The following is a 69,067-nucleotide window of genomic DNA, read 5'->3' on the forward strand; positions in this document are numbered from 1 at the left end:
GTTTTAGAATTCATTATACTTTTACTTCTAAATTCTAAAAGTATTTCTTAGTCATTAAAGTGAATGCACATGAAATTAATATTTTTTTTGACTTATTTTCTTCCTTTAGGAAGATCAACTGTTCTACTGCAGCAAACCAAGTAAGCTGCTCATAAAGTTGGAACGAATGACATTGTTCAATACAAAATATATATGTTATGGTAACATATAATGTCTATGTATTGCTTTAATATTTATCATATATTTATTATTTGTATTATTATTAGTAGTAGTAGTAGCAGTTTATGTATATGTATATAACAGGGGATATCACACAAGTAAATGCACAAGTAAAATTATTATTTAAGGTATGAAATAGTGAATAAATATAAACATAAGTAAGTGTAAGTATAAAATAGTAATGTAAATTTGTAATGTAGTTGACGACAGTATTTCTGATGGGACAACTGAATGTAAACAGGATGTAGTATGTACATGCATGATGAGAAGTAATATATGTACACAGAGGTGTAAACAGGAACATAGTATGTATAGAGAAGTAGTAAATATATACACACACAGAGGTGTAACAGTTTGTAAAACAGTATGTAAAGTATATAAAGGTATATAAAGGTAAAGTGTCAAGTGATGAGCTCAAGAGTGCAGCAATCTTATTGCCTGCTGGATGACTCGCTGTCAGTTGTCAGCTGTAAGAGTTTGAGATGGATATGTTCAGCCTGGCACATCTCTCTTACAATTGAAGGTATATTTATGAATATATTTGTCTGCAGATTGTGTCTTTCACTCCTCGTTGCTTTCATGTTGTTTAGTTAGAAGAAATATGTGCTAAAACTTTAAGTAAAGTTATATAATAATAAGATATTGATGTGAAATTAAGTTTTGAATGTTCTGTTCTGCACAATGTTTGTAATAAACAACCCAACATGTTCCATAAAAAGCATAGTTTCTTTCTCAATCACATCATAGTTAGTTTGTACACTTTGCAAATTTGATATAAAACAAATAGGTGACTGGAACTACAGAGGAAAGCCTAAATATGACTCCAACATCAACCTTTATATCCATTATATGTTACAATACAGGATTATTTCATCCGTCAGCTGTTACTACCTCATAATCTATTATTGTTCACATAACTCTAAAATAATTTGACCTATATTCAACTGTGCAATACTCTCATTAATACTGCATTTATACTGTACACTGCACTCTGGTTATTTGTTATATATTGCACATCTTAATGCAAATATGTGTACATCTTTTTTTTAATTCTCATTTTATTATTTTTAATTTGAGTACTTACTTATATCTCTTTACATAAATTATGTTATATATTGTAGTATATATATAATTTCCATGTTACATACTCCATGAGCAACTGTAACACCCTGATTTCCCCCCAGGTATCAATAAATTATTTCTGATTTTGATTCTGATAACCAATATTGGAATAAAATAAAAACAACAGTATAAAGTATATATAAATAGCACTAATAGAAGACTAAATTATAAACATCGTCGTGTCGTGATCCCCTCTGATCTATTTCCTCCTCCTATCTCGTTGTAGAGAGCACTGTTGTCTGGTATTATATTATAATACCATATTTACCTTAAGGCCAAAGACGTTCCAAGTTTGTGAGATTGTACTACGCCAATAAAAGATGAATAACAATGATAATTCTAATTTTGGTATAGATCAGGAGTGATTGTAGCTGCCTTTTTTTCTGAACATTGCAAAGAAATATTAGATATGAAACAATATAACTTGCTGTAATACATTTCACAACAGAGTAACTAAAATGATATACTGTATCTTACCTTACCTTATCTGTGAAAGCATTAATCATATGACCATGACTCACGACCCATTACAAACACATAATAGTAAAAATGTTATGGTACAAAACTACATAAAGTAGTATACTAACCATTGCTATGTTCATTACACCTTTCTTACAGTAATTTACGTAATTAATTTATTTTATTTACCTTGCAATAAATCTTCATCAAGGTTCTAATGATCGGTTTGTGTTAAAACTGTTGAGGTGAAACAGTGAGGTGTTGGATTGTGTCGTGTTATTATTAGTATTAATATTATTCACACCTTATAGACTGTTGTAATTACACCACATTACTTTGTGTAGCTCACAAACTGGCAATTGATTGTATTTACGGCATAAAAAATATAATTATTGAATAATTAGTTTCTCTGATATTATACAAAAGTCAATGAACAAGACTAGAGCTCAATAAATGATGTCTAGTGTTGACAACTTGTGGGAGCTCATCTGTCTCCTGAGGAAGTTGGGGGCTGTATAGGAGCCTCTGTGTCCTAACAGTGTTAGATCTAAATGTCTAACACATTTCAGATTGTTATAACTATCTCATATAAAAAGATGGTTGTATTAATATTAAAAAGAACAATGTGCTACATAAAGGACACACCTTGTTTCAGGAAGTAAAACTCAGCCAGTGACCTATCTCAATAGGAGTGTGTTTTGCAGATACCAAAAGAACCTCTGTTTAATAAATAAATATTCGCAAGACTTGAGTGTTTTCACATTGGGTCTCTGAACAAACATCTCTTCTCGCTGTTAAACTCTTTTGAGTGGGTTTCTGGTGTGTTTGAAAGCATTTAGGAGAGAAATCACGAGGAAAAGACACGCAGCAGAGCCTTACACAGCGGCAGATAGGAGACGTTTTAACGCTTTCCAAACAAAATCCAGAAAAGTATTACGGTTCATTTGACTTAAATGTGAGAAGAAACTCCTTTGCTACCAGTTCGATTCAATTTTAGACTTTAGTACTTCCTCCAGATGTGTATTTTATACTTTTATCGGTACAGAGAAAACACAAGTGGCACAGTATTCCTGCTGCACCGGTGAGCGGCAGGCTGGGTTGAGTCTCCACGGTTCTCATGGTGTGTTTAAGTTCCTCTCTTTGCTGGGAGACTTCATCAGTCACATCAGACTAGTCGAAAGGATCAACTTGATACAGCATCATGACAGAAACAGAAGAAGTCCCAGCCCTTGTAGCGGCAGCCCCGGTGAAAGCGAAGAAGAAAGCTTCACAGCCGACCAAGAAGCCCGGTCTCGGTCCCACTGATGCCATCAAGTTAGTGTTGGCATCCAACAAGGGCCCTAAAGGCATGTCTTTCGTGGCTATGAAGAAGGCAGCGGCCGCTGAAGGCTACGATGTTGAACACAAGACCGTCCATCTGAAAAAAGCCCTCAAGAGGATGATTCTGTCAAAATGCATCACGCAGGTCAAAGGCAAGGGGGCGTCCGGGTCCTTCAAGCTGTCAAAGCCCGCCGTCAAAGCCAAGAAGCTGGTGGTGAGGAAATCTGTCGCCAAAGCCAAGAAGCCGGCAGCGAAAGCGAGGCCAACCAAGAAGAAGCCAACTGCTGCAGGAAAGAGCCCGAAGAAGGTGTCCAAGAAGTCAGCTGCTGCGCCCAAGAAGTCAGCTGCTGCGCCCAAGAAGTCACCTGCTGCGCCCAAGAAGTCACCTGCTGCGCCCAAGAAGTCAGCTGCTGCGCCCAAGAAGTCACCTGCTGCGCCCAAGAAGGTACCTGCACCCAAAAGGAAGGCACCTCTCCCGAAGAGGGTTGCTAAACCAAAATCTGCTAAGACCCCAACTAAGAAACCCAGACCCAAAGCCAAGAAATCAGCGAAGAAGTAAACGAACTTAAGTTTGCTAAACAACCAAACGGCTCTTTTAAGAGCCACCCAAATCCGCAAAAAGAGCACTTTTCCTGATGTTTTTATAATAAGAGTGGGGCCAAGTTGTTTATTGTCAATTATAGTCATTGGCAATGATATTCTTGTATCTCAGATTTTTTTCAAAGCACAAAATCAACATGCGTTGCAAGCACAAGTGAGACTATATTGCATAAAAGTGCAGAATATAGGAATACTCTATAAAATAGTATTTTGTATTAAATAGGTTTACAGTAACTGCAACGTGAATGAACTGTAATGTAAACAGGTATGTAGTAAATATAATGTAGCTTCATTTGAATAGGATATAATATTCAATCAACATGGTTTTTCCTAAAAATAACTGATTATAAATATAGATTATTCCGATATTAAAGACCTGCCCCGTGGAAGAAAAAAGCCACAAAGACCTTTATAGGAGACCTGAAATCAGAGTAAAGATTAAGTCAAAAAAGAATATAATTATTAAACAAAATAAAACCCTACAACATGTAGTGCCACCATGTGATTATAATACCTTTTTTTTTCTTTTTTTTTTTCCTATTTTAGGAAACTTTAACGTGCCTCAGAAACTACGCGGATTGTGTCACTGACATTTCACCACTGATTAAAAGTAATTAAGTACATTTACTCAGGTACTGTACTTTATACTTCTACTCCACCATAACTTATTTTAACAAACCAATCAATTAATTGATTAATAGAGGAAATAATCAGCAGATTAATCCATAATGAAAATACTTATTAGTCCACCTCAACCAACTACCACAGTAAAATCCTGCTTTTACAGTAATGCATGAGTAATAATAATAATAATCTAATGATATAATATTCAAGTACAAATTCCTGGTTATACTTACATATTTTACTTTTTGCAGTGTGGTATTAGTACTTCTACTTAAGTGAAGGATCTGAGTACTTCTTATTTAATAGTGACTCATCTTGGTCATATTGCAGGCACATGTTTATGACAAGTTTAACACTTTAAATGACATGTTTCCTACAAATATCTTAATGAGACAATGAATACTAGTTCAAAGTCACTGGAAATCCAATTTACATACAATGATTTCAGCTGCTATTATTGATTAAATCATTTTGAATGTTTGCTGAGAGGTCATGAAGGCCTCTTTAGCATTTAGGTCCCTCAGATCTGCTCAGTGTCTCGCGATTTACAACTTTGATATGATTAATTCAATTTGACTTTTAGGAATTTAAATTGTTTAATATTGATGCACGTGAATAATACGTATTTTAATACGTCTCCTCACATGCAGGCTTCTTTGACTGAGGAGATCAGGTTAGCTTTAATCAGCTAGGTTTTATTAAAATGTATATTAATAACTTATTTTAAAAAATATTTCATTATGTGCCATACTGTATTTTTTCTTTTAATTTCATCCATTCAATTCTACTTTGTTTTATATTATTTTCTGACACTGTATTTTTTCTGCTTGTATGTATAGAAATACACACCATAAATAGTATATCTTATTTGATTCATTTTTTTAATTATTATTTCTTCATTATGTGCTTCATTGAATTTGTTCACTTTCATCCATTAAATTCTACTTTATTTTTATACTTTGTTTCTGATACTGTATATACATAAACAGTGTATGTTATTTTCTTATTTATCTGATCTGTGATGTCTTACTTTGTAAATCCCAGATACTGCAGGGACGCAGTTTTGGACTAGTGACGTGACGTAGGTCCCTCTGATTGGGCGACCGGCTGATATACCTGACCAATGAGTGACGAGTTGATCTCTATATAAACCCCGGGCTGTCTCTCTCCGAAGGTATTCCGCTTTAGCATTCCTAAACAACAACCACTACGTGAAAAATGTCTGGACGAGGCAAAACCGGCGGAAAGGTCAGAGCCAAGGCAAAGACCCGCTCATCCCGTGCTGGACTCCAATTCCCTGTTGGTCGTGTCCACAGACATCTGAGGAAGGGTAACTACGCTCAGCGTGTCGGTGCCGGAGCGCCGGTGTACCTGGCGGCGGTGCTGGAGTATCTGACCGCTGAGATCTTGGAGCTGGCTGGAAACGCCGCCCGTGACAACAAGAAGACCAGAATCATCCCCCGCCATCTGCAGCTCGCCGTCCGCAACGACGAGGAGTTGAACAAGCTGCTGGGCGGCGTGACCATCGCTCAGGGTGGTGTGTTGCCCAACATCCAGGCCGTCCTGCTGCCCAAGAAAACTGAGAAGGCCGCCAAGAAGTAAATCTCCATACCGGTCCCAACTACCCCAACGGCTCTTTTAAGAGCCACCCACTCCTCTCAAAGAGATTATTCCTCATGAAAATACAAACAAACTGACTTATGAAGATCAAATGCATTACACCTGGAGGGCCTTTGTTATTTTATTTATTAAACATTTCATCATATATCCTGGTCTCATAGAGGCACTAACATTGTCTCTGTTCTCGGAGGCCCCACCTGTGAAACATGGTTGAAAAGTTCCTCACAGTATCTGTATGTTACACATCTTAACTATACTATTTCGGTCAATGGAGTCTAATGGAACAGTATATAAGGGGTCTATCAGAGACCCTAAACAAATGACTTGCTAAGTAAATGTCATTAAATGCAGCTAATATCATATTAAAATTAAATGGCCATATTAATGTGACATAACTTGATATTTCTGTATCTTTGTATTACACTTTTTATTTACTCTTCTGCTTAATTTTCCCATTTATTTATTTCTATTTAACCTCTTAGCATTTTTTTTTTTTTCATCTGTTTTATATTTATTTTTAGATGAGTGCATTTATGTATGCACAATTTTTCCCTTTTGCATTTCCCCCGTTATTTATGTCCCCAAACTTATTTATTTCTGTATTTTCTTTATATATTTGTTTTTTAAAAAATGTGCATCTCTGCTTCATTGTGCTACATTTATTCTAATATTATTTTTGCTGCATTTAAAGACAATTTACTTATCGAGTCATTTATTTTTATTCAACATAAACGTCAGTAATATATCTAAGATAACATATTGTTGATAGCTCATATTGCATAAACACCTGAATTATATTTTAGTTTCAAAGAACATTATTTACTATTATTATGACAGCAGGAGGTCTCCGTATGGGTAAAGGAAGGTAAAGTGATCGAATAGTTTTGAGTTGGTAAGGTGTAAACTTGATGACACTCTCTTCTTACAAGCTTACTTGTAAGCCTACTCTTGTACTTTTTTATTCACACATTAGTGCATTAATTTAGGAAATATAAAATTTTCTGAGTACTGTGTTTTGAGCAGCAGCAAATTTTCAGTTATTTGTATATATTTAAACTCTGTTTAAAGTGTTTAAGTTTGAGTTTTATTTATTTACACAGATGTTCAAGTATGATTTCATATGTTCTGTTACATTAACATTAAATAATATGTGATATTAATAGAACCCCAATAAATTCGAACTGAATATTGACATCTGTTCATGAAGATGAATAATAGACGAATATCTGGATGATTAAATCTGTGAATCTTGTACATATTTGGCAAACATCGGTATCATAAATTGTAAGAAGCTGAGGTTTTATAATAATTAAAGAAGCAGAAAGGGTGCAAGAATTTGATATTTCTCATTTCTAACAAAAAGTGTGTGTTTACTGGTGAGTTTGTATCATAATTAATCAAAAATGATGAAATAAGACAACCCAATGTTCTTGTTTTACAGGACAATCTTACTGTAAAATATTGAATCATCCATTAAATTCAATTCAATTTAAGTTAAACTGGATTTTACTTTCACATATCCAAATGAACTGATTGGACTGGCTGCAAACCCTGTTATTAATATCCAACGGCACCAGTCAAAACAACTCATGGTCGTGAAGGTGAGAGTTCATCAGTTTCTAATGTTGCCGCCCAGCTGTCTTCAACTACGTCCGCAAAGGGCCTTTAAGTAGCAACGCGCTCCACTCTGTGGTATCAGTTTTTTTCTGCCGAACAAACTTGACTCTTACAAGATGAGTGGTCGCGGAAAAGGAGGCAAGGGACTCGGTAAAGGAGGCGCCAAGCGTCACCGTAAAGTGCTCCGTGATAACATCCAGGGGATCACTAAACCCGCCATCCGCCGTTTGGCTCGTCGTGGCGGAGTGAAGCGTATCTCCGGTCTGATCTACGAGGAGACCCGCGGTGTGCTCAAGGTGTTCCTGGAAAACGTGATCCGTGATGCCGTCACCTACACCGAGCACGCAAAAAGGAAGACTGTGACCGCCATGGATGTGGTGTACGCTCTGAAGAGGCAGGGCCGCACCCTGTACGGTTTCGGAGGATAAACCAATGACGACCTGATCTCTCTACAACACAACGGCTCTTTTAAGAGCCACCCAAACCATCCAAAGAGCTCATTTCAATTGTCCAAGAATATATTTTTTAATAGAAATATATTTGGATATTAAGAGCCTTCATTTAGAATATTTCCCCACTGTTGTATCTGACAAATAATCGGATACATAGGACTAACTCTTCACAGATATTTACCTGGTGCCATTGGGTTTATATATGTGGGTGTAACTACAACTTGTGATGGGAGATCAAGTTTACTGAAGCACTGAATCCCCGGCTAATTGGAAGGGTTCATTTCACCAGGCTTCTTCTGGGCTTCATATGCACATGAAACCACCAATCAGTCAAATAGTGTAAAAGAGGTACATATATACCAGATATGTGGCAGTGGGTTAACTGGGCACAGGGCAGTGAATGTGCTTGTGTAACTAAAGGCAAATGGTAGATGGGAGACATTATTTGTTTTTATTCAGGAATAATAAGCTCTCAACTGTATTTCGGCTTCAGGCATTTTACAAGCCTCGACACGTGCTTCACAGAAAACTTCCTGGATTACTCGACACACTCTGAAGCCTCGGCACATCACATAACATATCTTACTACAATTACAGCCAATTTTGACCTAGTAATGGCAATTTGGGTTAATGTTAAAAGTTAAAAGCATCTCAAGCACCACCTGTTCTTAGAGGTCTATGACCTTTAACTCTTCCTACACATCACTCTTTAATTACCTGTTTTATTCATGATGAGTTTGTTTGCCCTCTTTGTAAAGCGTCCTTGGGTTTCTTGAAAGGCGCTATATAAGTCCAATTTAATATTATTAATAATAAAAGTTGCAGTGCAATGCTTGATAAATATATACAGTGTTATTACCCATCTTGACATACTCAATAATAACTAAATAATGAGATTTAATACATCTATGAAGTATTTTATGTGTCCAAACACCAATTTTTGTTCATGTCAGATATGCAAAATGAGGTAATTCAATTATATCACATTATTTCAATTCAATCATTTCATATACATTTTACTTAACACCGTATTAAAATATTTGTTTTGTTTATAAATAATTTATATGATTTTTTAGAACATTAGACATTAGAATTGCAATATCTGTCATAAGAGAAAATCATTAAATCCCCTATTTAATTAATATATATAATATATATATATATAATTTAAATATTTACAATGATGCACAAAGCTTAATGAAAAATATTATAGAAATTAAAAAAGCAAAATGTATGAAATAAACATTATTGTAATGTGAGGACATTAGAATAATGAGGACATTTAGAAAGAACAAGTGATGAAAACCATAAAAATAAACAAACATTAAAGTTACTGATCACCATCGATGCTACAACATTAATATGAAATGTGGAAAACAACTATTCACAGAATTTGTTTTTTTCAGCAATTGAAATGTCAAAGTCAATATGGTTCAAGTCAACGAAAGATAAGTTGGGTGTTTCATAAAGGTGGCATATAGATTATTTGCTTTCATACATTAATTATCTTTTAGTTACTTCCCTGGTTGTTTCCCAGATTAAACTGACATGCTGTTTAGTTTATTATCATTTTGTTTGATTGAGGAAAAATATTTGCTATAAAGGAATTATCAGGAACTACTGTTTGTAATTAGTATTTTTACACTGTTAACATATTTGCTGTCTATGTCACGCCACATGTCTATGCCACTATCTAAACATAACCCATGTTTCCTTTAAGATACAATGGTGATTAAAATGCATCTCAAATCACTTCAACCAGACAAGTTATAGGCAAACTCATTTCATGCATGTGGGGACTTCCGCATAGTTACTCCCTGACGCATTTGAAATCAGCCAATGACAGAGAAGGGACAGCACAGTAAAATTTGCATATTTAGGGTCTAAGGAGACGTAGTGTACAGTCACTTGTAAACACAATTGTGAACTCCACAGTCGTAATCATGCCTGATCCAGCACCGAAAGGGCCCGCTTTAGCTAAGAAGGGATCCAAGAAAGCGGTGGCGAAGACCGCCGGCAAGAAGGACCGGAAGAGGAGAAAGCCCAGGAAGGAGAGCTACGCCATCTACGTGTACAAAGTGATGAAGCAGGTGCACCCCGACACCGGCATCTCCTCCAAGGCCATGGGCATCATGAACTCCTTCGTGAGCGACATCTTTGAGCGCATCGCCGGTGAGGCCTCCCGTCTGGCTCACTACAACAAGCGTTCCACCATCACCTCCAGGGAGATCCAGACGGCCGTCCGCCTGCTGCTGCCCGGTGAGCTGGCCAAGCACGCCGTGTCTGAGGGTACCAAGGCCGTGACCAAGTACACCAGCTCAAAGTAAACCGTCCAGCTCTAACAAACCACAAACCAACGGCACTCTCAAGAGCCACGTACTTCTTATGAAGAGCAAAGTTCTACATTGTACAAGTAACAACGAATGGTTTATGTTGTCACTTAGCTATAAAGAAACATGATTAGGTTCTACCTTAAGCTGGCCCCTACGCAAAACTACTATTACTGTTACTATTAATTTAATCTTAAAACATTTTATAATTTTTTTTGTAAAATATTGTCCTCTGGTATATGAATAAACACGAAGTAAACTCAGATTGCACAGTACACATTATTCATATAATCAACAGTTCAACTAGTATAAGATTAATCTAATATAGTTTAAAGGTTTGGTTATATTGTATTATAATTGATTAAATTATTCACTTGAGAGCCCTGTTTTTTGCACCTTTCCATCACATTTGTTGTTTATGTAATATCAACTTGTACCTAAATCTAGAAAATCTACTTAAAACAATACAATATGCATATTTTACTTTTTACATATGTTCTGATACAAATAAATAGTCTGTTTCTGTTTTGTAATTCAGATATTTATTTATTTATTATTTATATTTAATTTAATTATTATTTTATGTATTATAATAATCTGTAATATAGAAAGAAGCACACTCTATTGTAGAAGTAAGTATTCACACACATTAGTATTGCATCATTTATGCCAATATATTATTATTTTCACTAATATTCAGACCAGAACTTTGTTTTTATTACACAAAGTATGTTTATCTGTATTTTATTATTGTTAGTACCTCAAAGCTTTAGGAATTTACAAATCAAAAGATGCGCGGGTCCGTTGAATTTTCAAATTTCTCTCCACCAATAGCTGAGCTACTGTATCACGTGCATACATTGGACCAATCAGCGTTGCCGGCGCGCCGGCTCTGGCTATATAAGCAGTGGCTGTCTCTGTTGAAGCACAACTACTTTTCTGGAGTTAAGAGAAGCCGACGCTCACCAACAATGGCAAGAACCAAGCAGACCGCTCGTAAGTCCACCGGAGGCAAAGCCCCCAGGAAGCAGCTGGCCACCAAGGCCGCTCGTAAGAGCGCCCCGGCCACCGGCGGCGTGAAGAAGCCTCACCGTTACAGGCCCGGTACCGTGGCCCTGAGAGAGATCCGTCGCTACCAGAAGTCCACCGAGCTGCTGATCCGCAAGCTGCCCTTCCAGCGCCTGGTGAGGGAGATCGCCCAGGACTTCAAGACCGACCTGCGCTTCCAGAGCTCTGCCGTCATGGCTCTGCAGGAGTCCAGCGAGGCTTACCTGGTCGGCCTGTTCGAGGACACCAACCTGTGCGCCATCCACGCCAAGAGGGTCACCATCATGCCCAAGGACATCCAGCTGGCCCGCCGTATCCGCGGAGAGCGGGCTTAGACTGACCTGAGACCAGCCACACTTGACCACAGTTAACACAACGGCTCTTTTAAGAGCCACACATCCGTCTAACGGAGCTGTGATCCTGTGAAGCGTGGTCCCCACGTCAAAGTCATTGATTATACTCTAGATCAGAAATGAAGCAAGTGACAGTGTAACGCTGATAGTAGCCTATGGATTGGAATCTTACTGGAGTTACGCTATTTGTCCACCAGAGGGCGCTGTTGACCAGATAATGGGTCATTCCTGTAGAGATGGATGACACGTCTCGACTATCATGTATAAACCAGAATGCTTAGATTTAATCTAATTAGTCCATTTTATTACTATTACTATTTTAAGACTAAAATGAATGGTTAATTACTAATTTTTCTACCAAACTATCTCATTGAAGGGAAATAGTATTTTTATTTACTTTATAACCACACACCTGTTAAAACCCAAATACCCAAGCATATCTTGGAATGAATTATCCGTACCTCTATATGATGAGAACCTGCAGAAAATAAATGACTCGAAAAATAAATACATTTATAATTAATTGTAGCAATAAATAAAAAAAATTGATATTTCTGTTTTAATTTGATTTTTATTTATTTATCTATGTATTAACCATCTTGAACCCACAATATAGCTGTTTTAGCCTTTTTTATGGGGGTACAGGAGGTCTTTAGGGGGAGATAGCTGGTCAACAGTAGATGTTACATAGAAGTGGTGTACATCATCTGAAAGCTGGGAACTTGTAATTCAAGACTGTTTAGGGACCCCAGTATGCAGAAATATTCAAATACACCATTTTCGAAAAGGAGACAATAACATATTAATAATGAATTAAAAAAATTGCATGTGATTATCATGAAGTGGGCATGTCTGTAAAGGGGAGACTCGTGTGTACCCATAGAACCCATTTACATCCACATATCTTGAGGTCAGAGGTTAAGGGACCCCTTTGAAAATGGCTATGGCAGTATTTCCTCGCTAAAATTTAGCCCAACTTTGGAGCTTTATTTAGCCTCCTTCCTGACATGTTAGGTTTTCTAGTTTCATATGATATCTGTGTCTTCACTCTAAAACTGAACCTGCTAGAGCAGGGGTATTCAACTAAAATTTAAAGAGGTCCAGTTAGAGAACTTTTTAAAGCAAAGGTCCCGAAGATCATAATGTCTAGCTATTTAATGTGATATATATTTAAGTAGCCTAGTAGTTGTATCAACATCTGCATGTAATCAATACCTGACTGTTAAATCAAATGAATTCAGTACGACATAGAACTGAACATATATTTATGACTGCAGATATGTATAATGTTCTCTCATTAACTAAATAAAAGTAGGGCTGCATTTCAAAATAAGACAAAATAAATAAAATGTGAAAATTGTGCATGTTCAAATAAAGTGCTTAACTTCAGAAAAATAAAATAAAGGGAGGAAAAGCTTGAATTTCCCCTTTTCTGTTTCACATCTTGACTCAACAGTCTCAACCAATTTTACAGTCTCAACAATCTTTACAATCTCAACACATCTTAACAATTGAACAGTTTTAGAGTATCACTTTCTTCCCCTCTTATATATATGAATGGAGTCAGGGCCATTCTCATACACATGTGGAGGTGCTCATTGGTGAGCCTGGAACGGTATTTAGTTTTGATTATGTTCATTTTGGAGAAAGCTGCCTCGCAGTTGTATGTGGAGCCAAACATGGTCAAGATGTACAGGGCTACTTTCCTCAGACCTGGGAAAGCTGTCTCAGGAACCATTTGGAGCCAGAAAGTGGAAGGGTCAGTTCTTACAAACTGCTCTTTCAGGGCCACATCTGCTTGGAGATCAACCAATTGCATCTGGAGAGGCCCAGCATTTACCCATTTAAAGTGCTGTGTGACTTCCTTGAGCCCTGACATCTGTGATGAGAAATGGGTTCTGAATGAACATGTTGAGCTGCTGTCCAAAGCTGAAGCTGTCAAAACGATTGCTGAAGTTTACAATCAGCTTATCAATAAAGTCAACAAAAGAAGACACATCTCTCCGTCCCTGAACCTGTTCCTGTTCCTGCACTGCTGGGAAGTGGGCACAGTCTCCCTGCAGGTCTTCCTTGAACACCTCAAGTTTCCTCTGAAAGGAGCGGACAGCTGTCATCAGTTCACAAATTGAATTGTCCTTGCCCTGTAGCCTCAAATTCAGTTCATTCAGATGTGAAGTGATCTCAACCAAAAAGGCCACATTATCCATCTGTTCCTCATTTTCTAAAAAGAGAGAAAACGGTGTTGCCTTCTGACTTCTTAGCTCTGCCAAAAAAGATGCTTATTCCCTCCTGATGGACCAAAAGCGCGCTAACACCCTGCCTTTGCTGAGCCATCTCACACTGTTGTGCAGCAAAAGATCATCAGCATTGGCATCAAAAGAGGAATTCCCTAAGCATGTGATGCTGGTAGGAAGAGGATGCCCTGAGAAAATTGATCATTTTCATCATTGTATTCATCACATCAGCATGCTCATCTGACAGGGAGGCGCAGAGGACAGATTGATGAATGATGCAATGGTAAGCTATGAGCTCAGGATTGTCCTCTTTCAGTCTTGCTACAACTCCTTTCTGTCTCCCTATCATAGCAGGGGCTCCATCTGTGGTTATTGAAACCACTTGTTTTGGCTCTATTCCTCTCTTTGTTAACATCTCCTTAATGGCCAGGTAGATGTCTTCTCCTCTTGTACTGGTCTGAAGGGGAGTGACACCTAACAGGTCTTCACAGAATGCTTTCTGGTCTGTGTTGAAAGACCTGACATCCACTAAAAGCTGAGCATTGTCACACATGTCAGTGGACTCATCCACAGCTAAGCCTACACATGGTGCCTTACACATGGCTTCATCTAGCTGGGTTAACACGTCCTGAGTTCCTATTTCACTTTTCTTTGCGGCAGATGATGCTGACATGGGTATTTGCTTTATTTGATCACAAAGCTCTTGTTTTTGTTTTCCCTCAGCAAGTGTTTCAGCTACTGCACTCATGCATTCTTTGACAACCCCTCCATCAGTAAATGGCTTTTTGTGTTGACCCAAAATCCAAGCAGCTCTGAGGGAACGAGAGCACGTTTTTGGGCAGTGAATGTGTGGCTCAGGATCCTGGTGGACTGCTCATATTGGGCTCTGAGACTACTTCTTTTCTGTGATCTCACTTCAGATTTGAGTGTTTGTTCAAAACCTTTATGTTTTGTCTCATAATGGCGTTTCACATTGGCACTTTTAATAAGTGCCACGGTTTCTGAACATATGAGACACACTGGTTTAGTGCTCCCAGTGGGAAGTATGAACAGAAATGAGTCTGTCCATTCCGGATTAAATGCTCTATTTTCGCTGTCCACTTTTCTTTTTTTGGAGAGCGCCATTAGTTCTTTATTTTTCTCTCCCTTTCTCCGGCTCGGTCGTCTGTTTCCCAACTTTCTCCGTCTCACTCGTCTTTTTCTCAACTTTCTCCGGCTCAGTCGTCTGTTTCTCTCCCTTTGTTTTCTCTACATGTATCGCTATCTTTCTTTTTCTTTCTACCGTCTTTTCATGTGTAACTTGCCTCTAACTCTCTCATCTGTCTGCACTGTAGAGTCGCAATGTTTACCGCCTGGAATGCACAGACTTGATTGGCTGATTAGTATCACGTATGCAATTGGTCTGTGCATTTCCTCATCCACTAAACCACTACCGTAAAGACTACAAAAGCTGCGCCGGTTAAAATAGAAGCGCCCCATCAGGTTTTAAATAAGGAGGAGTTGATGGTGGGCAACACTGGGCTGTGACTGGACAGGAGATGGCAGAGGGAAGTGACGGATCAGGAACCGAGTTAGGCAAGATGGAATTAAGTGGCGGGAGTTATGGAGAATGGGAAATTGCTCGGAAAAAGAAACGTAAAAAGAATCCAAATAATATATTGGATGATAGTTATTATGTTGGAGGAGAGATGATTATAAGGTAATCGTTAAACTTGCGCAAGAAGGGGCTTCTTTTGGAGAGTGGAATCCAATATGTAAGGAAATTGGAGAGATAAAGAGTGCTAAAGTGTTGAGAAATGGATCACTGTTGATTATGTGCAAGGATGGAGGACAACAAGGGCGAGCAATCAGGATGAACAAAATAAATGGCAGGAAAGTACAATGTTCCCTAGCTGGTGACAAAAAACTAGTCAAGGGAGTCATCTCAGGGATCCCAGTAAATGTACCAGATGACGATGTTAAAGCAAACATAACTAATGCAAAAGTAAGTGAAGTCAAACGCATGAAATCAAACAGAAATGGGATTAAATGTGACAGTCTCTCAGTGCTGATCACTTTTGAAGAGGGAAAACTTCCCGAAAAGATCTACATCGGATATATGTGTTATGATGTCAGGCTGTATATTCCCCCACCACTCAGATGCTTTAAGTGTCAAAGATTTGGACATGTGGCGGCTGTGTGTAAAGGAAATCAAAGGTGTGGAAGATGTGGTGGAGACCATGGCAAATGTGCCCAGGGAGCAAAGCTGAAATGCTGCAATTGCGGCGGAGAACATAGCTTAGCGTACGGTGGATGTGAGGTTAGCAAAAGAGCGGCAGAGGTGCAGCGAGTCAAGGTGTATCAGGGAATCAGCTATGCAGAGGCAGCAAAGAAGGTTTCAGAAGGCATAAAGGTGACAAAGCAAAATAACACTGTGAATGAAGATGTTGGAAAATGTGCAGGATGCGATAAGGTGAAGGAGGAAACTCTGCTAGTGAGAAAAAGTGACTTTGTGCTCTTTATGGCAGAATTAATCAACTGTTCGGCACAGTCAAAAAGTCGCAATGAAAGGATTAAAATAATTGTAAGATCAGCTGAGAAGTACCTTGAAGTAAATGGGTTACAATGGGAAACAGTTAGAGACATTCTGAATGAAGATACACAATCCGCACAAACATGGGCTGGATCCTCTTAATGGTGCTAATTCTGCTACAATGGAATGCGAGAAGCTTAATAGCAAATGGACAGGAGTTTAAGAAGTACATTGATAAATTACAAAATAAACCTAATGTAATATGTATACAAGAGACATGGTTGAAACCACAGTGGGATTTTGTTGTAAAGGGATATTCTGTAGTTAGAAGGGATAGGGAATCTGGTAATGGTGGAGGAGTTGCAACATTCATACAGAATGAAATGAGTTACAAGATAATGCATGTAAACACTGAGCATGAATCAATTGTTGTTAAGGTGTGGACTGACAGAGGTGATATAGATATAATTAACTTTTATAATCCATGCGGGAAATTAAGTCAAGGTATATTGGAGGATGTAGGGGGATCATTGCAAAATAATGTAATATGGTGTGGGGATTTTAATTCACATAATTCATTGTGTGGGAGCAATAGCACAGATGCTAATGGTGTAGTTGTAGAAGAATTTATAGATGATCACTGTTTGGTGTGTATTAATAATGGGGAGGGAACACGGTATAATTGCACTCAAAACACAGAAGCAGCACTTGACCTAACATTTGTAAATAGTACTTTAGCAGGTGTAAGCACATGGAAAGTAATAAAGCATACTACAATGGGCAGCGATCACTACCCCGTAGTGACTAAAGTTGGTGTAAAAATTTATTTTGATAAGGGAAAGAAAATTCCTAGATGGAAGTTGGAAAATGCTAATTGGGCTGCTTACCAAGAGATAAGTGCAACGAGATGTGAGGGAATTAAAGAAGATTATCAAATGGATGTAAACATATTTAATGGTGAACTAGTTAATGAAATAATTCAGTCTGCTGAGGAAACAATCCCAAAGAGTACAGGAACTAAATGTATTAAGAATGTACCTTGGTGGAATAGCGAATGTAGCAAAGCCATAAAAAATAGAAATAAAGCATTTAGGGAACTCAAAAAACTTCATTCACAGGATGCTTTGATCCAGTATAAAAGGGCACAGGCAATAGTAAGGAAAACAATAAGAACCCAAAAACGCACATTTTGGAGGCAATATTGTAGCAGTATAGGAAGAGAAGTACAGCTTTCAGATGTCTGGGGCATGATCAGGAGAATGGGAGGGATCAGAAGGAGTTATAAATTACCAGTGATGAATAATGGGGATAAAATGGCTGTCAGCAACCTAGAAAAGGCTGAACTTCTGGCGCAAACATTCAGGAAAGTTCACAGCTCCGACAACCTAACAGATGAGGCCAGGCGCTGTAGAAATAGAGTTTTATTGGAGAAATCTAAAATATTAGAGAAAAAAGAGACATCAGAAGATCCAATAGACCTGCCTTTTAGTATGTTTGAATTGAGAAGAGCAATAACTTGTGCACGTCAGACCACACCTGGTAAAGATGGCGTATGCTATAAAATGTTAGAGAACATGGCAGATAACACTCTGGTCACTGTTTTAAGACTGTATAACAGAGTTTGGGAAACTGGACAACTTCCTTCAGTGTGGAAACAAGCCGTAATAGTGCCTATTCTAAAACCAGGGAAAGACCCATCAGATCCATATAGTTACAGACCTATTGCCCTAACCTCTCATTTATGTAAAATTATGGAGCGAATGGTTACAGAGAGATTAACATATTTCCTGGAAAGTAAAGCTCTTTTATCTCCACATCAAAGTGGGTTCCGTAGGGGTCGCAATACTATGGACTCTGTCTTATGCTTAGAGTCAGACATCAGGAAAGCACAGACCAACAAAGAAGTAGTAATAGGTGTCTTCTTTGATGTGGAAAAAGCATATGATATGCTCTGGAAAGAAGGGTTACTCATTAAATTGAATTCATTGGGAATTGGTGGTAGAGCATATAATTGGGTGACGGACTTTTTATTTGACAGGAAAATACAGGTAAGAGTAGATGCAGAATATTCAAATGTATATACAGTGGATAATGGAACTCCACAAGGTAGTGTATGTAGTCCGTTATTATTCAATATAATGATCAATGATATATTTTCTCAGTTTGAGCAAAACATAGGAAAGTCTATGTACGCGGGTGACGGAGCTCTTTGGATAAGAGGCCGCAATGTATCATTTGTTAATAAGAAAATGCAAGCTGCAATAGCTGAGGTGGAGAAATGGGCGAATAAATGGGGATTCTAGTTATCAGTAGCAAAAACACAAGTTATTTGTTTCTTAAAACGGCGTAAAATCGCACCCATTTCCCTAAAACTGTATGATCAACCTCTGGAGCAAGTCAAAGCTGTTAGATTTCTGGGGATTTGGTTTGATGAAAAGCTCACATGGAACATTCATTTAGATCAAATCAGGAGCAAATGTAAAAAGAAGTCATCAATATACTTGGTTGTTTGACAGGACAGGAGTGGGGAGCAAGTAGAGCATCTTTACAAAATATATACTGGGCTCTCATGAGATCTGTCCTTGACTATGGGTGTGTAGCTTACATGTCAGCAGCAGAATCAAACCTCAAGAAATGAGATGTACTACAAGCTCAGGCTTTGAGAATCATTAAGATAAGATAAGATAAGATAAGATTAGATAAAATGAACCTTTATTAATCCCCGGAGGGAAATTCAGGTGTCAAAGCAGCAACATCAGCAAACAGAGTGAAACACAGGAGAGGTAAAGGTATACAAACATTATAAAGACAATAATAGAGATCTAAAAGATACAGAGTGAATGGGTGAACATAGTGTGAACAGTCTGTCAATAAATAAATGTAGAATGTGCAATAAATAAATAAATGTAATATGTACATATGTGCAGTCAGCAATAAAGTGGTAAATAGGATGTATAGTGTAAAGTGAGTGTAGAGTGCGCCAGATAGTGCATGTTAAAAGGTAGATAGTGCATGTTTAAATTTCATATGGGGGTCAGCCTTGGTTGTGGAGCCTGATGGCTACCAGCATGAAGGACTGACCCAGGCGCTTTGTGTTGTGCCGAGGAGGGATGAGTCTGTGGCTGAAGGTGCTCCTCATCTTGACTAGCTCATCATGGAGGGGGTTGGGGGGGTTATCCAGGATAGCGTCCAGCTTCCTCCTCATCCTGCCCTCTGCCACCACCTCCAGACCGTCCAGCTCAGATCCAACCAGCTCAGACCCCCCCCCCAACATACCACAGCAAAAGAAGAGGACACTGGCTACTACAGACTGGTAAAACATCTGCAGCAGCCTATTACACACATTAAAAGACCTGAGCCTCCTCAGGAAGAACAGTTTGCTCTGTCCCTTCCTGTAGAGGGCCTCAGTGTTATCAGTCCAGTCCAGTCTACTGTTCATGTGTACTCCTAGGAACTTGTAGGTGTCCACCACCTCCACCTCCTCCCCTCGGATGGTGATGGGAGTTGGGGGCCTCGTGCTCCGCCGGAAGTCCACCACCAGCTCCTTGGTCTTTCCAATATTGAGCTGGAGGTGATTGTTATCACACCACCCTACGAAGTTCTCCACCAGGGCTCTGTACTCCTCCTCGTTGTCATCCGTGATGCAGCTGACGATGGAGGAGTCATCGGAGAACTTCTGTAGGTGGCACGTACCTGAGTTGAAGCGGAAATCGGAGGTGTAGGTGGTGAACAGGAAGGGAGACAGCACAGTTCCTTGGGGGGCGCCGGTGTTGCTCACCAGCACATCTGACAGGCTGCCCTGCAGTCTGACATACTGTGGTCTGCTGGTGAGGTAGTCCGTAATCCAGGCCACCAGGCCATGATCTACCTGCATCGCTGAGAGCTTCTCAGCTAGCCGGAGTAGCAGGATGGTGTTGAAGGCGCTGGAGAAGTCGAAGAACATGATTCTGACGGTGCTGTGCGGCCTCTCCAGGTGTGTGTAGGCTCTGTGGAGCATGTAGATGATGGCATCATCCACACCGACATCCTCACTGGTGTTGGTGAGTGAGGACCCGGGCTGTCCTGCTGAGCTCATGGGGGTTGGTTGGTCAAACCTGTTGAAAAACAGGTTTAGCTCATTTGCATGTTCCTGGGTCCCCTCAACACCAGGTCTCGGCTGTTTGTAGCCAGTTATCTTCCTGCGCACACACACACACACACACACACACACACACACACACACACACACACACACACACACACACACACACACACACACACACACACACACACACACACACACACACACACACACACACACACACACCCCCCTGGAGCTGTCGGCCTGTAATCTCCCCTTCAGTCTGTCTTTGTAGGTGTCCTTGGCCGCCCTCAGCTCCTTCTTCAGCTCCTTCTGGACAACCTTGGCCCCGGCCATGAAAGCCCTCATCTCCCTGTTCAACAGGGCTTTAATGTCCCCATTGATCCAGGGCTTGTTGTTAGGAAAGCAGCGTACCTTTTTGGTGGGTACGATGCTCTCCTAACAAAACCTGATGTAGTGAGTGATGCAGTGGGAGAGTCCATCGATGTCCTCACCGTGGACCCTGTCAAACTACTCCCAGTCTGTTGACCTGTAACACTCCCTCAGCTCCTCCTCAACTTCCACTGACCACTGCTGAACAGTCCTGGTGGTGGCGGGCTGCCTCCTGACAACAGGCTTGTATGTTGGCACAAGCCTGATGAGGTTGTGGTCTGATGCGCCAAGGGGGGGGAGAACAGTGGCGCTGTATGCCTCCTTAATGTTGGCATACAGCAGGTCCAGGGTCTTATTGTGTCTTGTGTTACAGGTCACATACTGGGTGAAGTTCGACAGGGCTCTGGAGACCTTCACATGATTAAAATCACCATTTACAACGATGAATGCGCTGGGGTGCCTCGTCTGTAATCCCGCGACGGTGGAGTGGATGACGTCAGTCGCCTGCGCCGCCACAGCACTCGGTTGAATGTAAACAGTAACTATGATGCCGTGTGAGAACTCTCGAGGCAGATAATATGGCCTCAAACTCACAGCCAGCAGCTCATTGTCCGGCGTACAGATGCGCTCCTTTACAGTGATGTGTCTGGGATTACACCATCTGGAGTTAACAAAGACAGCAAGCCCTCCGCCTTTCTGTTTACCGCTCTGTTTGTCTCTGTCAGCTCGCACCACCGTGAAGCCGTCCGGTTCCACTAAGCAGTCTGGTATAATCCCATTCAGCCATGTCTCCGTAAAGCACAACACACTGGACTCTCGGTATTCCCGTTGGTCTTTCACCAGGGCTGCTAGCTCGTCCTGCCTTCGGTGATCATGGGCAATGCGAGATCTCTAGATCTCGCATTGCCCATGATCACCGAAGGCAGGACGGGTTTAAATCTCCTCCTCTCCTTCTCCCTCCCCCCCTCACGATCACACCGGCTCTTGATCCCCGTCTGTGTCGCCGTATCTCGGCAGGTAAATCCTTCGGTGGCGCTGCTACTCGGTCCCGAAAGGCGAGGAGCGCTTCAAACGAATACACCGTCCGTTGTCCGATCATGTCCGTTGGTCAGGCTAACTAAATATAATAACTAAATAAGACAGCTGTGAAAAAGGAAACTATTTACATAAAGTGTGCCGTATTCTATCACTGACAAAAACTAAGCGCAGTAGAAAGTTAAAAGTCACGAAAAAGTAGCAAAAAAAAGACAAAGAACGTAGAAACACGGAGAGCTACTAAAACAGGCTGCCACTCGCGTCGGCGCCTAGCAACCAAACCTAGTTAGTGGATCATTCAGAACATCTCCGGTATCAGCAATGCAAGTGGAAGTGGGAGAAATGCCCCTACGGATTAGAAGAATAAAATGAATGCTGGCATACTGGGTTAATCTTCAGGGGCATTATGAAACTCACCCTACCAAAAGTGTTTTGACAGACTGCTGGGAACAAACTTCATAAGCTTTGGGTGGGTAGGTGATGCAAAGGCAGAAAACATAGGGTTATGTCAATTCCAGTATTGCTCTACAGTTTCAGTTTCCTCAATTCCTCCCTGGTTATTCCCCTTACCAAATATAGACCTCAATATACAGCAGGAATTGGCTGCAAAGATCCTGAGACAGGGTGTGCAGGTGCAGCAGTTTATACCCCGGTGAGTGAGACCTACATCAAGAAACGAGTATCAAATGATGTGTCAGTATATACTACAGAAATATTGGCAATATTATTGGCCCTGCAGTGGATAGAGAGGGAAATAAAAAACACCGTTATTGCATCTGACAGTTTTTCAGCACTCACAAGCATAGGATCTAGTAGATCATCAGTCAGAACGGATATAATTAATGAAATATGTCTCATAATGTATAGGATGGAAATGAAAGGCACAGGTACACGATTCATATGGGTTCCTGTTCATGTTGGTGTGGAGGGAAATGAGCAGGTAGACATTCTGGCCTAACAAACACTAAGAATTAAGAATATAGAATTACAAATTCCATTAAGTAAAGCTGAGGCTAAACCATTCATCAAGAACTATGCACGAAAAGTATGGCAGGAGTACTGGGATGATCAGGAAACTAGAAGGCATATGTACAATATACAGAAACATGTTAGGGCAGGGAGAAAGGTGGGCTAAAAAAAGGGAAGAAAATATCATCACTCGACTGAGAATCGGACATACAGGTCTTAATCATACATTTTATCGAATAGGCAAGCACCCAACTGGAAAATGTACACACTGTAACCATCCAGAAACTGTTGAACATGTACTGATACACTGCAGTAATTACACTATCCAGAGGAATCACCTTTTTCAGTCACTAAGGAAGGCAAAACACAACGACTTTTCAGTGTCAGGTCTATAAGGGAATAAAGCAGATAATATATACAGTGAAATTATTCAGTTTTTAAGAAAAACTGATTTAGTTAAACGAATCTGGTGTTTTCATCATTATTATTATTATTTTTTATTTTATTTTGTTTCTGCACAACCTTCTGTTCCACACTCGTCGAGATGGTGGCGGTAATGCACCTCTAAGATGGTTTGCCAACCGCCAATAAACACCGAAGAAGAAAGCTTCACTGATATGTAGTTTTGTAGAAACAATATTTAAATTTACAAATGACCACCCCATTGGAAAAATGAAGTTTGGACTTGTTGATGGTTATAGAACATCAAGATGAAATACAAGAAATTAGCTCTTTAGATGATTTATGTGGCTCTTAAAAAAACACGTTATTAATGATAAATAATAATTAGCAATAACAGCGATTAGTGTGCTGGATATCATGTATTCAATGTAGAGCAGAAAATTGATATTATTGTAGTCAGTAGTTTCTATAATGTATATTTATGATATTACAATATAGAAAATGAGCTCTTTGGATGGTTTGGATGGCTCTTAAAAGAGCCGTTGTGTGGTAAAGATCAGGTCGTCATTGGTTTAACCTCCGAAGCCGTAAAGAGTGCGGCCCTGCCTCTTCAGAGCGTACACCACATCCATGGCGGTCACAGTCTTCCTCTTGGCGTGCTCGGTGTAGGTGACGGCATCACGGATTACGTTCTCCAGGAACACCTTGAGCACACCGCGGGTCTCCTCGTAGATCAGACCGGAGATACGCTTCACTCCGCCACGGCGAGCCAGACGGCGGATGGCGGGTTTGGTGATTCCCTGGATGTTATCACGGAGCACTTTACGGTGACGCTTGGCGCCTCCTTTACCGAGTCCTTTGCCTCCTTTTCCGCGCCCACTCATTTTGTCAGAGTCTAGTTTGTCCGGTAGAAGAAAAACTGATACAACGGAGTGGAGAGCGTCGCTACTTAACGGCCCTTTGCGGACGTAGTTGAAGACAGCTCAGCCCGCCTCCCCCCCCCTTATCTCTTTAACAAGTTAGAGAGTGTAATCCAATACATTTCCGGTTAAAATGAAGTCCCTTCAAAATAAAAACGAACCATTGACACTGTCAATCGTACTTGTCTGTGGCTGTTTTCGAAACCGCATACTATACTAGTAGTACGTACTGATTTGGCCAAAATGTAGTATGTAGTATGCAGTATGTGAACAAAAGCAAAATCTCCAGTATGCCAGAAATACCCGGATGACGTACTGATTTGGAAAAATTCTCCAGTATGCATCGGACCAGTCTATCTCGCCTACTGTATCCCACAATGCAAAGCGGCGGAACAGCACAGGCTACGGGTATAAAAACAGCAGCCAAAAGCTGCTCTTTTTTTACGTTTTCTGTAGCCATTTCAACACTAAATTCACTTCTGAAAGTTTTTGAGGCGAGAAATCAACTGTGTAGATTATTAATATCGGCAGTTTTACGAAGTTAGATGGCGAATCGAACATTTGTTCCACCGTTGTCGGAGTTTAGAAGCTCCACAGAATACCGTGACAGCCAGCGAGCGCCTGCCCGGGTCGCTGCCAGCAAGCCGGGTAGTCACGCTCAGAGACCGCTATGAGCTGCTGGAGCTCTCTAGAGACCGGTCTGTAGACGAGAGGCTTTGATTTCCTTGTTGACGGATAGTTTGTTTAAATATCACAACACAGATGTCCATTATAAATTAACAGGAACCTGTGTTTATTTGCCTTTTTTCGAGTTAAAAAGCTCCACAATCACCCGCGGGCGTAGCTCGCTGGAGAGCCGGCCAGTGACGCTCACAGAGCGGCTGCAGAGCAGCAGAGTGGCGAGAGAAGATGAGAGGAGAGGAAGAGGAGAGAAGAGGAGAGGGAAAGAGCAGCTTCTGACGGGGCAGAGAGGTTCCTGATGAGACAACATGACACTTTTTTAACATTTCTCTAATATCTGGAGGGAGATCAGTCCTTTTGCTGTAACTGAAAAAGCAGTTTGAGTAAAGTAAACGTTGTGGATGAATGTTTTATATTTCCCGTCTCTCCTCGTTGATGATCCTGTTTGTCGGACTTATTTATGAGCTGTCAGAATAAATAGTTTAAACCTGCAGTATCTTATAAAGTAAACAAGCACAACATAAACAACAAAATCAAAGTTGTATTTTTTGATAATATTGTAATAGTGGTACAAGTTAGTTTTTTTGTCCTGTGCTTTAAGAGCTGGTTTGAAGGCTTAAGCCTCGTCTAGCATACTGCTAAATACATCACTTCAACTGTCACATACTGCATACTACTGAGGAACGCAGTATACAGTATGTACTGTATACTGCATACTGCGCTCCTCAGTAGTATGCAGTATGCGGTTTCGAAAACAGCCACTGTCTGGATTACTGTCTCTCCGTGGATTAAAATCATTACTATACTGTACCTAATAATGTATATATACATTATTCATATACCCTCCAGCTGTTTATAATGTATATACTTTGTTACTTTTACCAGCACTAAATAGCAAGTATGTCTATTTATTTCAGTTGTATTAATGCTTCTATTATTATACTGTACGATATTTTTATATACACACTATACATTACTGTACCATATCACATTTGATATTCTATGTTATCACCACTATAACATTGCACCGAGTAGTATTTCTTGTACCTCTTACTATATAGATATTTCTGTCAATGTTCTTAAACAATCAAAATCTGATTGGCAGTTTATCAGTAATGTGCAACATAAAAGTAAATGAAGTTAAACATAACAATGAAAGGATATATACCAAATCATCGCCATGCTTGATCAATCTTTATAAGATAAATTAACTTCAAAGTAAAAGCGTACCACTGACACTTATTTTAGTATTGGTGCTACATTGTTTAAAGTTGTACCATCAAATTTTAGTAACAGGGTTTTCAATCAGTCCATTTAGTTTATTAGTGTTTTGGTTGTGAAAAACAACTAGCTTGAGTAACTTAAGTTTTCATCAGGAATAATCTCTTTAAGAGGAGTGGGTGGCTCTTAAAAGAGCCGTTGGGGTAGTTGGGACCGGTATGGAGATTTACTTCTTGGCGGCCTTCTCGGTCTTCTTGGGCAACAGGACGGCCTGGATGTTGGGCAACACACCACCCTGAGCGATGGTCACTCCGCCCAGCAGCTTGTTCAACTCCTCGTCGTTGCGGACGGCGAGCTGCAGATGGCGGGGGATGATTCTGGTCTTCTTGTTGTCACGGGCGGCGTTTCCAGCCAGCTCCAAGATCTCAGCGGTCAGATACTCCAGCACCGCCGCCAGGTACACCGGCGCTCCGGCACCGACACGCTGAGCGTAGTTACCCTTCCTCAGATGTCTGTGGACACGACCCACTGGGAACTGGAGTCCAGCACGGGATGAGCGGCTCTTAGCCTTTGCTCTAGCTTTTCCGGTGGTTTTGCCTCGTCCAGACATCTTCAATAAGTTTGATCTGTTTACGTCTGAGAAAGCAGAATGTTTTAATGACGGTAAACTCCGGCTTATATAGCAAAGAGCTTGTAGCTCATTGGTCAGGTACAGCAGACGCTCGCCCAATCAGAGAAGTCAACGTCACCTGGCAAGTACAACACTTCCGCCCTACAGTAATTTACAAACATGAATTTCTACACCATAACATAACATACAGTCAAAACATTGACTGTTTGATGGTGTTTTTGTAAATCCTTTTCAATTTGAAGTATTTATTGACAGATTAATATTCAATTTGTAAATTCTTCTCATAATTCATCGTTTTATTGTCCATTAAAATGTCAAATAATGAAACACATTTATTATTGCCTATTTTTATTGTACAATTAATTATTAAACAATTTAATGCTCTATTACTATTTCCGTGACTCTTGTGGTCCTCCATACATGGTGGCACTACACGTTGTGCAGTTTATTTGTTTTTATTAATTATATTCTTTTCGTACTGAATCTTTACTCTGTCTTTGTGGCCTTTTTCTTCCACCGGGCAGGTAGTTCATATCGGAATAGTCAACCCTCATTTTATAAACTTTACTACCAGTTTACCTTCTCACTGTGCATACATTTACTAAATTCCTGTTGCCATTACAGTTCATTCACTTTGCAATTACCGTACAGCTATTTTTAGCACAAAATATTTAATATTTCATAGAGTAGTTCTATATTCTGCACTTTTATGTAATATAGTCTCACTTGTACTTGCAACGCATGTTGATGTTGTACTTTAAAAGAGCCTGAGATCCAAGAGTATCATTGCCAATGATTGTAATTATTGCATATGACAATAAATAACTTATTAAATTGGGCCCACACTTATTATAAAACATCAGGAAAAGTGCTCTTTTTGCAGATTTGGGTGGCTCTTAAAAGAGCCGTTTGGTTGTTTAGCAAACTTTAGTACGTTTACTTCTTCGCTGTTTTCTTGGCTGCGGTCTTCTTCGCTGCCGGCTTCCTGGCGACGGGCTTCTTGGCTTGCTTGGCAGCCTTAGCTTTGACAGCCTTAGCTTTGACAGCATTGGCTTTGACAACCTTCTTCGGGGTATCTGGCTTTTTCTTAGCTGGAGCTGCCTTCGTCGCTGCCTTCGTCGCTACCTTCTTCACCACCTTCTTCACCACCTTCTTCGGGCTCTTCTTCACCTTCTTGGGTGTTGCCGGCTTCTTGACGGCGGGCTTCTTCGCTGCCGGCTTTCTGGCGGCGGGCTTCTTGGTAACCGGCTTTACGCTGTAAAGCTTGAAGGACCCGGACGCCCCGGTTCCCTTTGTCTGCAGGACGAGCTTCTTCTCCATCATTTTCACAATAACGCGTTTAAAGGTTTTTCCCTCGATGCCTTCAGCGGCCAGGATCCTCTTTAGAACCACGCCAGAAACACCTTTGCGTTCCTTACAGCCGATCAACGCATTCGTGATGAGCTCAGCGGCGCCAGGACCGGACTTGGTTGGCTTGGCGACTTTCTTCCTCGGTGTTTTCACCGGGGTGGCTGGAACGGTTTCCGTCATGATGCTGTATCAAGTTGATCCTTTCGACTAGTCTGATGTGACTGATGAAGTCTCCCAGCAAAGAGAGGAACTTAAACACACCATGAGAACCGTGGAGACTCAACCCAGCCTGCCGCTCACCGGTGCAGCAGGAATACTGTGCCACTTGTGTTTTCTCTGTACCGATAAAAGTATAAAATACACATCTGGAGGAAGTACTAAAGTCTAAAATTGAATCAAACTAATAGCGAATGAGTTTCTCTTCACATAAAAGTCAAATGAACCCTAATACTTTTCTGCATTTTGTTTGGAAAGCGTTTAAACGTCTCCTATCTGTCGCTGTATAAGGCTCTGCTGCGTGTCTTTTCCTCGTGAATTCTCTCCTAAATGCTTTCAAACACACCAGAAACCCACTCAAAAGAGTTTAACAGCGAGAAGAGATGTTTGTTCAGAGACCCAATGTGAAAACACTCCACTCTTGCGAATATTTATTTATTAAACAGAGGTTATTTTGGTATCTGCAAAACACACTCCTATTGAGATAGGTCACTGGCTGAGTTCTACTTCCTGAAACAAGGTGTGTCCTTTATGTAGCACATTGTTCTTTTTTAATATTAATACAACCATCTTTTTATATGATATAGTTATTACAATCTGAAATGTGTTAGACAGTTAGATCTAACACTGTTAGGACACAGAGGCTCCTATACAGCCCCCAACTTCCTCAGGAGACAGATGAGCTCCCACATGCTGTCAACACTAGACATCATTTATTGAGCTCTAGTCTTGTTCATTGACTTTTGTATAATATCAGAGAAACTAATTAAGATGAATTAGAAACAGACACCTGAACAGGGGCTCAGAAATGTCCATCCACTCTAATAACATACTCAACATATTTAAGTACATGACATTACATTTGTGACGATTACAACATTACATTTCTGAAGGAAATTGAGTCCAAAACTACAGAAGCCTATGAGTGTACGTAAATAATGTACAATGGAAACAATTCAGATTAATTTATTATGTTGTAAATACACTCAGTTGTCAGTTTGTGAGCTTAAACAAAGTAATGTATGTGGTGTAAAAAACAGTCTATAAGGTGTGAATAATATTAATACTAATAATAACACGACACAATCCAACACCTCACTGTTTCACCTCAACAGTTTTAACATAAACTGATCATTAGAAACTTGATGAAGATTTATTGCAAGGTAATAAATCAAATAAAATACATTAATTGTAATCATTTTGTAAATTACTTTTAGGAAGTTGTACCTTGTGGACATGGTGGTGGATATTATACTATGTAGTTTGGCACCATAACATGTTTTATATTACATATTAGAATTATCATTATTAATCATCTTTTATTGGCATAATTCAATCTCACAAACATGACACGTCTTTGGCCTTAAGGTGAATTTGACACAATAACAGACAACCGTGTGAGTATCTTCCTTATAAATATAATTTAGCCTTCCTTTTTATTTCTTCTATTAGTGCTATTTTTCTATTCTTTATTGTATTGTGTTGTTTTTATTCTATTCTTATTTAAATATTTGAATATCTGTTTATAATCCTGTATTGGATGAAGTTATATTTAGGCTTTTATCCGTAGCTCCAGTCACTTTATTTTACAACCCATATGTGCTGCAGTGTACAAACTCTGACTGGGATGGATGTGCGGAGTCAGCACTTTTATTATTACTGCCACTATGTCACTTAAATATGGAGGACAGAACCTGCCAAAATAAAAAATAAATAAATAAATGACTCGATAAATAAATATGTCACTAAATGTAGCAAAACTAATATTATAAATTAGTATAGCCATTATTTAATTGATAGAATGTGACATAAATTGATTTCTCTGTTTTTATTTGCTTCTTTATTTATTTATCTTTGTATTAATTCCCTTATTTATTTGCTCTTTTGTTTAATTTTCCCTTATATTTATGTATGTATTTATTTTTATAATTGTTTTAATTAATGTATTTATTTTTCCATTTATTCATGAATAAAAAAGAAATGCAAAAAGAAAGAAATAAAAAAGAAATACAAAATAAATACATAAAAAAGAAATGCAAAATAAATACATAAATTCAAAATAAATACATAAATTTATTTAGTCATCAGTCAGTGAGGTTTGTTGATAAAAAAAAATCTATAATCATGATTATCTTATTCCCCCTTTTGTTTCTTTTCAATTGAGGACGTTGGTATCATGTGGTATCTCTGGGTCGAATTGGACATCTAGTGGCTGAATGTTATCAATGTTGTCAATAGCACCTTTAATTACATTTTAGATATAGTTGTCCAAAGGTAGTGCTCCTAACTGTCAGACAGTGCATCGTCATATTTAATCATTATCAGCTATTGTGCTGCAGTCTACGTAGGCCAGAGTTGTGTCAATTACTGTATGTCATACTTTTTTTTATCTTTGTGATTACATTGATCTATTTTAACATTTTACTTTTAACAAATCAACAAGAGCACAAACAAAATGTCACTGTTTTACATGACAAAAACAAGCATCTCTAGCGATATAATGATGTCATTATATTTATTTTGGGGGATTATTTAACAGGGGTAGTGAACATTGCTGTAAACGCGCCAGATTTTTTGCCTTCTCCAGCTGTAGTAGTTATGTGAAATCTCTCGGATTTTAAAATAAATGACAATAATTTATTTACAAAATGTTAAGGAACCTGAAACACATTTCAATAATCTCTCAAGTCTTAAAGCTGAAGTAGGCGAGATTGGAAAAAATATGATTAAAAAAAGTTATTTTTATAAAACAGTCACTGTATCGTGACAGGGATAGCAGCCCACTGGACTATTTCTCTGAAATAGAGGAATTTGTGCAGTGGTGTGACAACAACCATCTTGAGCTGAATGTGAGGAAGACAGAGGAGATGGTGTTTGACCCAAAGATGGTGGGTGACCTCAGGCCTGTGGTTATCAAAAACACATCTATCACACAGGTCTGTTCATACAGGTATTTAGGGGTCCACATCGACAACACTCTCAGCTGGAAGCTACATGTTGGAAACCTCTGCTCCAAACTTCAACAGCTGGTGTATTTTTTACGCAGACTCAGGTTCTATGCAGTGGAGCAGAAGATCATGTTACTTTTCTACCGGGCTGTCTTGGAAAGTATCGTAAGATATGGCATCACGGCCTGGTACGGTAACCTGACTGTGCAATTGAGGTCACAGATTTCTCGCCTGGGACAGACTGCCATGAAGATTATGGGGGTCAAAAACCGCCCTACCCTCCAGATGCTTTATGAGCAGTCTGTCATCACACAGGCACAGAAAATTGTGTTAGACCTAACTCACATCTTACATCAGGAGTACCAACTTTTACCTTCCGGCTGGAGATATAGAGTCCTACGGTGCAGATTGAACCGTTACAAACATTAATTCTTGCCGATGTCTATTAAACTCCTCAACAACTCGTAACATAAAGCTGTCATAATGACAGTGCAATATGGTTAGACACTGCAATATGTTAGATAGGGTCAGTGCAATATGTTAAATTGGGACAGTGCAATATGTTGTTGTCAAAGGGGTCCCTTGACCTCTGACCTCAAGATATGTGAATGTAAATGGGTACTATGGGTACCCACGAGTCTCCCCTTTACAGACATGCCCACTTTATGATAATCACATGCAGTTTATAGTTTACAGTCATAGTCAAGTCAGCACACTGACACACTGACAGCTGTTGTTGCCTGTTGGGCTGCAGTTTGCCATGTTATGATTTGAGCAGATTTTGTCTATTGTCTATTAAACTTCTCAACAACTCGTAACATAAAGCTATCATAAGGAGAGTGCAATATGTTAAATTGGGACAGTGCAATATGTTGCATTTGTGTAATATTGGGCTATTGTCTGTGCAATATGGGCAAGCTGGTAGATGGTGGACCTGGGTGCAATACCTGCCATGGTGTGTGTGATAGTGTGTGCCATTACGTACATGGACTGTGTATGTGTTGAAACGTCTGTTTCTGTGAAACTGTTTCCCTGTCTGATGAGGAATTGTTTATTATTGTTGTTGATGCTGTTTTAATTTAGTGTTTGTAACTGCAGTTGGATGGAGACCAGGAAAAATTTCCCCACGGGGACAATAAAAGTATATCTTATCTTATCTTATAAAAAACATGGGCCCCTGTGTCCTCCGGTGCTTCTAATGGTATCTGCGAGATTTCAGTATGTTTATCTGTATTTTTTATTGTTAGTACCTCGAGGCGTTAGGACTTTATAAAACAAAAGATGCGCGGGTCCGTTGAATTTTCAAATTTCTCTCCTCCAATAGCTGAGCTACTGTATCACGTGCATACATTGGACCAATCAGCGTTGCCGGCACGCCGGCTCTGGCTATATAAGCAGTGGCTGTCTCTGTTGAAGCACAACTACTTTTCTTGAGTTAAGAGAAGCCGACGCTCACCAACAATGGCAAGAACCAAGCAGACCGCTCGTAAGTCCACCGGAGGCAAAGCCCCCAGGAAGCAGCTGGCCACCAAGGCCGCTCGTAAGAGCGCCCCGGCCACTGGCGGCGTGAAGAAGCCTCACCGTTACAGGCCCGGTACCGTGGCCCTGAGAGAGATCCGTCGCTACCAGAAGTCCACCGAGCTGCTGATCCGCAAGCTGCCCTTCCAGCGCCTGGTGAGGGAGATCGCCCAGGACTTCAAGACCGACCTGCGCTTCCAGAGCTCCGCCGTCATGGCTCTGCAGGAGTCCAGCGAGGCTTACCTGGTCGGCCTGTTCGAGGACACCAACCTGTGCGCCATCCACGCCAAGAGGGTCACTATCATGCCCAAGGACATCCAGCTGGCCCGCCGTATCCGCGGAGAGCGGGCTTAGACTGACGACACCAGCCACACCGTACCACAGTTAACAACACAACGGCTCTTTTAAGAGCCACACATATTTCTCTAAGAGCTGTGACCTTAAGTATTATACTGCAATGCGTGGTCCCAACGTCAAATTAATTAATTATACTCCCACAATATCGGAATGAAAGCCACCCTTTCAGTTAACATTTCAATCCTTTGTTTTCATTTGATATGAAGCTGTACTTCGGCATGGATTTGAGTAATACATGTTTTCTACTGAATACTAGGCATTCTACTGTAATGCGTGGTTCATCGTAAAAATCACTGATTATACAAGTTAACATTTCCATCCTTTGTTTTCATTTGATATTGCAATTCGGCGTGGGTTTGAATAATTAAATACCTTACTGAAGTACAGTATTGACGATAATGTCTAGTGTGCTGTTTACCATATATTCTGTGGAAAGAGGGCAGGATGGCATTAGCTGTTCTGTTTAATTCTCAACAGAAACAAGTTTTCTTCCATCATGTGTGCTGTATACCCTTTATATTATGTATTTACATATGTTACTCTAAATAGAGGTATTGATGTTTTAATTTGGACATTATCAACTTTTTTATATATATTTATAGTGCCTTCTTTATTAGACATGCTCAATTACGGAGGTACAAACAGATACAAAGACAACTGTTACATAATGCAAGAGTTAGTGTAATATGCTTATTATATTAATTTAACGTAAACCTCTTAATGGGTTTTTTAGTTTTAACAATAGGGAGTTTTCCAAAAATTACTTTGCCTGCATTTTTTTTCTTCAATCCTATCTTGACTAAAATATGGCATTTATCCAGAACATTCTTATCTATATACACATTGAAAAAAGATAGTTTCACAACATTTTAGTTGCTATTTCTTGTCCCCTTAGCCTCAAAGTACTTTAGTTCCTATCTGGCGGTGGACAGGTGAGAGTAACACACAATAGCATGTGCATCACGTGACTGTAGAACGGTACCAAAAGACTAGGTTCGAGTAAATTAGTTCTCCTGGTAGCAATCTTATAATAGATGTAAATGGTGCTAAATACACATATATTGGGGTTAATAAATTGATGCGTGGAAAACATACACAGGAAATGAGCTCTTTGGATGGTTTGGGTGGCTCTTAAAAGAGCCGTTGTGTTGTAGAGAGATCAGGTCGTCATTGGTTTATCCTCCGAAACCGTACAGGGTGCGGCCCTGCCTCTTCAGAGCGTACACCACATCCATGGCGGTCACAGTCTTCCTCTTGGCGTGCTCAGTGTAGGTGACGGCATCACGAATCACGTTCTCCAGGAACACCTTGAGCACACCGCGGGTCTCCTCGTAGATCAGACCGGAGATACGCTTCACTCCGCCACGGCGAGCCAGACGGCGGATGGCGGGTTTGGTGATTCCCTGGATGTTATCACGGAGCACTTTACGGTGACGCTTGGCGCCTCCTTTACCGAGTCCCTTGCCTCCTTTTCCGCGTCCACTCATCTTGTCAGAGTTTAGTTTGTTCCGTAGAATAACTAATACCAGCAGAGTGCTGAGCGTCGGTATATAAAGCCCCTTTGCGGACGTAGTTGAAGACAGTGAGTTCAGCGCGCTTTTTTCCTCTGGGCGGAAATGAGGAACCTTTCGCCTTCACAATAAAAGCAGGATATTGTCATTCTCGTGTGAATAGGTGTCTAATTAAACCCCAGTTTTTCCACTGATAAAATGTTTCCCCAATTTGTCTCTTATGCTGCACCCCATGTCACATTGTGTCGGTAATAAACATAATACACAGTCAATAAATCAATAACAAACGACTTTTCCAGAGCACATTCGGCTGATCTGTCACCTACAAACATGGTTAATAAATCTGGATTACTGTCTATCCCTGGATTACAATCAATGCAGTGCTGTCCTATATCTGATCTATAGTGTATGCACCATACCTCCAGCTGTTGATTCTCTATATACTGTCTTTCTATTACCATTACTTGTACACCTGCACTATATATTTTATACAATGAGAATTCTATACTGTTCACATATTTTTTCCATATTTAAACTATACAGTTCTGAAGTGTGGGGCAACACGTACATGAGCAATATAAAGCCATTGTTTATTACAGAAAAAATGTGTAAGAATTTTTAATAAAGTGGATTCAAGAGAACAAACTAATAGACTGTTTATTAAGTTAGAATTGTTGAAATTTAAAGATCTAGTTGAGTTACAGTGGCCTTTTGTATGTCCACAGTTCAATTATATCAGCAGCAGTCATTGGCATGACGCAGTAAATTAATAAATATGTCATTAAATGTACGGAAATAATATTAAAAATAAATGTATCAATAAATTAATTGATAAATGTGACATAAATTGATACTTTTATTATCATTACTTCTTTATATTTGTATTAATTCCCTTATTTATTTATTCTTCTGTTTAATTTCTCATTTTTATGTATTGATTTGTATTGATTTTTAAATGTATTGATTTTTTTTCTATTTATTTTCTATATATTGATATATTTTTGCATTTATTTTTTATTTCTTTGTTTTTGCAACCCTTTTAGTTTATTCTATATTTATTTATGCACAATTTTCCCTTTGGATTAACCCCTTATTTATTTCCCCAAACTTATTTATTTCTGTATTCTAGTCTTTATGCATTTCTGCCTCATTGTGCAAATGAGGGGAGTTGTCCCTCTATAAAATTAATAAAAAAATAAATGCAAAAATGCATTAATTACTTAATTAAATAATCAGTTAATATTTTATGATTTTCTTTTTAATTTATATTATTCTTAATCATTTGTATTTGTAATTAAATAGTCAATTACGCCGTGAATCTAATATTTGTTTTTTGCAATACAGTGTAGTTCATTTTTTCTATTCTTATTTTCATTTCAGGTTAATAAAAATAAAAAAATATTTAGTTGCATATACCGTTTATTTAGTTATTTTCTCCAACCAAATCCTCAGTTCACCAGTTAAATATTTTTTTCCTGTGCTTTGTCCATCATGAATGGGTGACATTTAGTGCTACACTGTAGAAAACTATTATCTGCACCCAGATGTAAAGAGATAGACCTCAGTAGAAAATATTAAATATTTATACACATACAGTAAAATTATTGAATGACGTATATGGATATTATTGTAGTCAGTGGTTTCAGTAATTTATTTATATTATATAGAAAATGAGCTCTTTGGATGGTTTGGGTGGCTCTTAAAAGAGCCGTTGTGTGGTAGTGAGATCAGGTCGTCATTGGTTTAACCTCCGAAGCCGTAAAGGGTGCGGCCCTGCCTCTTCAGAGCGTACACCACATCCATGGCGGTCACAGTCTTCCTTTTGGCGTGCTCGGTGTAGGTGACGGCATCACGGATCACATTCTCCAGGAACACCTTGAGCACACCGCGGGTCTCCTCGTAGATCAGACCGGAGATACGCTTCACTCCGCCACGGCGAGCCAGACGGCGGATGGCGGGTTTGGTGATTCCCTGGATGTTATCACGGAGCACTTTACGGTGACGCTTGGCGCCTCCTTTACCGAGTCCCTTGCCTCCTTTTCCGCGTCCACTCATCTTGTCAGAGTCTAGTTTGTTCCGTAGAATAACTAATACCAGCAGAGTGCTGAGCGTCGGTATATAAAGCCCCTTTGCGGACGTAGTTGAAGACAAACCGTTGCGGACGTAAATGAAGACAGACAGCTTAGTCCGCCTTTTTTCTGATCCGTTTATCAAGCTAGAGCGTGTACGCCAGTGCATTTCCGGTTACGTTAAAAATCCGGCAATTGTACTGGCCTCTCAAGTCCTTACATGGACTATAAATGTATAATTCTCAAATATTCATTATTACAGCTGATACACTGTATTTTACTTATTGTACCTAAATTCTATTACACCAAATTTAGCTAGAATATTGTCTGTTTTCTTTTCGGATGATGACATACTGATCTACACAGACCACACTGCTGTACGTGTAGTTATAATAATACATTAATAACACAACACATTTTCTTTTCTTCTGACCAAACATGTAGAAAAGTTATTATTATTATTAAAGTAGTAACTCTTCCCTTTGCCACAAACTCTACTTTAGTACTAGTAGCTAGTAGGATTTTAAGGCTGTTTAAGGCTTCCTCAGACTACTGATAAATGCAGTCGCCTTCTTAAATACCCATAATGCAAGCACACATGATATACAGTAGTTGTATGTTCCTGTTGCAAATAGTCACCACCAAGTAGTAGAAATAAAATAGATTATGTATTGAGGATGTACATAGATAATAGCCTATATCAAGGCTACACAAGGTATTTAAAAAAACGAACATAAAAAAGATTATGCTAGAAAAATACCAGTATTACTCCATAGGTAAATAGCCTACTCCATAAAGGCCAATGGCTAAATAGCCATCATTTATTGGTTACTAAATATATATATTATAATTACACTTACTATACCACCCCTTGCAAAAACATAGTAAGAAAATACACTAAAAATATACACAAATTTATAAGGCCACATATACAAAATGTACATGAATAAAATCACAATATATACAAAGTGAAGGAGCTTTTTATTTATTCGTTGTTAGTATTTAGTTATTGTTTTACTAATAAGTAGTATTGTTTGATTTATTATTCTAGTTGTAGGGGAGCGTATCATATCACCATTTATGTTTACAGAATGCTTTTACATGTTAGGCAACAGCTTTGGTCCATGTTTACTACACTGTAACAGGAAATACTATGTTAAAAGATGTATACACCGGTTGATGTTAAAAAAAAAATCTCATAACCTTTCAGCATATTGTATTTCAAGTGTTCTGAGAGAAAACTAGACTTCTGCTCCCCCTCATGGCTCTGTTTTCAGGCTTTAGAACATCTAGCCTGTGACGGGAGACTTTGACCAATCACAGATCATTTCATTGAGAGAGCGTTCCTATTGCCTGTGCTCCATTCATTTGAACTAAACTTGGATTTCCTTCAACAGATTTCACAATGGCGACGATGCATAAACTTTCTAATTTTACAGCTAAACCGTGCACTACAAGATGATTTTATGAACATCAAAGGAGAGAAATAGGCATTCACGTAACAGAATATTGATTCATAATTGATCAGCGCTGTCTAGTTTGACCGTTTGGTCAGAGTTTGCGAGTGATTGACAGCCGGCTCTCATAGACGGCAGATGGACAGCAGACCTCAGATCAGGTTTTACTACGGTGACCAGACGGACTGTCCCGGTTTCAAGCTGGGTGTCCCGAGTCCCAACACATATCTGTAAAAACATTCAAATGTCCCAGTTTTCAACAGTCACTAACAATATGTCCCGGTTTTCACTACAATTAAAGTAAGGATATTATACCGACAGACATTTATCATGTTCCACTCATTAATTTGTTCCCATTAAATAAGTATATAGAGAGCCAGCACAGCGCACCACTGCAGTCTCTATAGAGAGTGATGTTGCGCGTGGTCAAGCCAACATTACTCACTGACGCAACAGATATCCGCTGGTTACATTTAGTGTAGTTTTGAACCACAGAACCCTCCGTGATTATGTGCACATGAAACTTGTCGTTTTGATTCATTATTCTACACAGTTCCTTCTGCGCATCAACAGGCATTTCGTCAAAATGTCGTCTGAGCTCCACAATTATAATTATAATAGCCTGAGACGAAACAAGTTAGAAAATAACGTACGTAGTCCCAGACAACAAAACGATTCCTCTGAGGGAAACTTTCTACAGGACTCCCAAATGGTCAGTGCGTCATGGCGGGGATAGCTCTGTGATTAAAGGGGGAGAAAGTAGTGAATGTGATAAATCATGATTGTCACAGCCTCTAATGCACAGCTTTTAGAATTAAGAGATTATTTAAATGTGTCTTGTTTAACGAGCTACACTGTTATATCATCTTAGTTTTATGTATTTTTTGTTTAGTTAAAAGGCAGATATTTTGTTTTTCATCAGGAATGACCTCTTTAAGAGGAGTGGGTGGCTCTTAAAAGAGCCGTTGGGGTAGTTGGGACCGGTATGGAGATTTACTTCTTGGCGGCCTTCTCGGTCTTCTTGGGCAGCAGGACGGCCTGGATGTTGGGCAACACACCACCCTGAGCGATGGTCACTCCGCCCAGCAGCTTGTTCAACTCCTCGTCGTTGCGGACGGCGAGCTGCAGATGGCGGGGGATGATTCTGGTCTTCTTGTTGTCACGGGCAGCGTTTCCAGCCAGCTCCAAGATCTCAGCGGTCAGATACTCCAGCACCGCCGCCAGGTACACCGGCGCTCCGGCACCGACACGCTGAGCGTAGTTACCCTTCCTCAGATGTCTGTGGACACGACCCACTGGGAACTGGAGTCCAGCGCGAGATGAGCGAGTCTTGGCCTTTGCTCTCGCCTTTCCGCCGGTTTTGCCTCGTCCAGACATGGTTAATTCAGATTACTTCGTAGAGTAGAAGGAGAATGCTCAAATAACGGCCAAATTCTCATTTAAATAGCCACTACGGCTCCTAGCTCGTCGCTCATTGGTCAGGTTGAGCGCCAGTGTGATCGTCCAATCAGAAATTAGTTTGTAAGATACCGTAGAGATCAAACTGCTTCCGCCCGCAGTTTGTGGGATTTACAAAATAAGAGTCACAGCAAAATAAGACTATACAAGTTAATCACAGTAGGAAAAAATAGAAATAGAAATAGAAACATCAAAAACAGCATCTATGTAGATTTAGAAAATGTTTTAAAAGGAAATTATGTTTTGTTTTTTCTATGTGAAGCTTTTGAGCTGCATGTCTGTATGAAATGTATTATATAGGCTAAATAAAGTTTGGTTTAGTCTTCAACAGCAGATCAACTTCAAGAGGATTGTCAGGTTTCTAAAAAGATACAAGGTTTATTGAACTATTGTTGTTTTTTATTATTACATTCAACAAAGCATACAGTGCCACGACTCTTGATATGTTTTCATTTTTACACTAGTTAAAGTCTGTCACAAAACAGTTGATTTTCTTTTCAGATGTTAGCTTTTCATTTAGCACACGTAAAATAAATATTTAATTAGCTTTGTAATTTCAGCCTTTATTTTCTGATTCTCCCATATCTATTGATTTTGTCAGGACGTCATAAGAAGGCCAACAATTCCTGCACAATCTCAAGTTAATTCTTTTCCTTTTTGTGTTTCATGTGACGTGGTAAAGTGTTATGGTTATTAGGTTAGCCGTAGATAGTTTGAATGGATATCTCTCCTAATCACAAAGAGAGTTTCAGCATTCAGTCCTTTCAGCAGAAACTTGTGCTGCGTTCTAATAATTAACTCATCTGATTTATTTCTTTTGTACCCTAAAATGGGAAAGTAAATCCAGTTTCCACTATTTGAGTTTGGACTGTAGATGACTGACATTTAATATGTGACATGTATTGTATATTAAGTCTGATTACCAACCACAGACTTCCAAATTAACACAAACCACTGCACAACCTTCAGATCTGAAATACTTAAATGAAAGAGTTCAGCCTCGATGTGCTCTGGAAACTGCTTTTAATCAGTTTTCAATGTTCAATATTGTATAATTGCAATACATAATACTAATCCAGGGATAATATGACGCTTAGATACTGCTTGGGTATTGTATATTTTCTCCTTGAAGTTCAAAGACACTGCACACCCATGATCTTGATATTTCATTTTATTTTTATTTCTACTACCAACTTTAATTGTTAAAGGGACTGTTTGTAACTTTCTAAGCGTATAAATGTACCAGGTCGGCACACATGTGCGCTCGCGTATGCGCGCTCACGTGTGGCCGCTGTCTCGTCTCCTCTGCCTGCTAGCCTTCACTCAGACAGCGCGCGCGTTCTCGCGTACTCGCTCCACCTCTAAACGTGAACGCGCGCTCACTCCACACTGCAGAAGAGTTAGTTTAGCTCTGAGAATATCTGGTGAATGTACAGTGGACGTTTGTGCAGAAATAAATGCTGCAGCTCCTCCAGACCAACAGAGGTTTCCCGTGTCTTGGGAAGTAACGGGGCTCCGCAGAGAGAAACGTTACGTCTCGTTACCGACCGGTTGCCGGTGTCTTCCTGCTCTCTCCGGCTGCGGGCGGAGGGAGACGAGTTTCTCGCTGGAGAGCCCTGCTGCTGAAGCCTGCGCTGAAGCAGGAGAAGCAAACACAGTATCAGCATTGATTCATGGAGAGACCTTCGTCTGGTCAGCTAACATTACTGCCAAGCAGCTGAAATATAGAGTGATATTGTGCTTTTAGCTGACGTGTGTTGCCTCACTGTTTTGAGCGATGCTCGTTCATGTCCATTTAGAGCAGTGGTCTCAAACTCAATTTACCTGGGGGCCGCTGGAGGCAGAGTCTGGGTGAGGCTGGGCCGCATCAGGTATTCCACAAAAAAAGCTTTGTTAAAAAAAAAACAATCTTTTCAAACGTCATTATTAACAGTTCTTTAACTTGAATGGGTTCTTCTGAACATGAACGGTTCTTCTGAACATGAACTGTCCTGAACATGAATGGAACATTGAAGAACATGAACGGTTCTTCTGAACATGGCCTCTATTGCGTCTCCCACTTTTCCTGAAATTGTCTGTGCTCGTCACCAATCTTTCTCTTCACTGCAGGCTTTGAAAAAGACATGATTGGGGCTGTGTGACAAGATATATATTCATTCCACTTGGTGTCACTCCGCAATAAAGTTGTGCCTGCTGTGTTTGTGTTGCTCTGCAATTACACCACCAAACCGCTAGTTGGCGGCGGCGTCTCTATGAGTTTCCTTCTTCTTCTTGTACTACAAACAGAAACTGAGCGGAGTTGGAGCTAATAACTGTTGAACCACAGAACTTTTACTGACATTACTGGAACGCCGAAAAGAGAAAATATATCTGAGTCGATTTGTGTGAACAAACATTGAAAAGATGGAGGCAGAGAGAAGTAGAACTTTCTGTAGTTGTCCGGGGTCCTGGCCGCTCAGCATCGCTGAGAGACTGGACCAATCACAGCTGTTGCGGTCTGCGTCGCCGCGACGTGTAGTTACATTTCTGGAGAGGTGCACGTCAGGCTACGGCGTCGATTCAACGCAGAAGTATAAATCAAGCTTTAATCAAGCTTATGCGATGTTACACGGGCGCCGCCATAGTTGTTGTGAAATGTTTCTCTGCTTGCATCAAGCCCGGCCGATTGCCCACCCCCGGGAGCCATATACCCCACTGTGATTGGTAGGTTCGTTCAGCTCGGGCTCGCGCAACAAAGGGACCTTCCACGGCAAACTGCCATTCACATAAAACTCGCGGGCCGAGGGCGCCTGGTTAGCTCAGTTGGTAAAGCGGGCGCCCATGTAACAAGACTTGGTCCTGACCGCGGCGGCCCGGGTTCGAATCCGGCCTGTGGCCCTTTCCGCATCCACTCTCTCTCTCTCCCCCCTTTCCAAGACTCTATCCACTGTCCTGTCAATAAAAATGAAAAAATGCCCCCAAAAAAAAAAACTAACATTAAACTTTCATATCAAGGTGGGGGTCACAAAATATCGTCTTGCGGGCCGCAATTGGCCCGCAAGTTTGAGACCCCTGAGCATAAGCACGACGCTGACTTTCGTTGATTTCACGGCCACAGGTGCTGCTGTTAAGAAGCATTTCTGAAAGTTACAAATAGTCCCTTTAAATGTATAATTTTATTTAATTTTTTTTCTACTACTACTCTGACTTTGATTGTAAGATACAACATTTTATTTTATTACTACAACTACTCTACAGACTTTAATTATTAGATTCAAAATTGAATTTCATTTATTATTTTTCTAATACTACTCTACTATATTATATTATTATGTTTAATTTTATTGTTTTTTTTATTATATTTTAGTTCTACTACTACTCTACTGACTTTAATTGTTAGATCCAAAATGTTATTTTAATTTTATTTAAACTACTACTCTGCAAACTTTGACTGTTATTTTATTTAATTTATTGATATAAATCAATTTTCACTGTTTTACATCTCTACAATTCTTTTTTTTATCCCATGTCCTTTTATTCTTCAACTATTTATTTTATCTTCATTTAAAATTAATTTAATTTTTTTGCCTACCACTTTCACTCCTAATTTTGAAGCTTTATTATTATTATTATTATTCAAACCTCATATAAATATTTGGCACCATTACTGTGTTCACCTCAGACAAATAACTCTACAATGTCTTATCCTACACATTTTATTTAGTTAAAAGGGCAGCCACTTAGTTTTTCTTGAGGAATGATCTCTTTAAGAGGAGTGGGTGGCTCTTAAAAGAGCCGTTGGGGTAGTTGGGACCGGTATGGAGATTTACTTCTTGGCGGCCTTCTCGGTCTTCTTGGGCAGGAGGACGGCCTGGATGTTGGGCAACACACCACCCTGAGCGATGGTCACTCCGCCCAGCAGCTTGTTCAACTCCTCGTCGTTGCGGACGGCGAGCTGCAGATGGCGGGGGATGATTCTGGTCTTCTTGTTGTCACGGGCAGCGTTTCCAGCCAGCTCCAAGATCTCAGCGGTCAGATACTCCAGCACCGCCGCCAGGTACACCGGCGCTCCGGCACCGACACGCTGAGCGTAATTACCCTTCCTCAGATGTCTGTGGACACGACCCACTGGGAACTGGAGTCCAGCGCGAGATGAGCGGGTCTTGGCCTTTGCTCTCGCCTTTCCGCCGGTTTTGCCTCGTCCAGACATGGTTAATTCAGATTACTTCGTAGAGTAGAAGGAGAATATTCCACGAACGGCTAAATACTTATTTATATAGACACAGTGGCTCCAAACTCGTCGCTCATTGGTCAGGTTGAGCGCCAGTGTGATTGTCCAATCAGAAACGAGTTTGTAAGATATTGTAGAGATCAAACTGCTTCCGCCCGCAGTTTGTGGGATTTAAAAAATAAGAGTCACAGCAAACTAAGGCTATATATGTTAATCAAAGTAAGAAACAATATAAATAGAAACATCAAAAGCAGCATCCATCAGTGATGTTATAGCCTTAGCCTTGTTTAATCATAATAATAATCATCATTATTTGTATCCCTGGTGTTTATTTTATTTTATTCTATTAACTTTTATTTATTCATTTTTACATGTTATTGTTGTCATTTTTTGTCTTGCAAAATTGCATTTATTGTTGATGTTTTTTGTTGTTGTTTTTTCTATGTGAAGCACTATAATGTAAGTAGGCTAAATAAAGTAAATCAGCAGATCAACTTCAAGAAGATGGTCAGGTTAATAAAGAAATATTTGTGTTGTTTTTCGATGAGCCATGACTTGATATGTTTTAATTTTTACACTAGTTAAAGTCTGTCACAAAACAATTGTTTTTCTTTTCAGATATTAACTTTTTCTTTAGTTGTTTAGCACACGTAAAATAAATATTCAATTACCGTTGTAGATTCGCCCATGGTTTTCTGATTCTCTCATATCTATTGATTTTATCAGTACATCATAAGAAGGCCAACAGTACCTGCACAATCTAAAAAAACGGACTCTTATATACTCATTTTTGTTCTTCTGATGTATTTAAGTGTTAAATATGTGCATTTAAGCAACATTAAATGTTTTTTTTAATACACACAAAAGCCTATTTTTATTATTATTAAATTACCCAAACAATGGTCCCACTGGGCCCAGTCAGTAATCCAGTCTGTAGACTAGAAATGGAGGTTCAGATACAGAGTAGAGTAGAGTAGAGTAGAGTACAGTACAGTACAGTACAGTACAGTACAGTACAGTACAGTGATGGAAGCACAGAGGTCACACAGTAGAGCAGAGTAGAGTACAATATAGTAGAGTACAACATGTTGTAGAGTACAGTAGAGTGCGGCAGAGTGATGGAGGCTAAGAGGTCACACAGTAGAGTAGAGTAGAGTAGAGTAGAATGATGGAGGCTCAGTGGTCAGACAGTAGAGGGTAGAGTAGAGTAGAGTTGAGTAGCGTGATGGAGGATCAGAGGTCAGATAGTAAAGTAGAGTAGAGTAGAATGATGGAGGCTCAGTGGTCAGACAGTAGAGTAGAGTAGAGTAGAGTAGAGTAGAGTAGAGTAGAGTAGAGTATTGGGATTCTGAGGTCAGACGGTAGAGTAGAGTAGAGTAGAGTAGAGTAGAGTAGAGTAGAGTAGAGTAGAGTAGAGTAAAGTAGAGTAGATTGATAGGGGCTCAGAGGTCAAACAGTAGAGTAGAGTAGAGTAGAGTAGAGTGATGGAGAGTGATGGGGGTCCGAGGTCAGACAGTAGAGTAGAGTAGAGTAGAGTAGAGTAGAGTAGAGTGATGGAGGCTCGGAGGTCAGACAGAGGAGTAGAGTACAGTAGATTAGAAGAGGTCAGACAGTAGAGTAGAGTAGAGTGATGGGGTTCAGAGGTAGTACAGTAGAATAAAATAGAGTAGAGTAGAGTAGAGTAGAGTAGAGTAGAGTAGAGTAGAGTAGAGTTATGGGGTTCCGAGGTCAGACAGTAGAGTAGAGTAGAGTAAAGTGATGGGGTTCCGAAGTCAGACAGTAGAGTAGAGTAGAGTAGAGTGATGGGGTTCCGAGGTAAGACGGTAGAGGAGAGTAGAGTAGAGTAGAGTAGAGTAAAGTAGAGTAGATTGATAGGGGCTGAGAGGTCAAACAGTAGAGTAGAGTAGAGTAGAGTAGAGTAGAGTAGAGTAGAGTAGAGTAGAGTAGAGTAGAGTAGAGTAATGGAGGCTCAGTGGTCAGATAGTAGAGTAGAGTAGAGTAAAGTAGAAGAGGTCAGACAGTGGAGTAGAGTAGAGTACAGTTGAGAGTAGAGTAGAGTAGAGTAGAGTAGAGTAGAGTAGAGTAGAGTAGAGTAGAGTAGAGTATAGTAGAGTGATGGGATTCCGAGGTCAGACGGTAGAGTAGAGTAGAGTAGAGTAGAGTAGAGTAGAGTAGAGTAGAGTAGAGTAGAGTAGAGTAGAGTAGAGTAGAGTGATGGGGGCTCAGAGGTCAGACAGTAGAGTAGAGTAGAGTAGAGTAGAGTAGAGTAGAGTAGAGTAGAGTGATGGGGGCTCAGAGGTCAGACAGTAGAGTAGAGTAGAGTAGAGTAGAGTAGAGTAGAGTGATGGAGGCTCGGAGGTCAGACAGAGGAGTAGAGTACAGTAGATTAGAAGAGGTCAGACAGTAGAGTAGAGTAGAGTGATGGGGTTCCGAGGTCAGACAGTAGAGTAGAGTAGAGTAGAGTAGAGTAGAGTAGAGTAGAGTAGAGTAGAGTAGAGTAGAGTAGAGTAGATTGATATGGGCTCAGAGGTCAAACAGTAGAGTAGAGTAGTGTAGAGTAGAGTAGAGTAGAGTAGAGTGATGGAGAGTGATGGGATTCCGCGGTCAGACGGTAGAGTAGAGTAGAGTAAAGTAGAGTAGAGAAGGGTGATGGGGGTCCGAGGTCAGACAGTAGAGTGGAGTAGAGTATAGTGATGGGATTCCAAGGTCAGACGGTAGAGTAGAGTAGAGTAGAGTAGAGTAGAGTGATGGGGGCTCAGAGGTCAGACAGTAGAGTAGAATACAGTAGAGTAGAGTAGAGTAGAGTAAAGGAGAGTGATGGGGGTCCGAGGTCAGACAGTACAGTAGAGTAGAGTAGAGTAGAGTGATTGGATTCCGAGGTCAGACGGTATAGTAGAGTAGAGTAGAGTGATGGAGGATCTGAAGTCAGAGAGAGGAGTAGAGTAGAGTAGAGTAGAGTAGAGTAGAGTAGAAGAGGTCAGACAGTAGAGTAGAGTAGAGTAGAGTACAGTTGAGAGTAGAGTAGAGTAGAGTAGAGTAGAGTAGAGTAGAGTAGAGTAGAGTAGAGTAGAGTAGAGTAGAGTAGAGTAGAGTAGAGTGATGGAGGCTCAGAGGTCAGACAGAGGAGTAGAGTACAGTAGATTAGAAGAGGTCAGACAGTAGAGTAGAGTAGAGTGATGGGATTCAGAGGTAGTAGAGTAGAGTAGAGTAGAGTAGAGTAGAGTAGAGTAGAGTAGATTGATATGGGCTCAGAGGTCAAACAGTAGAGTAGAGTAGAGTAGAGTAGAGTAGAGTAGAGTGATGGGGTCCGAGGTCAGACAGTAGAGTAGAGTAGAGTAGAGTAGAGTAGAGTAGAGTAGAGTAGAGTAGAGTAGAGTAGAGTAGAGTAGAGTAGAGTAGAGTAGAGTGATGGGATTCCGAGGTCAGACGGTAGAGTAGAGTAGAGTAGAGTAGAGTAGAGTAGAGTAGAGTAGAGTAGAGTAGAGTAGAGTAGAGTAGAGTAGAGTGATGGAGGCTCGGAGGTCAGACAGAGGAGTAGAGTACAGTAGATTAGAAGAGGTCAGACAGTAGAGTAGAGTAGAGTAGAGTGATGGGGTTCCGAGGTAAGACTGTAGAGTAGAGTAGAGTAGAGTAGAGTAAAGTAGAGTAGATTGATAGGGGCTCAGAGGTCAAACAGTAGAGTAGAGTAGAGTAGAGTAGAGTAGAGTAGAGTAGAGTAGAGTAGAGTAGAGTAGAGTGATGGAGAGTGATGGGGGTCCGAGGTCAGACAGTAGAGTAGAGTAGAGTAGAGTAGAGTAGAGTAGAGTAGAGTAGAGTAGAGTAGAGTAGAGTAGAGTGATGGGATTTTGAGGTCAGACGGTAGAGTAGAGTAGAGTAGAGTAGAGTAGAGTAGAGTAGAGTAGAGTAGAGTAGAGTAGAGTAGAGTGATGGAGGCTCGGAGGTCAGACAGAGGAGTAGAGTACAGTAGATTAGAAGAGGTCAGACAGTAGAGTAGAGTAGAGTGATGGGGTTCAGAGGTAGTACAGTAGAGTAAAATAGAGTAGAGTAGAGTAGAGTAGAGTAGAGTAGAGTAGAGTAGAGTAGAGTAGAGTAGAGTGATGGGGTTCCGAGGTCAGACAGTAGAGTAAAGTGATGGGGTTCCGAAGTCAGACAGTAGAGTAGAGTAGAGTAGAGTAGAGTAGAGTAGAGTAGAGTAGAGTAGAGTAGAGTAGAGTAGAGTAGAGTAGAGTGATGGAGGCTCGGAGGTCAGACAGAGGAGTAGAGTACAGTAGAGTAGAGTAGAGTAGAAGAGGTCAGACAGTAAAGTAGAGTAGAGTGATGGGGTTTAGAGGTCAGACAGTAGAGTAGAGTAGAGTACAGTAGAGAGTAGAGTATAGTGATGGGGTTCCGAGGTCAGACAGTAGAGTAGAGTAGAGTAGAGTAGAGTGATGGGATTCCGCGGTCAGACGGTAGAGTAGAGTAGAGTAGAGTAGAGAAGGGTGATGGGGGTCCAAGGTCAGACAGTAGAGTGGAGTAGAGTATAGTGATGGGATTCCGAGGTCAGACGGTAGAGTAGAGTAGAGTAGAGTGATGGGGGCTCAGAGGTCAGACAGTAGAGTAGAATACAGTAGAGTAGAGTAGAGTAAAGGAGAGTGATGGGGGTCCGAGGTCAGACAGTAGAGTAGAGTAGAGTAGAGTAGAGTGATGGGATTCCGAGGTCAGACGGTAGAGTAGAGTAGAGTAGAGTAGAGTGATGGAGGATCTGAAGTCAGACAGAGGAGTAGAGTAGAGTAGAGTAGAGTAGAGTAATGGAGGCTCAGTGGTCAGACAGTAGAGTAGAGTAGAGTACAGTTGAGAGTAGAGTAGAATAGAGTGATGGGGGCTCAGAGGTCAGACAGTAGAGTAGAGTAGAGTAGAGTAGAGTAGAGTAGAGTAGAGTGATGGAGGCTCGGAGGTCAGACAGAGGAGTAGAGTACAGTAGATTAGAAGAGGTCAGACAGTAGAGTAGAGTAGAGTGATGGGGTTCAGAGGTAGTACAGTAGAGTAGAGTAGAGTAGAGTAGAGTAGAGTAGAGTAGAGTAGAGTAGAGTAGAGTAGAGTAGAGTGATGGGGTTCCGAGGTCAGACAGTAGAGTAGAGTAGAGTAGAGTGATGGGGTTCCGAGGTAAGACGGTAGAGGAGAGTAGAGGAGAGTAGAGTAGAGTAAAGTAGAGTAGATTGATAGGGGCTCAGAGGTCAAACAGTAGAGTAGAGTAGAGTAGAGTAGAGTAGAGTAGAGTAGAGTAGAGTAGAGTAGAGTAGAGTGATGGAGGCTCGGAGGTCAGACAGAGGAGTAGAGTACAGTAGATTAGAAGAGGTCAGACAGTAGAGTAGTGTAGAGTGATGGGGTTCAGAGGTAGTACAGTAGAGTAAAATAGAGTAGAGTAGAGTAGAGTAGAGTAGAGTAGAGTAGAGTAGAGTAGATTAGAGTAGAGTAGAGTAGAGTAGAGTAGAGTGATGGGGTTCCGAGGTCAGACAGTAGAGTAGAGTAGAGTAAAGTGATGGGGTTCCGAAGTCAGACAGTAGAGTAGAGTAGAGTAGAGTAGAGTAGAGTAGAGTAGAGTAGAGTAGAGTAGAGTGATGGGGTTCCGAGGTCAGACAGTAGAGTAGAGTAAAGTGATGGGGTTCCGAAGTCAGACAGTAGAGTAGAGTAGAGTAGAGTGATGGGGTTCCGAGGTAAGACTGTAGAGTAGAGTAGAGTAGAGTAGAGTAAAGTAGAGTAGATTGATAGGGGCTCAGAGGTCAAACAGTAGAGTAGAGTAGAGTAGAGTAGAGTAGAGTAGAGTAGAGTAGAGTAGAGTAGAGTAGAGTAGAGTAGAGTGATGGAGAGTGATGGGGGTCCGAGGTCAGACAGTAGAGTAGAGTAGAGTAGAGTAGAGTAGAGTGATGGGATTCCGAGGTCAGACGGTAGAGTAGAGTAGAGTAGAGTAGAGTAGAGTAGAGTAGAGTAGAGTAGAGTAGAGTAGAGTAGAGTAGAGTAGAGTAGAGTAGAGTAGAGTGATGGAGGCTCGGAGGTCAGACAGAGGAGTAGAGTACAGTAGATTAGAAGAGGTCAGACAGTAGAGTAGAGTAGAGTGATGGGGTTCAGAGGTAGTACAGTAGAGTAGAGTAGAGTAGAGTAGAGTAGAGTAGAGTAGAGTAGAGTAGAGTAGAGTAGAGTGATGGGGTTCCGAGGTCAGACAGTAGAGTAGAGTAGAGTAGAGTAGAGTAGAGTAGAGTAGAGTAGAGTAGAGTAGAGTAGAGTAGAGTGATGGGATTCTGAGGTCAGACGGTAGAGTAGAGTAGAGTAGAGTAGAGTAGAGTAGAGTAGAGTAGAGTAGAGTAGAGTAGAGTAGAGTAGAGTGATGGAGGCTCGGAGGTCAGACAGAGGAGTAGAGTACAGTAGATTAGAAGAGGTCAGACAGTAGAGTAGAGTAGAGTACAGTTGAGAGTAGAGTAGAGTAGAGTAGAGTAGAGTAGAGTAGAGTAGAGTAGAGTAGAAGAGGTCAGACAGTAGAGTAGAGTAGAGTAGAGTAGAGTAGAGTAGAGTAGAGTAGAGTAGAGTACAGTAGAGTGATGGGATTCCGAGGTCAGACGGTAGAGTAGAGTAGAGTAGAGTGATGGGGATCAGAGGTCAGACAGTAGAGTAGAGTAGAGTAGAGTAGAGTAGAGTAGAGTAGAGTAGAGTAGAGTAGAGTAGAGTGATGGAGGCTCGGAGGTCAGATAGAGGAGTAGAGTACAGTAGATTAGAAGAGGTCAGACAGTAGAGTAGAGTAGAGTGATGGGGTTCAGAGGTAGTACAGTAGAGTAAAATAGAGTAGAGTAGAGTAGAGTAGAGTAGAGTAGAGTAGAGTAGAGTGATGGGGTTCCGAGGTAAGACGGTAGAGGAGAGTAGAGTAGAGTAGAGTAGAGTAGAGTAGAGTAGAGTAGAGTAGAGTAGAGTAGAGTAGAGTAGAGTAGAGTGATGGGGTTCCGAGGTCAGACAGTAGAGTAGAGTAGAGTAAAGTGATGGGGTTCCGAAGTCAGACAGTAGAGTAGAGTAGAGTAGAGTAGAGTGATGGGGTTCCGAGGTAAGACGGTAGAGGAGAGTAGAGTAAAGTAGAGTAGATTGATAGGGGCTCAGAGGTCAAACAGTAGAGTAGAGTAGAGTAGAGTAGAGTAGAGTAGAGTAGAGTAGAGTAGAGTACAGTAGAGTAGAGTAGAGTAGAGTAGAGTAGAGTAGAGTAGAGTGATGGAGGCTCGGAGGTCAGACAGAGGAGTAGAGTAGAGTACAGTAGAGTAGAGTAGAGTAGAAGAGGTCAGACAGTAAAGTAGAGTAGAGTACAGTAGAGAGTAGAGTATAGTGATGGGGTTTAGAGGTCAGACAGTAGAGTAGAGTAGAGTACAGTAGAGAGTAGAGTATAGTGATGGGGTTCCGAGGTCAGACAGTAGAGTAGAGTAGAGTAGAGTAGAGTGATGGGATTCCGCGGTCAGACGGTAGAGTAGAGTAGAGTAGAGTAGAGTAGAGAAGGGTGATGGGGGTCCAAGGTCAGACAGTAGAGTGGAGTAGAGTATAGTGATGGGATTCCGAGGTCAGACGGTAGAGTAGAGTAGAGTAGAGTAGAGTGATGGGGGCTCAGAGGTCAGACAGTAGAGTAGAATACAGTAGAGTAGAGTAGAGTAAAGGAGAGTGATGGGGGTCCGAGGTCAGACAGTAGAGTAGAGTAGAGTAGAGTAGAGTAGAGTAGAGTAGAGTAGAGTGATGGGGTTCCGAGGTCAGACAGTAGAGTAGAGTAGAGTAAAATGATGGGGTTCCGAAGTCAGACAGTAGAGTAGAGTAGAGTAGAGTGATGGGGTTCCGAGGTAAGACGGTAGAGGAGAGTAGAGTAAAGTAGAGTAGATTGATAGGGGCTCAGAGGTCAAACAGTAGAGTAGAGTAGAGTAGAGTAGAGTAGAGTAGAGTAGAGTAGAGTAGAGTAGAGTAGAGTAGAGTGATGGAGGCTCGGAGGTCAGACAGAGGAGTAGAGTAGAGTACAGTAGAGTAGAGTAGAGTAGAAGAGGTCAGACAGTAAAGTAGAGTAGAGTACAGTAGAGAGTAGAGTATAGTGATGGGGTTTAGAGGTCAGACAGTAGAGTAGAGTAGAGTACAGTAGAGAGTAGAGTATAGTGATGGGGTTCCGAGGTCAGACAGTAGAGTAGAGTAGAGTAGAGTAGAGTGATGGGATTCCGCGGTCAGACGGTAGAGTAGAGTAGAGTAGAGTAGAGAAGGGTGATGGGGGTCCAAGGTCAGACAGTAGAGTGGAGTAGAGTATAGTGATGGGATTCCGAGGTCAGACGGTAGAGTAGAGTAGAGTAGAGTGATGGGGGCTCAGAGGTCAGACAGTAGAGTAGAATACAGTAGAGTAGAGTAGAGTAAAGGAGAGTGATGGGGGTCCGAGGTCAGACAGTAGAGTAGAGTAGAGTAGAGTAGAGTGATGGGATTCCGAGGTCAGACGGTAGAGTAGAGTAGAGTAGAGTGATGGAGGATCTGAAGTCAGACAGAGGAGTAGAGTAGAGTAGAGTAGAGTAGAGTAATGGAGGCTCAGTGGTCAGACAGTAGAGTAGAGTAGAGTAGAGTAAAGTAGAAGAGGTCAGACAGTAGAGTAGAGTAGAGTACAGTTGAGAGTAGAGTAGAATAGAGTGATGGGGGCTCAGAGGTCAGACAGTAGAGTAGAGTAGAGTAGAGTAGAGTAGAGTAGAGTAGAGTAGAGTAGAGTAGAGTAGAGTAGAGTAGAGTAGAGTAGAGTGATGGAGGCTCGGAGGTCAGACAGAGGAGTAGAGTACAGTAGATTAGAAGAGGTCAGACAGTAGAGTAGAGTAGAGTGATGGGGTTCAGAGGTAGTACAGTAGAGTAGAGTAGAGTAGAGTAGAGTAGAGTAGAGTAGAGTAGAGTAGAGTAGAGTAGAGTAGAGTAGAGTGATGGGGTTCCGAGGTCAGACAGTAGAGTAGAGTAGAGTAGAGTGATGGGGTTCCGAGGTAAGACGGTAGAGGAGAGTAGAGGAGAGTAGAGTAGAGTAAAGTAGAGTAGATTGATAGGGGCTCAGAGGTCAAACAGTAGAGTAGAGTAGAGTAGAGTAGAGTAGAGTAGAGTAGAGTAGAGTAGAGTAGAGTGATGGAGGCTCGGAGGTCAGACAGAGAAGTAGAGTAGAGTACAGTACAGTAGAGTAGAGTAGAGTAGAGTAGAAGAGGTCAGACAGTAAAGTAGAGTAGAGTGATGGGGTTTAGAGGTCAGACAGTAGAGTAGAGTAGAGTACAGTAGAGAGTAGAGTATAGTGATGGGGTTCCGAGGTCAGACAGTAGAGTAGAGTAGAGTAGAGTGATGGGATTCCGCGGTCAGACGGTAGAGTAGAGTAGAGTAGAGTAGAGTAGAGAAGGGTGATGGGGGTCCGAGGTCAGACAGTAGAGTGGAGTAGAGTATAGTGATGGGATTCCGAGGTCAGACGGTAGAGTAGAGTAGAGTAGAGTAGAGTAGAGTAGAGTAGAGTAGAGTAGAGTAGAGTAGAGTAGAGTAGAGTAGAGTGATGGGGGCTCAGAGGTCAGACAGTAGAGTAGAATACAGTAGAGTAGAGTAGAGTAAAGGAGAGTGATGGGGGTCCGAGGTCAGACAGTACAGTAGAGTAGAGTAGAGTAGAGTGATGGGATTCCGAGGTCAGACGGTAGAGTAGAGTAGAGTAGAGTAGAGTAGAGTGATGGAGGATCTGAAGTCAGACAGAGGAGTAGAGTAGAGTAGAGTAGAGTAGATTAGAGTAGAGTAGAGTAGAGTAGATTAGAGTAGAGTAGAGTAGAGTAGAGTAGAGTAGAGTAGAGTAGAGTAGAAGAGGTCAGACAGTAGAGTAGAGTAGAGTACAGTTGAGAGTAGAGTAGAATAGAGTAGAGTAGAGTAGAGTAGAGTAGAGTAGAGTAGAGTAGAGTGATGGAGGCTCGGAGGTCAGACAGAGGAGTAGAGTAGAGTACAGTAGAGTAGAGTAGAGTAGAGTAGAAGAGGTCAGACAGTAAAGTAGAGTAGAGTGATGGGGTTTAGAGGTCAGACAGTAGAGTAGAGTAGAGTACAGTAGAGAGTAGAGTATAGTGATGGGGTTTCGAGGTCAGACAGTAGAGTAGAGTAAAGTAGAGTGATGGGATTCCGCGGTCAGACGGTAGAGTAGAGTAGAGTAGAGTAGAGTAGAGTAGAGTAGAGAAGGGTGATGGGGGTCCGAGGTCAGACAGTAGAGTGGAGTAGAGTATAGTGATGGGATTCCGAGGTCAGATGGTAGAGTAGAGTAGAGTAGAGTAGAGTAGAGTAGAGAAGGGTGATGGGGGTCCGAGGTCAGACAGTAGAGTGGAGTAGAGTATAGTGATGGGATTCCGAGGTCAGACGGTAGAGTAGAGTAGAGTAGAGTAGAGTAGAGTAGAGTGATGGGGGCTCAGAGGTCAGACAGTAGAGTAGAATACAGTAGAGTAGAATAGAGTAAAGGAGAGTGATGGGGGTCCGAGGTCAGACAGTACAGTAGAGTAGAGTAGAGTAGAGTAGAGTGATGGGATTCCGAGGTCAGACGGTAGAGTAGAGTAGAGTAGAGTAGAGTGATGGAGGATCTGAAGTCAGACAGAGGAGTAGAGTAGAGTAGAGTAGATTAGAGTAGAGTAGAGTAGATTAGAGTAGAGTAGAGTAGAGTAGAGTAGAGTAGAGTAGAGTAGAAGAGGTCAGACAGTAGAGTAGAGTAGAGTACAGTTGAGAGTAGAGTAGAATAGAGTAGAGTAGAGTAGAGTAGAGTAGAGTAGAGTAGAGTAGAGTAGAGTAGAGTAGAGTGATGGAGGCTCAGAGGTCAGACAGAGGAGTAGAGTACAGTAGATTAGAAGAGGTCAGACAGTAGAGTAGAGTAGAGTGATGGGGTTCAGAGGTAGTAGAGTAGAGTAGAGTAGAGTAGAGTAGAGTAGAGTAGAGTAGAGTAGAGTAGATTGATATGGGCTCAGAGGTCAAACAGTAGAGTAGAGTAGAGTAGAGTAGAGTAGAGTAGAGTAGAGTAGAGTAGAGTGATGGAGAGTGATGGGGGTCCGAGGTCAGACAGTAGAGTAGAGTAGAGTAGAGTAGAGTAGAGTAGAGTAGAGTAGAGTAGAGTAGAGTAGAGTGATGGGATTCCGAGGTCAGGCGGTAGAGTAGAGTAGAGTAGAGTAGAGTAGAGTAGAGTAGAGTAGAGTAGAGTAGAGTAGAGTAGAGTAGAGTGATGGAGGCTCGGAGGTCAGACAGAGGAGTAGAGTACAGTAGATTAGAAGAGGTCAGACAGTAGAGTAGAGTAGAGTAATGGGGTTCAGAGGTAGTACAGTAGAGTAAAATAGAGTAGAGTAGAGTAGAGTAGAGTAGATTAGAGTAGAGTAGAGTAGAGTAGAGTGATGGGGTTCCGAGGTCAGACAGTAGAGTAGAGTAGAGTAAAGTGATGGGGTTCCGAAGTCAGACAGTAGAGTAGAGTAGAGTAGAGTAGAGTAGAGTAGAGTAGAGTAGAGTGATGGGGTTCCGAGGTAAGACGGTAGAGTAGAGTAGAGTAGAGTAGAGTAGAGTAGAGTAGAGTAGAGTAGAGTAGAGTAAAGTAGAGTAGATTGATAGGGGCTCAGAGGTCAAACAGTAGAGTAGAGTAGAGTAGAGTAGAGTAGAGTAGAGTAGAGTAGAGTAGAGTAGAGTAGAGTAGAGTAGAGTAGAGTGATGGAGGCTCGGAGGTCAGACAGGGGAGTAGAGTAGAGTAGAGTAGAGTAGAGTAGAGTAGAGTAGAGTAGAGTAGAGTAGAGTAGAGTAGAGTAGAGTAGAGTGATGGAGGCTTGGAGGTCAGACAGAGGAGTAGAGTAGAGTACAGTAGAGTAGAGTAGAGTAGAAGAGGTCAGACAGTGGAGTAGAGTAGAGTGATGGGGTTCAGAGGTCAGACAGTAGAGTAGAGTACAGTACAGTAGAGAGTAGAGTAGAGTGATGGGGTTCCGAGGTCAGACAGTAGAGTAGAGTAGAGGAGAGTGATTGGGTTCCGAGGTCAGACGGTAGAGTAAAGTAGAGTAGAGCAGAGTAGAGTAGAGTGATGGAGGCTCGGAGGTCAGACAGAGGAGTAGAGTAGAGGGATGGAGGCTCAGAGGTCAGACAGTAGAAACTGTAGGAGCAACTTAGGACATGGTGTTGCAAGTTCCTCCTCTAGATAGTATTTATTATGGCTTCCTTCTGGTGTCCTTTTGAGCCATATTTCTATCACCAAGAAAACGTGTCAACAAGGCATCTATTAAATAAAGTTCCGCTCATTCATCGGTTTACTCACGGTTATATGTCCGTTCTGTCAATGGATGCATTGATATCGATTTGCAGCCTGTGTGTGTGCGTGCGTGTGTGTGTTAAACTACATAAACCAACCCAAACAACCCAAACAGGATATGCCGCGGCAACCCAAAGTAAAGAAAAAAGATTAACTTAAACTTTGTCTTAGTGAAATGAACAAAACTATATTAAAGCCCGTTAAAAAACTATTTCGGCTCTTGGCGTCCTTAAACAGCTGCGCTGTGCACAGCTGATACTAAATCACTATGACAGCATCCACTGGTGCCAAATTTATAAACAATTTAATGCCATGGTTGGCCACATGGGGCAAAAATACCAACCACTATCAACATAATGTACCTCTTATAATAAGGAATTAAACTTCTCCTTTCTTAATATTTGGCTCCTACATACCGGCCCCTATTGTTCTAAGTGAAAAACGTAACAATTCAACTAAACAAAAAAAATGGAGCCAAACTAAAAATAAAATAAATAAGTTTCTTAGCGTACTACCTCATAACTGTGTTATGTGTTTGAGTGCACTTGAAATATTGATTTAATCTGAAGCTTCTACTAAGAGGCATATCTTGCTGATTGGCCGCTGTAGAGTGCTGGTCTTTGTCTTCAGCAGTACACTCCTGACATGTCCTCTTGAGTCAGCCTTTGCTTCTATGATTCTACCCAAGATCCATGAGCCTCTAGGGGCATTACTGTCTGCCACCACTACGATATCTCCTGTTCTGAAGTTTCTCTTGGTGTGATTCCACTTCTGCCTTGCTTGCATCAGAGGAAGGTATTCTTTTATCCATCGAGTCCAAAAGACGTTTGAAATGTATTGGATTTGTCTCCATCTGCGCTTGGCATATAGATCTTCCCTTTGGAACAATCCAGGTGGGAGAATGGGTTGCACCTTGAGCTGCAACAAATGATTGGGTGTAAGGGGTTCCAAGTCATTTGGGTCACTGGAGGTTGTTGTTAAAGGGCGACTGTTAAGTATGGCCTCAACTCCACACATGACTGTTTCCAAGCTTTTGTCATCAAGAGTCTGCTGTTTTGTGACTGACAGAAAGATTCTCTTGATTGAACAAATCAATCTTTCCCACACCCCACCATGGTGTGAACCTGCAGGTGGGTTGAATGTCCATTTTACTCCTCTTTGCAAGAGAGCATCTTTGATCTTATTTAGGTTCCAAGCTTGGAGTGCTTCTCTCAACTCTCTCTCAGTAGCAACAAGATTTGTGCCATTGTCTGATCTGATTTCCTTAACCTGCCCTCTCCTGCAAATGAAGCATCTGAATGCATTTATACATGAACTGGTGTCAAGGGAGTGGGCCACTTCTAAGTGAACAGCTCTACAGGACAGACATGTGAAGATTACTCCATATCGTTTGACTAGGCTTCGGCCTCTCTTGACTTCTATTGGCCCGAAGTAGTCTACACCAACAAGTGTGAAGGGAGGTAACTCAGGTGTCAGACGGTCTCTGGGTAAATCTGCCATTTTTTGCTCACCTAGAGCTGAGTGAAGGCGTCTGCATGTACCGCACTCTGATATAACCTTTCTAGCGAGGGTGTTCGCACAAGGGATCCAATATTTCAGTCTTAACTGAGATAACATGATGTTTCTTCCACTGTGGCCTACTTGGTCATGGATGTGTTTGAGCAACAGCTTGGAAACATGATGATCCTTCGGCAGGATTATTGGATGCTTTGTTTCCTCTGGCATATCCGACCTGCTTAGTCTTCCGCCCAGTCTGAGCAGGCTATTCTCCAATCTAGGGTCTAAGTTAAAGATGGGGCTATCCTTTCTTACTGTGAGGCCCTTCTTTAAACTTGCAATCTCGTTTTGAAAGCCCTGATGCTGACAGAAGCATGCAATAGCTTTTTCAGCACCGCTTATGTCATCCACTGAGAGACTGACATTTGTTATGGAGCTTTTAAACTTGTCCATCTTTTCCTTAATTAGTCCATTCCATTTTGCTTGACTTGCTTCCTGTGACTGGACTGTTTCAACAACTTCTTTTCTTTTCACATGCAGGTCTCGAAGCAGTTTCTTGAGTTTTAGAAGCCAGGCGACTGACTTTGTAAGTCGGTGCCAAGATGAGAAGTGATGAATCAGAGAACTAGTGCTGTTGTGTTGTTCTTTCATTATTGTATTGACAATTACTCGTTCCTTCTTTATCTCAGGGTCATCTGGACAAATCGAAGTTAGTTCAGTTGTCAAGATGGGCCACTCCTGCTCTACTCTTTTTTAGAAAGACCGGTCCATTTTCCAAAGATCTGATCTTATGAGGGCTACAGCAGTTAGACCTCTAGAGGCAAAGTCTGCCGGATTGTCTTTAGTGTTGATGTATCTCCACTGCTTGACATCTGACACTTCTCTGATGGCACTAATTCGATTGGCCACAAATGTCTGGAATCTTTTGGTCTCGTTTTTAATATGCTTCAAGACTGCAGTGCTGTCAGTCCAAAACACTGATCTGTCTAGCTGCAGATGTAGCTCTGAGGTTAACAGCTAACATGGCTGCAGTCAACTCCATCCGAGGTATGGTAATCTGCTTGAGGGGCGCTACTCTGGCTTTTCCCATCACAAATGCTACATGCACTTGATCTTGTGTGTTGGTGAGCCGCAGGTAGGACACTGTTCCATATCCAAGCTCACTCGCGTCACAAAAATGGTGCAATTGTGCCCATTTTATCTTGCCAAAGCTTGGTGGTTTAATGCATCTACTAATGCTTAAGTTCTCAACCGTACGAAGATCTGCAAGCCACCTTTGCCATGGTTGAATGAAACCATCTGGGACCTTTTCATCCCATCCATATTTTAGCTTGCAGAGCTCTTGCGAGATTAGTTTTGCAGTGTAGATGAATGGTGCTATAAATCCAAGAGGGTCGTAAACAGAGCTTACGACCGACAAAATGCCTCTTCTAGTACAGGCTTGTGGCTTAAGTGCAACCTTGAATGTAAACTTGTCATCTTCCACTGACCACTGGATTCCAAGAGCTCTTTCAATGGGAAGGTCTTCTGAGTCTAAGTCCAAGCTCTTTATTTCTTTTGCTCTGTCTTCTTTGGGTATAGAAGCCTTGTGCAGTCTGCAGAGTTCTTTACAGAGTGCTATTGCTTGTCTTTCTGTGGACACGGACCTAAGACAATCATCAACGTAGAAGTTGTCCATTACAGTGCCGATGGCCTCAGCAGAGAATTTATCCTTGTTGTCCTCTGCAGCTTTTTTGAGTGCATAGATAGCACAGCTTGAAGACGACGTAGCTCCAAAAAAAATGCACTGTCATCCTGTATTCCCCAAGGCTTTGGTGGAAATCACCTCCTGGCCACCATAGAAAGCGCAGGAAGTCTTTGTCTAATGGCGTGACTCTAACTTGATGGAACATACCTTCTATGTCAGCCATCATAGCAACAGGCTCCTTCCTGAAACATAACAAGACACCTATGAGGGTGCTGGTTAAGTTTGGACCTTGAATGAGCTCATTATTCAGTGAGAATCCATTGAAAGAGGCGGAGCAGTCAAACACAACAAGGATCTTTTCCTTCTTGGGATGGTATACGCCATGTTGTGGTATATACCACACCTTTCCATCGTTTCTTTTAAGCTCAGACCTTGGTACAGCTTCAGCATGACCTTTTTCTATGACCCCTTGCAGGAAAGCGGTGTATTCTTCTTTTAACTTTGTATCCTTTTGTAACTTTCGTTTCAGGCATGATGCGCGATGCTGGACCACTTGAAGATTATCAGGCACTTTAACTTCGTCCTTTTTAAAGGGCAACGGTAGCTGATAGTGTCCATCCTTGATTTCAGCCTTTTCCATTATCCCCATGAATCTTTTGTCCTCCAGCGACATCTAATTTTTTTCTTCATAGGCCTTTTCAGGGAAGTCATGGTTATACTGCTGTAATAGCAAGTCACTCAGGTTAGATACTGAAATGCAATTGGCATAGATGACTTGATTATTTTCATTAGATGGGTTATCCAAAAGGCCATTTACCACCCATCCTAAGACGGTTCTGACGGCATATGGCACATCGCCTTGGCTGTTGATAACTTGCCGTGGTTCTAGAAGCTTGGGTGCATTCATTCTTATGAGTAGCCCAATGTCTGCATCAATGTGTGGTATATGGACCTCTTTTAGGTAGGGCCATTTTTTGATCATGTCATCAGTGATTACAGGCTCTTTCGTGACTGGAATTTCATCCTGAATGTATGTCTCAGGGAGCTGTAAAAATTCCTCTCCATCAAGACCGCTCACTTCAAGGCCTTTGAGCACACTGCTTCCCACTATTTTCTGTTGACCCATAGTGCGCAACAGGATTCTTGTTTTTTTTCCTTGGACTTGTAACTGCTGCCTAAGGGCTTCAGTGCAGAAGGATGCAGAGCTTCCTTGATCCAAGAATGCATGTGTCTGTATTATCAGATTTGAATTTAATGCCTTTACTTGAACAGGTATGACAGAAAGTGGGACTAATTGAGTGTTACCGGCCCCCGTCCAGGCATTGGAGTCCAAAGAGACTAGTGCACTTACAGATGCTTTCTCTGTCTTTACTGGATTTTCAAATGTCCGTCTTCGCATATGTAGGACTGTTGGATGCCTGAGAGTACATTCTTTGCAGATCATTCTTTTCTGACAGTTTCTACTAAGATGCCCTCTGGTGAGACAGTCAAAACATATGCCTTTTCCTCTTGTCAGCATGACTTATTTTTCCAAAATTCATGCATGTTTCCAATCCATGATTTGCATTGCAGTATGGACAAGGCTGTTGAACTGGTGTTAAGCTGGGAGGACTTGCAGGAGTGTTTGACTTGGGAGCGAGAACTGAGTTGTTTGAAGTTGCTATGGTGACGAAGCTACTTCTTTTATAAGCCGGAGCAATTCTCAGCTTAGAGTCCTTGGTTACTTTACTGTCCTTTTTGGGTAAACCATCTTGCAAATCACCAAACAATGGATCCATAGCGATATTTGCATTTCTTTCAACAAACTCAACCAGTTGTCGGAACTGGGCTCTTTTACTGCTGCGTTTATAGTGGTCATAAGCTGTTGTCCTCCATCTCTCCCGTAGCTCATATGGGAGCTTTGCTACCACACACTTCATGTTGGTAGCATGATTCATTTCCTTTAGAGCATTGATGTTTACCATAGCATTACAGCAGCCAAGTAAGAACAGTGAATATGAATGCAAAGCTTTGCTGTCCTTCGCCTTTATAGGACTCCAATTGAGAGCTTTCTCCTGATATGCATGAGCGATGAGGATTTCGTTACCATAATGCTTTTGTAACAGCCTTTTAGCTTCTTTGTAGCCTTTTCCTGCCTCCGTGTGTTGACAGCTTTTAACAAGTGACTTTGCTTTTCCTCCAGTGAACTGTTCCAAAAAGAGCATTCTGTCTTGGTTACTGCTTGTTCTCTCTTCAATGAACTGTTCAAATGTCCTCATAAAGCTCAGATATTTAAGCGGGTCTCCTTTAAACACAGGAATTTCTGTAGATGGTAAGGCTGCAAGTCTCTGCTCATTTATTAGCATGTCTGTTATCATAAAGTAGAGTACAGTAGAGTAGCGTGATGGGGGCTCAGAGGTCAGAGAGTAGAGAAGGGTAGAGTAGAGTAGAGTAGAGTAGAGTGATGGGGTTCCGAGGTCAGACAGTAGAGTAGGGTAGAGTAGAGTGATGGGGGCTCAGAGGTCAGACAGTAGAGTAGAGTAGAGTGATGGAGGCTTGGAGGTCAGACAGTAGAGAAGGGTAGAGTAGAGTAGAGTAGAGTAGAGTGATGGGGTTCCGAGGTCAGACAGTAGAGTAGGGTAGAGTAGAGTGATGGGGGCTCAGAGGTCAGACAGTAGAGTAGAGTAGAGTGATGGAGGCTTGGAGGTCAGACAGTAGAGTAGAGTAGAGTAGAGTAGAGTAGAGTAGAGTAGAGTAGAGTAGAGTAGAGTAGAGTGATGGAGGTTCGGAGGTCAGACAGAGGAGTAGAGTCGAGTAGAGTCATGGGGTTCAGAGGTACAACAGTAGAGTAGAGTAGAGTAGAGTAGAGTAGAGTAGAGTAGAGTAGAGTAGAGTAGAGTAGAGTAGAGTAGCGTGATGGATGCTCAGAGGTCAGACAGTAGAGTAGAGTAGAGAGATGGAGGCTCAGTGGTCAGACAGTAGAGTAGAGTAGAGTAGAATGATGGGGGATCAGAGGTCAGACAGTAGAGTAGAGTAGAGTAGAGTAGAGTAGAGTAGAGTAGAGTAGAGTAGAGTAGAGTAGAGTAGAGTAATGTAGAGTAGAGTGATGTGGGCTCAGAGGTCAGAGAGTAGAGTAGAGTAGAGTAGAGTAGAGTAGAGTAGAGTAGAGTAGAGTAGAGTAGAGTAAAGTGATGGGGTTCCGAGGTCAGACAGTAGAGTAGAGTAGAGTAGAGTAGAGTCATGGGGTTCAGAGGTACAACAGTAGAGTAGAGTAGAGTAGAGTAGAGTAGAGTAGAGTAGAGTAGAGTAGAGTAGAGTAGCGTGATGGATGCTCAGAGGTCAGACAGTAGAGTAGAGAGATGGAGGCTCAGAGGTCAGACAGTAGAGTACAGTACAGTAGAATGATTGAGGCTCAGTGGTCAGACAGTAGAGTAGAGTAGAGTGAGTGAGTAGAGTAGAGTAGAGTAGAGTAGAGTAGAGTAGAGTAGAGTAGAGTAGAGTAGAGTAGAGTAGAGTAGAAGAGGTTAGACAGTGGAGTAGAGTAAAGTGATGGGGTTCCGAGGTCAGACAGTAGAGTAGAGTAGAGTAGAGTCATGGGGTTCAGAGGTACAACAGTAGAGTAGAGTAGAGTAGAGTAGAGTAGAGTAGAGTAGAGTAGAGTAGCGTGATGGATGCTCAGAGGTCAGACAGTAGAGTAGAGAGATGGAGGCTCAGAGGTCAGACAGTAGAGTACAGTACAGTAGAATGATTGAGGCTCAGTGGTCAGACAGTAGAGTAGAGTAGAGTGGAGTAGAGTGGAGTAGAGTAGAGTGATGGGGTTCAGAGGTCAGACAGAGTAGAGTAGAGTAAGGTACAGTAGAGAGTAGAGTAGAGTAGAGTAGAGTAGAGTAGAGTAGCGTAGAGTGATGGGGTTCCGAGGTCAGACAGTAGAGTAGGGTAGAGTAGAATGATGGGGGATCAGAGGTCAGACAGTAGAGTAGAGTAATGTAGAGTAGAGTGATGTGGGCTCAGAGGTCAGAGAGTAGAGTAGAGTAGAGTAGAGTAGAGTAGAGTAGAGTAGAGTAGAGTAGAAGAGGTTAGACAGTGGAGTAGAGTAAAGTGATGGGGTTCCGAGGTCAGACAGTAGAGTAGAGTAGGGTGATGGGGGCTCAGAGGTCAGACAGTAGAGTAGAGTACAGTAGAGAGTAGAGTAGAGTAGAGTAGAGTGATGGGGTTCCGAGGTCAGACAGAGGAGTAGAGTAGAGTAGACTGATGGAGGCTCGGAGGTCAGACAGTACAGTAGAGTTAGGTAGAGTAGAGTAGAGTAGAGTGATGGAGGCTCAGAGGTCAGACAGTAGAGTAGAGTAGAGTAGAGTAGAGTAGAGTAGTGTAGAGTGATGGAGGCTCAGAGGTCAGACAGTACAGTAGTTAGGTAGAGTAGAGTAGAGTAGAGTAGAGTAGAGTAGAGTGATGGAGGCCCAGCGGTCAGACAGTAGAGTAGAGTAAGGTAGCGTAGAGTAGAGTAGAGTAGAGTAGAGTAGAGTAGATTGATGGAGGCTCAGAGGTCAGACGGTAGAGTAGAGTAGAGTAGAGTGATGGAGGCTCAGAGGTCAGACAGTACAGTAGAGTTAGGTAGAGTAGAGTAGAGTAGAGTAGAGTGATGGAGGCCCAGCGGTCAGACAGTAGAGTAGAGTAAGGTAGTGTAGAGTAGAGTAGAGTAGAGTAGAGTAGAGTAGAGTAGATTGATGGAGGCTCAGAGGTCAGACGGTAGAGTAGAGTAGAGTAGAGTAGAGTAGAGTAGATTGATGGAGGCTCAGAGGTCAGACGGTAGAGTAGAGTAGAGTAGAGTAGAGTAGAGTAGAGTAGAGTGACGGAGGCTCAGAGGTCAGAGGCGAGAGACATCCCAGCATCCTCACTGATTGGCGAGGAGATGACGGCCATCTTGGATTGTAGCGGGGAAGAAAGATTGATGCGGTAAGCTCCTTCTTTTATTCCTTTAATTTATTTTCTCGGCAAACACTCAACGAAACCTCCTTTAGAGAAACACGGGACTCGTGTGGGAGTTACCACGGAACCAGACCGTGGAGGACAGAGGAGAATAGGACTTTAAACCCGGCAGTCCGCGGTCCTTTCTTTTTGTTGTTGTTTTGGGGAACTAACCGACGGAGGCACAGCAGGCCCAAACCCCAACAAAATACACCTGCACACCGGTCTCCTCTCTGCCGATGGCCTGTCTGCATGACCATATTCAGACAGACGTCCCCGGTTTACCAGATGGTGTTACACCTGCTCACAACTCCCCCCGTAGTCTGGTCGTTACGGTGCTGTTAGCCGAATAGCTAGTTGGTAGCAAGCGTTAGCTCTCATGCTAGCGTCCCCATGTATACCTATAGAGTTAGCTGTTAGCCTACGTGCACTACTCAGCTAGCACTTAGCTCCTGACACATTTTACAGCTAACAAGGTAATACCAGTTAATAGCTATTATTTATTTGGGTTTTACAAGCTCAACTGTATTAAAGATAACCCGCTTCATTGGTGCTGGGGAGAGAACCAGCGGGTTGCTATCATTTAATGGTGGAGTTCGTTGGAGAGATTATCGGAGCTAGCATTAGCCTCCATAGCTAACAGTAGCTAGTGTCTTTGCGACACTGCTGCACCGTTTAACGTCGCTTTGAAACAAGAACAGTGATGCTTGTAAACTACCTAAAGTTGGGGCTGTTTTCTAACCTGAAACACGTTGTGTCCAAGCAACAATAAACACTTTTTATAATATTACAAGCGCGCAAGAGCTCATTTAGCCGTAATCGATGCTACGTAGTGGGCCAATTGCTCTCAGGGATTGTAGAGCTAACCTGCTGTAGTAAATAAAAATAATCCTGAGAGATCACTGTTCAAACACGGCTGTGGATCCATATGTTTATGCATGTACAGTAGCCAGGTTTCCATCAGGTTTTACACAAGATTTAAAGCAGGTAAGCTCCTATATATTGTGACATTATTGTGCAGTGGTTTACAATGTGCATGACTATCTTTCACACATTATAGGGTTGAAATGAACAATCTGTACATAAAGATAATGTAGGAATATGTGAAAAAACAGGTCGTCAACACCAACAACATTTTCTGGTGGTTATTTAACTTTTTAGACTTCTCTTTTTTTTTTTTTAAATCTACAGAAAATAGTGAAGTTCATCACAGGTTCCCAGAGACAAAGTTGGACACTCGTAGTAGTTGTTTTGTCTAACCAACAAAGACTAAGAAAGCCAGAAAAGATGCACATTTAACCAGATAATCTGGGTGATGTCTATTTGTTCATTCAAATCAGATGTTGCAGGTTAATCTGCAGTCAGTGCTGTTCAGACAAGACCTGCGTCTGCAGCTGTAGATCCGCTTAAAACGTACAATTATTCCAAACCTATTAAGTATATTAGCAGACATAATTGTAAAGTTTTATTTAATGTAAGGTGCAAAGGGGTTTAAGTAACCACAACGTTGATGTGCACAGTTCCATAATTAATAATACACTTTGTGCATCAAAGAAAGGCGGATTGTCTGAGCAGGAAAGTATAAAATAAGTACACAATGTGAGTAGATGTTAAAAAACTTTGTTGGGTTACATGCATGCAGAGTTTAGCATTTGCGGCTGATAACAGCTGAAGTTTAAATACAGCATCTTATATGGATTTTGTGACGGTGTCATGAATCACAGTTTTAGCTAAATACTGCAGGTGTGACAGGAAGGAGTTGCAGTGTTGGTCTGTTAGCCAATCTGACCGTTTCCTGTCTGGTTTCTCAGGTGACACGAGGTATGTTTGGTGCTAACCGGAAGAAGTTTATGGAGGGAGGGGTAGAGAGCGACTACGCGGACGACTCCAGCCTCTACTACACCCAACAGTCCATGTTCCCTCCTCACCGCCCTGACAAAGATGTAAGTTGTCTGTTAAACTCTTCCTTAGGGTTTTTTAGGACTGCAACTGTTTGATTTTAATTTTAGTTTCACACTAAGTGCTTGGATTTGGTGCATCTCTAGAATTGTATTGACAAAATTTTAAAAAGATACCCTCATAGTGTGATGCCAGCCAACTCTTCATCTGCCAGCAAGGAGCTTCTCCAGATCGTCATACTTTTATTTATTTTATTTATGGTTTAACAAAAGATGATGTTGTCGGGAGAATTAAAGGATGTGTTTGTGTTTCCTCTCAGATGCTGGCGTCTTCCTCTGCTTCCTCAACGGGTCAACTGTCACAGCTAGGAGCCAGTTTATATGGCCCACAGAGTAAGATGAACACACTCACCTGTTATTACTGTTTCCATTGATAAGCATTGTAAAACTCAATCCAAGGTCGAAGTGAGAGGTTAAATTGAGCAGATTTGGATTTCTCCCATTGATATCTCCACCACAACACCAGACAGATGTATCATACATACGTGGCGTCTGTAGCTGACATGTGTTTCTCTCTCTGGTTTTAGGTGCTTTGGGGTTTCCCATGCGTGGTATGAACAGCAGCGCAGCTCCTCAGTTAAGTCGAAGTGGGTTGAACCAGTCTGCCAGTCAGCTCCCGAGTCATGCCAGTGCACCCAACACTGGCACGATGCACACGCCTCCCTCACCGAGCAGGTACAACACACACACACATGTGAACGCTGACTGGATTTAATCCAAATGCTCTAAAATGTGCGGACATTTTAGACAGACAAAACAACAATGTAAAGAAAATTAATCCATAAATGAATCTGATCTGCATCTCGCCATCTTTAATTCTGTCTGATTCTGAGAGTTCACACGTGGAGGAACAAATGCAACCCAAAATAATTCACAGATTATTTACAGTCTGAACAAAGTTTGGTGGGACGCAGTAAACTCACTATCAACACGTCCAGGGGATGCTCCCTATTTTTCCCTGATAATGCTCCATTGTGAACAATAAATCCACGTTGAATTCGACAGGACAAGAGCTAGTTAACGTTTGCTGTTAGCAGCCAATCCTGCACGCAGCAAACAACTAACGTTAACTTGTGGATCATATTTCACCCCCACTAACGCAGCCGCCTGTGTTTTTTCAGTCTGAACGTTCAGTCAGACACGTAGCATCTAACCTCAATATCCCCCTTTCAAAACCAGCTGTTCTTCTTCCTATTTCTACAAACTGAACCGCCTCCTCCATCTTTAATCTCACCTTGTTGTGTGTGTCTCCTCCTCTCTGCAGGGGTATCCTGCCGATGAGCACCCGCAGCGTGCTGAACCACAACCAGCAGGTGGGGGGTCCGACGGGGCAGTCGGGTGGGATGGGAGGCGTTGGGGTGGAGAGGGGAGGTGGCGTCGGAGGTGGGAGGAGCAGCAGCATGGGGAGTCCCAGTCGGTCGTCACCCAGCATCATCGGCATGCCCAAACAGCAGCAAGCACGGCAGCCTTTCACCATCAACAGGTAACTTTATACATGAAGTCTGGTCAGCTTTACACCATTCTGTGCTCCACTCTTTACCTTTTATAGTCATTTAGTTTTATAAGCTTTTATACTCACTGTAGGGCTGCAACGAACAATTATTTATATTACTGATTAATCTGCCGATTATTTTCTATTTTCTTTTGTCTATAAATTGTGAAAAATGTGCATCACAATTTTAGAGCTGTAAAGATGAATCGATTAGTTGTCAACTATTAAATTAATCGCCAACTGTTTTGATAATTGATTAATCGGTTTGAGTAATTTGAAATGAAAAAAATGTCAAAATTCTCTGATTGCAGCGTCCTAAATGTGAATATTTTCTGGTTTCTTTATGACAGTAAACTGAATATCTTTGAGATGTGGACAAAACAATCATCTTGTGCCAATCAATTAATCGAGAAAATAATCAACAGATTAATCGCCAAAGGAAATAATTTAGTTATAAGTTAGTTGCAGCCCTACATGATTTCCAAGGTGACGTCTTCAAATTGCTTATTTTGTCCGACCAACAGTCCAAAACCTAAAGATAACCTGTTTACTGTCATAAAAGTGTAAAGAAACCAACAAATATTCACATTTGAGAAGCTGACACCACTGAATTTTATCAATTTTGCTTAAAAACACGGCTTTAAAAAGCATTAAATTAAGGTCCCTCCAAAAAGGAAATAAATAAGAAGGTATTAAAAAGAGTATAGAAAGGTCTTGAATATTGTTTTTATATTTTTTAAATATTATGTGTGTATATATATATATGTGTGTATATATATATATATATATATATATATATATATACACAATATTTAAATTATTATATATATATATTTTAATTTTAATTATTTCGCTCCTATTTAAAAATGATTCAAATAAATATTGATTAAACGCTATAAACGTTGTCTATCCTGCGCAAAAACATCCTCTATCAGAAATAAATTGATAAAAATTTATAATATTTTTGCGTCTCTGTGCAGCCGTGTGTTTTCAGTTATGTTTTTCAGGATCAGAGTTGTGAGAATAATCATATTAATGTGTGTGTGTCTCTGTTTGTGTGTCAGTATGTCGGGGTTTGGTGTGAACAGGAATCCAGGCTACAACATGAACAACTCCCTATCCAACAACATCTTCAATGGCACAGGTACAAAAACACAAAATGTCATCATTCAGATATCAGTCAGCAGTTGATGTTTCAACTTCAGTTACTTCTCCTCTGTAGTTGCAGTAGTGGATTGTTTTTAAACTTTGATAGAAGCTCAGTTTATTTAATTTATTTCTCTGTGTGTGTTGTTCCAGA

The 69,067-nt window shown here is 41.1% G+C and overlaps 11 protein-coding genes and 1 pseudogene across 14 annotated transcripts in view; 7 read left to right on the forward strand and 5 right to left on the reverse strand.

The window, feature by feature from the left end:
- Window positions 1-1,577: 1,577 nt before the first annotated feature.
- On the forward strand, window positions 1,578-5,517 carry LOC141761807 (uncharacterized). Its single transcript, XM_074625433.1, has 2 exons — window positions 1,578-4,352; window positions 5,389-5,517. The coding sequence occupies exon 1, from the start codon at window positions 3,002-3,004 to the stop codon at window positions 3,677-3,679; it is 678 nt and encodes a 225-aa protein (XP_074481534.1). The 5' UTR covers window positions 1,578-3,001; the 3' UTR covers window positions 3,680-4,352; window positions 5,389-5,517.
- A 36-nt stretch (window positions 5,518-5,553) lies between these two features.
- LOC141761810 (histone H2A-like) lies at window positions 5,554-6,364 on the forward strand. The gene has a single exon (XM_074625435.1). The coding sequence runs from the start codon at window positions 5,563-5,565 to the stop codon at window positions 5,944-5,946; it is 384 nt and encodes a 127-aa protein (XP_074481536.1). The 5' UTR covers window positions 5,554-5,562; the 3' UTR covers window positions 5,947-6,364.
- Window positions 6,365-7,536: 1,172 nt separating this feature from the next.
- LOC141761812 (histone H4) lies at window positions 7,537-9,908 on the forward strand. The gene has a single exon (XM_074625438.1). The coding sequence runs from the start codon at window positions 7,698-7,700 to the stop codon at window positions 8,007-8,009; it is 312 nt and encodes a 103-aa protein (XP_074481539.1). The 5' UTR covers window positions 7,537-7,697; the 3' UTR covers window positions 8,010-9,908.
- A 17-nt stretch (window positions 9,909-9,925) lies between these two features.
- Window positions 9,926-10,412, forward strand: LOC141761811 (histone H2B 1/2-like). Its single transcript, XM_074625436.1, has one exon. It carries the CDS (start codon window positions 9,977-9,979, stop codon window positions 10,358-10,360), a length of 384 nt encoding a protein of 127 aa, XP_074481537.1. The 5' UTR covers window positions 9,926-9,976; the 3' UTR covers window positions 10,361-10,412.
- A 621-nt stretch (window positions 10,413-11,033) lies between these two features.
- Window positions 11,034-13,203, forward strand: LOC141761809 (histone H3-like). The gene has a single exon (XM_074625434.1). The coding sequence runs from the start codon at window positions 11,155-11,157 to the stop codon at window positions 11,743-11,745; it is 591 nt and encodes a 196-aa protein (XP_074481535.1). The 5' UTR covers window positions 11,034-11,154; the 3' UTR covers window positions 11,746-13,203.
- Window positions 13,204-21,900: 8,697 nt separating this feature from the next.
- Window positions 21,901-26,001, reverse strand: LOC141761990 (histone H4). The gene is made up of 2 exons (XM_074625746.1): window positions 25,729-26,001; window positions 21,901-24,474 (listed from the first exon to the last, which is right to left on the reverse strand). Exon 2 carries the CDS (start codon window positions 24,250-24,252, stop codon window positions 23,941-23,943), a length of 312 nt encoding a protein of 103 aa, XP_074481847.1. The 5' UTR covers window positions 24,253-24,474; window positions 25,729-26,001; the 3' UTR covers window positions 21,901-23,940.
- Window positions 26,002-26,146: 145 nt separating this feature from the next.
- LOC141761989 (histone H2A-like) lies at window positions 26,147-26,842 on the reverse strand. Its single transcript, XM_074625745.1, has one exon. The coding sequence runs from the start codon at window positions 26,798-26,800 to the stop codon at window positions 26,417-26,419; it is 384 nt and encodes a 127-aa protein (XP_074481846.1). The 5' UTR covers window positions 26,801-26,842; the 3' UTR covers window positions 26,147-26,416.
- A 5,825-nt stretch (window positions 26,843-32,667) lies between these two features.
- On the forward strand, window positions 32,668-33,676 carry LOC141761740 (histone H3). Its single transcript, XM_074625341.1, has one exon. It carries the CDS (start codon window positions 32,797-32,799, stop codon window positions 33,205-33,207), a length of 411 nt encoding a protein of 136 aa, XP_074481442.1. The 5' UTR covers window positions 32,668-32,796; the 3' UTR covers window positions 33,208-33,676.
- Window positions 33,677-34,374: 698 nt separating this feature from the next.
- LOC141761741 (histone H4) lies at window positions 34,375-35,447 on the reverse strand. The gene has a single exon (XM_074625342.1). The coding sequence runs from the start codon at window positions 34,695-34,697 to the stop codon at window positions 34,386-34,388; it is 312 nt and encodes a 103-aa protein (XP_074481443.1). The 5' UTR covers window positions 34,698-35,447; the 3' UTR covers window positions 34,375-34,385.
- A 343-nt stretch (window positions 35,448-35,790) lies between these two features.
- Window positions 35,791-37,605, reverse strand: LOC141761739 (histone H4-like). The gene has a single exon (XM_074625340.1). The coding sequence runs from the start codon at window positions 36,957-36,959 to the stop codon at window positions 36,465-36,467; it is 495 nt and encodes a 164-aa protein (XP_074481441.1). The 5' UTR covers window positions 36,960-37,605; the 3' UTR covers window positions 35,791-36,464.
- A 147-nt stretch (window positions 37,606-37,752) lies between these two features.
- LOC141761742 (uncharacterized) lies at window positions 37,753-43,933 on the reverse strand (annotated as a pseudogene).
- Window positions 43,934-64,182: 20,249 nt separating this feature from the next.
- LOC141762135 (CCR4-NOT transcription complex subunit 2-like) overlaps window positions 64,183-69,067 on the forward strand; it is a 12,503-nt gene continuing 7,618 nt past the window's right edge. For 2 of the 4 annotated variants that reach the window (XM_074626053.1, XM_074626056.1), the window contains exons 1-7: window positions 64,183-64,305; window positions 66,129-66,260; window positions 66,536-66,608; window positions 66,803-66,950; window positions 67,540-67,758; window positions 68,832-68,911; window position 69,067. The exon at window position 69,067 is cut by the window's right edge and continues 125 nt beyond it. In XM_074626053.1, the coding sequence (XP_074482154.1) occupies window positions 66,141-66,260; window positions 66,536-66,608; window positions 66,803-66,950; window positions 67,540-67,758; window positions 68,832-68,911; window position 69,067 (641 nt within the window). In that variant the 5' untranslated portion in view covers window positions 64,183-64,305; window positions 66,129-66,140. Of the gene's footprint in view, window positions 64,306-64,669; window positions 64,794-65,165; window positions 65,305-66,128; window positions 66,261-66,535; window positions 66,609-66,802; window positions 66,951-67,539; window positions 67,759-68,831; window positions 68,912-69,066 lie in introns of those variants that run through there. The other 2 variants (XM_074626055.1, XM_074626054.1) reach the window with 2 other exon arrangements.

Source organism: Sebastes fasciatus, chromosome 23 (assembly GCF_043250625.1).
Source record: "Sebastes fasciatus isolate fSebFas1 chromosome 23, fSebFas1.pri, whole genome shotgun sequence".
Taxonomy (NCBI): domain Eukaryota; kingdom Metazoa; phylum Chordata; class Actinopteri; order Perciformes; family Sebastidae; genus Sebastes; species Sebastes fasciatus.

What these genes read in the sequence shown, in the direction of transcription:
- LOC141761739 (XM_074625340.1), bottom strand. Translation starts at nt 36,959, where the DNA reads ATGCACTGGCGTACACGCTCTAGCTTGATAAACGGATCAGAAAAAAGG.
- LOC141761807 (XM_074625433.1), top strand. Translation starts at nt 3,002, where the DNA reads ATGACAGAAACAGAAGAAGTCCCAGCCCTTGTAGCGGCAGCCCCGGTG.
- LOC141761741 (XM_074625342.1), bottom strand. Translation starts at nt 34,697, where the DNA reads ATGAGTGGACGCGGAAAAGGAGGCAAGGGACTCGGTAAAGGAGGCGCC.
- LOC141761812 (XM_074625438.1), top strand. Translation starts at nt 7,698, where the DNA reads ATGAGTGGTCGCGGAAAAGGAGGCAAGGGACTCGGTAAAGGAGGCGCC.
- LOC141761990 (XM_074625746.1), bottom strand. Translation starts at nt 24,252, where the DNA reads ATGAGTGGGCGCGGAAAAGGAGGCAAAGGACTCGGTAAAGGAGGCGCC.
- LOC141761740 (XM_074625341.1), top strand. Translation starts at nt 32,797, where the DNA reads ATGGCAAGAACCAAGCAGACCGCTCGTAAGTCCACCGGAGGCAAAGCC.
- LOC141761810 (XM_074625435.1), top strand. Translation starts at nt 5,563, where the DNA reads ATGTCTGGACGAGGCAAAACCGGCGGAAAGGTCAGAGCCAAGGCAAAG.
- LOC141761811 (XM_074625436.1), top strand. Translation starts at nt 9,977, where the DNA reads ATGCCTGATCCAGCACCGAAAGGGCCCGCTTTAGCTAAGAAGGGATCC.
- LOC141761809 (XM_074625434.1), top strand. Translation starts at nt 11,155, where the DNA reads ATGCGCGGGTCCGTTGAATTTTCAAATTTCTCTCCACCAATAGCTGAG.
- LOC141761989 (XM_074625745.1), bottom strand. Translation starts at nt 26,800, where the DNA reads ATGTCTGGACGAGGCAAAACCACCGGAAAAGCTAGAGCAAAGGCTAAG.